Source organism: Harpia harpyja, chromosome 5 (assembly GCF_026419915.1).
Source record: "Harpia harpyja isolate bHarHar1 chromosome 5, bHarHar1 primary haplotype, whole genome shotgun sequence".
Lineage (NCBI taxonomy): Eukaryota > Metazoa > Chordata > Aves > Accipitriformes > Accipitridae > Harpia > Harpia harpyja.
In genome coordinates this window covers 13,317,531-13,389,619 of record NC_068944.1, presented here as the reverse complement: position 1 = coordinate 13,389,619, position 72,089 = coordinate 13,317,531, and the positions used below count along the sequence as shown (strand labels likewise).

Sequence of the window (72,089 nt, the reverse complement as noted above, 5' to 3'; positions counted from 1 at the left end):
GCTGAACCAGCCCTGGTCCCTCAGCCCCTCCCCAGAGGGCAAGGGCTCCCACCCTGACCATCCTGGGGGCCTCTGCTGAATGTCTTCCTTGCAGTGGGGAGAGGGGTGGTCCAAAGCTGCATGCAGTAGTCTAGATATAGCCCAACGAGTGATGAGTAAAGGGGGATAACCACTCTCCTTGTTCTGCAGTTAATGCAGCTTGACTGTAGGTTTTGTGACCACAGGCAGAGTTGTTGTCCCTCCTGTTCGTTTCCCAAGCTGCATGCCTTCGTGTATGTGCATTTTAGGTATCCTTACTTCCCATGTTGTTCCTTCTTTAAGCTCTCCTCACCAGGCTGGCCAGCCTGCTGGCAAAGATGCTCTCACCCCATTTGATCAGGCGGATCCTCCTCTCCACAGCAATCCTTGATCTTCAAAGAGGGTCCTGTAGCTGTAAAAACTAGTTTTCTGTCTACAACACCAGCTCTAGCTGGGTCTCCATGCAGATGTGTCAATCTCTTTTCCATCTTTCCTGGTGCTACATAGGTTGCTCCCCTCCTTCTGCAGGCAGGCCACCGCATCTCCCTCCCCAGCCGCAGCCCAACCTGTAGGGCTCTGCTGCAGGCCCACGCTGTACCAGGGGAGCAGAGACCCTGCCTGGCAGAGCAGCACTGCCCCGTGACAGCCACTGAGCAGACCTGCACCACCTTCAGCAGAGTTTGGCCAATCTCTACTGGCTTAAAGGTTTACGCAATTTCCTTAACGCAGATTCCTCCTATGAAAATGACCAGTGTCTGTCCCCTCATAGAAACAGCCCCTGGAAGAGAGGGGGCCCATCCTGATCCAACACAGCAATCCCCAAGTGTCATTTTGGCTATAGGAAGCCTAATAAATAAATCAGGAAGGTCCCGTCTCTTTATACAGTTGCGTCTTCAAGAAACTGTCACTATCCAGTTTGTATTCTGCACCTAGCCATAACACAGGCCCCTACCATTTTATAGTTTTTCAGTCAAAAAATAACTAATGAAAAGGGAAGCACAAACAACTTGCAGGAGGCTCAGAACAGCACCATGAGCAGAGACACACAAACAGGGCACAAGCATACAACAGTTGCACTTGTCCTAGCCACTGAGAGTAATTAGTACATAACATTACTCAAGAGTATCAAGCAAAAAATAGACTTCTTATAAAGTGAAATTTTTCACTCCCAGTGGTGATAGTCAGTGCTGTTGCAAGAGCTGTAACAGCCCCCAAGAGATGGCAAATATATAAATGCACTTTTAATCACCGCAAAATGCTGACACTTGGTTCTGTCCCAAATCCTATTGAAAGGCCTTTTTTCATATATTGAATCTAACAGTCACTCTTTCATATACATATTTTAGACACAAGCTGTCATTAAATGTCAATGCTAATACAATGACTGTTAGCTATCAAAAGGTTTTTTAGAAAAAGCTTCCTGCAAAATATTTCAAATTGAACTTGAATAAGCACTTCTCTGCAGAAAAGTGCTCTACTGAGACTTTGAAAGCAACTCTGAATTCAATTTCTCTCATAATAAACCTGATGGTCTCTGCCCCCTGACTTTGCTCAGCTCACTTGTAGACATTTTGGTTATTCTTGCTCCTGCACCTTTCACAAGCCCTACCAAAGACCATTCAAAATATCAGCATTGGGCAGAACTCGTAACAAAAGAACTGTTAGCATTTTGGAGTTGTCAGTGCAAACAAAACCAAGCTGCAGCCTTACTCCAAAGGAGTTTATTTTCCAGGTAAATCCTTTGGTTGATAAACCTTCTTAGAGAGTCTCTCCATGATGCAAAGTAGAAGCTGTCTCTGAGGTGCCCTCTGTATTCCTGGGGAAGTTGGAAAGCCGGGCTGGGGACTAGTAAGTGTGATCACCGGGAGTTGCGTGCTTGAATTTCTCCTTGAGTTTTCCTGCTCGAGAACGCCAAGGTAAAACTGAGTTTATATGGCTTTGATATGAAATCAGAACCTAGAAGTCCTCAAAGCCAGAACTGAATTAATCAAAATTATTTGTGAATCAGAGGACTTTGTTTTATGTGGCTTAAGATGAGAGACCATCTGGAGTTGGACCAGATGACCTCCAGAGGTGCTTTCTAACCTCTACCATTCTGTGATTCTGTACTTATATGATGTTACCATTTAAAATCCTAACCCACTAGGCACATGAAGGGGGGCATGGGGGGGAGACACAAAAAAAACCCCCACAAGACTACCCGCTTTGCACTGTATACAGAGGAAGAGCAGGCTCAGTGTTTGCAAGCTGATTTTGCCATTTGGTTTACACCATTGCCTGCCTTACAACAACAGGAGTAATACTAAGCTCTTCTATCTCATGGTCTGCATGAGCTCTGCATTCCTACCCAACCCTCTCCCCCCTTTAAAATTAGAAAAAAAATGTTGGCTTTTGCCTCTCCAACAAGATGGTGTAACTAATCTCTCCTGTGCTGCACAGTAATATTAGTTACTGACGGCCACAGGAAACCCTTACAAAGTCTCAGGGTGAAGTCAGGTATTTGTTATGACAATGACATTTTGAAAAGTGTAAAAAAGTAGTCAGAACGTAGGAAGTCTCCCTTAAATCAAAAGTATTATTTAATGCCGTTCTTAAATCCTCGGTTGTGGCTGCTCTCCAAGAGCAAAAAACAAGCTAGCAGTTTGCAAGAGTGGGAACCAATCTGAATAGTCATGGGTGAATGTCACATACAGCCCAAACAAATCTATTTACCACTCAATAAATGAGAGACCAATAATTGATTCTTCCTGGAAAGTGAAAATTTGGTATTTCCAGAAAGCACATTAGATTTTTCCCTAGTCATAAATTCATATTTACACCTGATTCCACTAACAAACACTTATATAATCAAAGGAAAACATCAATCCATTTTATTAGGCATGAAAAGGATTTAATTTTATGCTGGATGCAAAGGAAAATGTAAACATTTTGAAACAGTGGGGTTTTTAATATTTAGTCTGAATAAAGAATAGTAGCAAGCTGTGAAAACATAATGAAATCAAAGTAACAGTAGGCTATGCTACTAATCTGGAAATAAATTTCACTCCCATCAAACACCACCATTCATTTAAAACACTTCCATTACACAGCATTCTCCTTGTACCCTTTTCCTTCATGATCCCACTGTTTTCCTATTTTAAGTCAAACTGGGTTTTGTGTGACCTTAAGAAACAAAAGAATACAAGACCAAGAACAAAGAAAATCAAGAACAACATGAAAACCTACAAACTGTTTAGTGAGGTACCTGAAGGCTTTTAATGGAAGGATTGACAGAGATGAGTGTCATTTTCTATCTGCTAACAATCTTTTAAAATTACTGTTATGATTATTCAAACAGGATTTAAGAAGGCTGATACTTTGTGAAAAAAAAAAGACTGCAAGAGTTAATGTATTTTTAAAAAGATGCCAATGAAAAACAACAAAATATTCTGATTTTTAAATTCATACACTCAAGTTTGGATTTGTAGCTGCAGAGTCTCGTATACCAATACAAATCAACTTTACCTATTTCACCCAGGTACTTGTGGAAAGGCAGTCGGAACAATTAAAAAAATCACACACATATCTGAAGATACAGACTACAAGATAACAAAGTTAGGAAAACTTAATCTTACAGAAACCTGAATTCCTAAAGCATTTTCCCAATTTACTAGAACAGAAAGTTTTTCCAACACATTCAATGGCGGGGGGGGGGGGGGGGGGGCAAAAATGTGGGTTTGTGTCAAGAACTTTTAGAACTATGTAAGATAAGGACTTTAATTTGATCTTGGCATTCTACAGTCAAAGAAAATAAGCTCAATCTGAAGGCATTAAAAACCTCAGAGTTATGAGCTAGGTTTTCAGCTCATTTGTGCTAACTGTGAATCTCAGTCATATACTTGTGCAACCACTGTGTACAGGTGTTGCTTTACTGCCATCGTGCTATGTAAGAGTAATAAACATCTCTACTTGGAACTCTTAATTATAGATGACAAACTATAAATCACTAGTTTGTTGCAGCATCAGAAGCCTCAAGATGTGATCCATCATGTCTATATCCCAAGAAAGAAATTAATCCCTCTGTTTTGTTTAGCAGAAGGCATAGATTTATTACATTTATTTATGAGCATGATAATATTGCAAGAAACAATTAGGGCCACGCTTGTCTTGAATATTGCTTTCGTCCATTCTCCTACCATTGCCTATACTGTTTTGCACTGATACCATTTGATACCCATCCTATGCAAGCATAAAACAACATAAGGTGCGAGGCAGTGGAGAAGCAAGTACTGTATCTTAATACAGAGTGAATCCCATGGGAAATTTGCTCACACGAAGAACAGTCGTGAACTTCCATCAACTAAAAAAAATTCACAATATAATCCAGGCACATAAGATTATTAAATGCTCACTGAAAACCAACAACTACTTATATACATGTGTGTGTGTATCCGTATATATGCACAAATGTATTTTATCCAAATGACTAGCTACTGTAATCTAGGCAGAATTGGTTCTTTAGATACTCGCTCTTAGATGTTACAAACAAGCCTGAAACATTTGGAAACTTAGCCTCAAATGAACAGTGAAAATCACTCTTCAGTGCTAGTAAGAAGACAATCAGAATTTGACATAGAACAAAAAAATATTGACAGTTGAAATCAGTTTAAATCCTGGGGTACTGAATAAGGGTTTCTCACAATTACTGTATTTCACTATTCTCTAGGCTCACCCATGTTGTTTTACAATATAACGGTAATAAATGTCAGGCATGCAGGCAGGAACTTTTTAATGGAAGGAAAAACTGGCTGGGCTGTGGGGACACTCTGCGAGGAAGAACAGCAGGTGAACATATTAGTCATTTGTGTATCATAAGGTACTATATCCACAGCAGGACTAAATTACTCTTCAGAAACAAACTTCCTTAACCATCATTACTGCAATCACTAACATGAAGCTATATGCTGTTACTGATTACACAAATGTAGACCTCTATAGTCCAGCTGAGCAGAAAAAGCCCCAGTTCTAGACTAAGTCTACACATATTAAAAAGGCAATGAAAAATGCTTTGTTGTTTCCTATGAGAAAGGTGTTTAAATACAAAGAGTATTTGGGGGACGTTTTGTCTCTCCTTTTTCAGAAGGTTTTAATTGCCAATTATGTGCACTGTCATTCCCAATACCACAGAGCTGTGGGTTCATGATAGGCCAAAAGCCCTGCAAATAGAAGTATGGATGTATTCTGGCACATTAGTATTTTGACCAAAAAAATCCTGCTACTTGACACAAAAAACCCCCCCACAGGTATTACATACACAAACAAAGCTGTCATAGCACAAGACTACTGAGAAAAGCAACCAACAATAACAAAACAGCTGCTTAAACAACAACAAACCAAAAACCTTTCCCATCTGTAACACGATGCATATTCTCACAAGAAACTCGATATTGCTATTGGTCATAGAGGGTCTTCACTGAAAATGATCAGTAGGATTATGCAATTTAGGAAATTCTCCATAAGGTTCTAAGGAAGGGGTTGTGGTTTCTCACATGTTTTGTAAGAAATAAACTCCTGATTTAAGTGAGTTTATAATCACATGCTAATTAAATTATAAAGTGTAAATTAAGCCTTACTGCAATAGATCAGATATTTCCAATACAAGGCTCAGGTCACTGCTGTCTTAAATCCAAGGCTGACGAAAAAACAAAACCCAATTACAACAGTAGTAGCACTTCCCTTCCCTCCCCGTTTCTCAGAGAACCAGAATCTACTAGGTAGCTCAGAGGATAAGCAGCCACAGTTCTGCTCTGGCTACATCCATCTGCAACACACTTGTGTTACCAGTTAAGGCTTGCCCCATCCTGTATGAGGGCAGCAGCAGACCCACTCTCTCCATTACACACACACTCTGCCAGTTTTAAGATTAGTGCTACAGAAGACACAAACACCTTTGTGTTGATCCCTGCAGTAAGGCAAAGAAGACTTGGATGGATACAAGGCCTAATGCAATCTGCAAGTCGTCAACAGCTTATCCGCCACCTTAAACTCTGTGTAAACAGCCAACGTACTAAAAGCTGTTTTAAGTTTCCTCAAATTCTCTGCACAATTGATCCATAATCATCCGAGTGCTCACTGAAGCTTAGTATCCTACTTTTTTCCATTGATTGCAAATTGCCTGTTCAGTTCCCTAACCTGTGTTTCAGCCAACATTGTGCTCAGTGGATAAGGCTGTTTGCAGTGCCTGGCTATTCTACAAACAGTAATGCAATCACACACGGAACGCTGGTTCTGTATTTGATTCCTTTGAGAGGTATCCTTGTTGTTTTCTTTCAACCCTTGAGGGATATATAAATGGAGAGTTTAAATTGAGCCCATGTCATAGGTTCCCAAACATCTGTGTGAGGTAGCAGGAGAGCTCAAAAACCCATTTGAAATAAGATTGCTGAACTCACTACAATTAAATCCCCATGTACAAGTGCTAACATCACAAAAATCATCATCAAACTTGGAAATAAACGCCAAATCAGCTGGCAAACTTGCTAAAGAAGCCATGAATGGGAAGGCCAAAGAGACAACTACCTTCTCCAAACAGTGGTAAGGCCAAAGACAGAGGTGGGTTGAGAAATACGACTGCCACCACCACCAAAGTCTGTGCTTCATTAATTAGTTTCTAGGACTAATCAGTTAATTCAGTTTCTAGGACTGCCAAATACTTTTTCTTTAGAAGGCAAGAAAAATAGTAGGTGCAAGTTAGTCATTCAAGAGCATATCCAGGCAGAAAAAAAATCAAAGTCCCTTTAATTCATGTTTAATAGCAATTAATTTGCAAGGAAAAAGCAGGGCTGTGTGATCCTGTTAGTGGTGATCAGGGAAAGAAACAATTGAGGTAAATATCAGATCTGTCCAAACTAAAACACCTGTTTGAAACATTTAAACCAACTGTGTTCTAAAGATAAAAAAATAGTTCAAAAAAATATTTCTGTAAACAGCAGCAATAGTTTCAAGAAATAATTTAATACCCCTTCCATTGACATTTCTTCCCTCAAATCAGTAAGCAAGCAAGCAGCTGTGTAGCCTTTGGGGTAGGGCTTTTATTTGTTTTAAACAAAGAAGATCTAGTAACCATTAATTCCTCTCAAATAAGAGGTTTCAGGACACAGGGGTGTGTGCTATTTTCTTTATAGATGGGCCTAAACAAAGACTGGCCAGAATTCACTACAATGAACATCGTTCTTTGAACTACTTGAACTCAAACTACTTTTAAAAGATAAAAAGTAAAATTTGCATGTTAATTTAAACAAATAAACCCTAGCATGCCACTGATAATGAGAAAATCAACAAAGCCTAGCCTAAAAAAATTAATTGATTCAGAGGTTTTTTGGTCAGTTAGAAAGTACACTGGTGCCTTGTTTCTTCCCTACCAGTTGCAGTGATCTGCAGGATAATGAATCCAAGTGAAAGACGGTTCATTTATTTCTTGACTAGCAAATGCACAGTTGTCTTGAGCTCACACAAAATAGTTTTCAAAGGAAACCTCATTAAACTGGAACATATGTTAGTTGTTCTTATATTGTTTCTAGCTGAACAGCAACATGAAATTCTGAGTTTAATTAAGCTTAAAAATACAACGCTGTCTTTAAAACAATGTACCTATATTTCTCATGCTTCCTTCCTCCATCTCTCACAGCTTATTTTTTAAGGCTCAGAACATCCTATGCTCAGAGAAGACAGGAAACTTGTAAAATATTGCTAATTTGTAAGTGAGGCTATCTACAACTGCTTTCAAAAGATGCTAAGTACTTTTAAAGTTCTTTCTCTTTCTACTTTAAATAAAGACTTCCATTTCGTTGTTTAACCCTAATGCACATAGGGCCCGCATCTGGCGCTACACAGATGCCAGATTGTGGCTGCCCCTCTCACCCCACGACACTTTCCTGGTTCCACTGAACAGAAAGATTTAGGCTACCATCCAGCAAAGAGCATGTGCATAACTTCAGAAAATGAGTAGTGCCATAAAATCAGATCACTAGTTTACTAACATCATTTAAAAGTTTATAAGCATCCTCACAGGGCAAAGAAAAAAACCCACAAAACCCCACTGCAGTAGCAAACATACTAATGGCACTTATTACCTAGAAAAAATGGTGGATTTCAGTACCAAAGAAATTCATGTACCTGTTCACCTTCCTAAATTAAAGCACTTTTGTCATTCTTTTTCCTCCAGAAACAGAATTAAGTTCAGGAACTCAACGCAGGGTTCATTCTCCTTGAAAATGCATACATAAGGTACACCTAGTATTTCAGCCTTGCTGTACTTGCACGTGCAAGCAATTATCTACTACAATAAAGAATGACAGAACATGAGCAGGATACTCTACTGTGCTGCACACACTGCATAATTTATTGTTTCACTGTTCATTCACTGGAATGATGCTTTGGAGCATGTTTATTGTTATCTCTTTCTTTTCATCCATTCATCGGTGTATGTACTGATATCAGAGGACTTACAAGAGAGGCTTTAAATATCAGAGGAAATCAGGTTGGTGTCTTTTTCCTCTGAGAAGCCCTGAAATCAGAGGTGGTGGGAAGTACTGCCTGAGCAATTACTCCCAGGTTGCACTGCAGCAAGAGACTCAAAGAAATCTGCAACAGAAGGCACGATGACAGTAGATCCTCCACAACCATTTCTCTGACAACAAGATGATCTATTAAATGAACAGAAACCAAATTCAGCTTTAGAAGTCCTACAGTGAAAAGGTTAGCGGGTGGGAGAATATTCTGTCAAATAATCACTACAGGATTGCTCTAGCCTTCTGCTCTCCCCAAAGCTCACTCTTTTAGCCACTGTTGAGGGAGGAAAAAAAAAAGAAAAAAAAGACTTCTCAAAGGCAGCCTGCTGAAAAAGACTTGGACTGTAGTCAAAAAATTCCCCCCATGGCCACCGCCCTAATGTCTTTAAATTCACATCTAATTATGTTCATTTTCTTATTACCAGAAATTATAACTTTTTCTGAAATAAATGGTGTTCAGGAATACAAATTCTGCCTTTTGCTGCCACCTTCTAAGATGTTAGACTTGTGCCTTAAATATCGTGGCACAGGTTTATTAAAAGAGAGGAAGGTAAGTTATCTCAAAGAGTTTGCTACTATAATTTAACAGGTATTATAGTAAAAGCCAAATAAACAAGCTACACTAGCACAGGGTACATAAGTACTGCATAATACAGCACTGTCATGCATGAACAAGACACTAATCATAAGATCAGAAATTCTAGACGCTGGATAAAGGATTTTTGCCTTCAACTATTTAAAAAATACAAAACCCACACTAGACTCTTTAGTTGAAGTTTGCACAAGCTGACGGAAAACCACAAACTGAACAGGACAGGAATAAAAGCAAGAAGCAGCAATGCAGTTTATGCAGGTCTGACAGGAACCAGCAGAAAATAAGTATTTACGGGCTCTAAGATCAGGTCAGACTCAGACTAAAAGTCAGCCCAAAGCAAGGTTTTGCAGCTAAGTTCTGCACTTCCAAAGCCGAGTTTTATTGGTGAGAGCAGCTGACAGGGTCTCACCTACAACTTTATAAATGGCATTTCTACAGTCCTCTCCGACCTCTGAAGGAAGTCCTACCATACTATCAAACAAACTTCAGAGCCATCTGTCTGTCTACTTACATATCCCTTTCACTCCAATGGTTCTCTTGCATTTGAGCAGTGCTTGAGGACTCTAAACCCAGCAGAAGTGCTGCCATCACAGTGAGTACTTTACAAGGGCTGCAGGAGGTAACGATTCAGGATACGCAAGGCCATTAATTGATTATTTTACATTTAGCTCCAGTAGGCAATCGTAGCTACGTGCTGAGCCATGGCAGTTACTTTCCAAGCGAACGCTTTCTTAACTGAATGTTCCTGTACTTTCAAAACAGCCTTGCCTTTTTTTTAATAATCTTTCAAAAGAAAAAACATATCCTGCAGAAAATTGTTTCTTCTTTCAAAAACTACTTCCAACTGTGAGGATTTGACAGGAATTATAATTTCACTAGTACAGCTACAGCACACAAACCATCCCATATATATTCTTTCCATTCATGTTTTAAAATCTCTATTACCAGCCTCTCTGTAGGTGCCTTCCAACTTACTGCCTGCTCTCCTGTTTCCTAACACTAAAACAGATTCACAAGGACAAGTATTTTGTGCTATGAAAAAACTTCACCTTGCTTGTACATCTAAGTTCAGCCTTCTCTTCGCAGTTCAGTAAGGGCTCATTGCAGCAGGCCAGGATTTTTCTAAGTTCTTTTAACTTATAAAAAGTGTAAATCTACATTGCTATAATAAAAACCTTAGTAGATCAATATAGACACAGTTTTCATCAAAAAAAAAAACCCCACATCCTGTAGGCTATTATTTTGGCTTTCGTTTTTTAAATACAGCTTTGATAATTTTGAGAATACTTCCCCAAGAAATTCTACGATGGACCCCTCATGAGAGCTTGCGACAAATTTGCATTTTGAGACTTTAGAATTAACAAAGGATATAAATAGTACATTTCCATCACCTCTACATCTCCAGCATCCTGGCAAGCCCAAGTTCGTGGTCACTCAGAATGCCTTCACCTTTAATTCATTTTACTCTGAAAAAAAGCAAGTAAAGCCAACAGAAACTCAACTGGTCAAGTTCACAGAAGAGAAACATGCATGTCTGAGCAGCCAGCATATTGCTGGGCATGTAGAATATTTCTAGTTTTAGAAGTTTCATCAAATAAACTCTTGTAACACAGGCCTCCACCTGGTACAGAAAATAACAGAATACAGACATTTCACAGCATTATTGTACCAACGAGTTTTGTCAAACAGATCTGGAAAGTTTTGCCATTTCCTAATGTTTAAAAATGTGGATCTTCCCAATTACTGAGGAAAAATCAAAGTTTGTCATGCTCTCATTATAAAGTATGAGAGATTACAAGCAAAGTAATAAATACTTAAATGGCAACTACGGTGTATTGCTTTGATCAAAACTTTACATAAAACAGGAAGTCTGTAAGAAAGCCTAGGTCTGATATTCTTCCCATTTAAAAATCAAAGTTCTTTCCATTTTTCTCAGAGTAAAGCTTAGTATTTTCTTGAGTACATGGTGTTTGTTTCCTGTCCCAATTTAGTTAATTAACCTTATCTAGTAAGTTGGAAGGAAGCAACAGTAGCTTCTATAAATTTGGCTGTGACTGGGCCCTGTTGTTTGCAGGACTTTATCCACTAGGAAAGTTGCAAGTACCATGGCACTACAGAGCCCGGTTTCAGTACAGCTTTTTTAAAATCCCACGTAAGTGTTATCTGTGAGATTTCACATCAGCTCTTCTGTAAACTACAAAACCATCCTACAAGTGAGATCAAATACATTGTATTAGCAACGAAGAATCAAAGCAAGCATGTGGACAAGCAGCTCTCCACACAGGAGATGCTTTGAAATGTGCTATAACCACAGATTAGAAGTAATGAACACTAAATTAGGAAGGGTGGCAATCTTCTTCTCTATTCCAGTGTTTTAACTGGGGAAGGAGGTGAGGGAAGAAGGAGGGGATATTGGGAAAGAGGAATGGTTTTAACATTCAAAGTTTTAATTGAGTCTGTAGCTGAAAAATACCAGAAGTGGGCACAGTCAAGAAGTGGGCTCACACCTAAAAAGTTTACCTGAAATTTCAGGAGGTATTTTTGTGTTGCCTCAGTGAGTCACCGAGACAATACCATGAATTAATCAGATCAAAACCAGCAAATTTTCTATCTGTTCATGAGAATGGGAAGTTTTCTTTTCCTTCCCTAGGCAAGCAGGGAATACAAGCGCTAAGGCCCTCGTTTCACTCACAGCGTACCACCCACCCCTTTGCTACCCAACAACATAAACGAGACACAAGAGCTAATAATTGTAGCGTATAGTCCTCAAACTCTCAATGCTTGTCAAACTGCCCCTGTACCAGAGAAAAGAAGATTGAAATCATGCTCCAAATTTTAAAGAGTCTTCCAAGCAAGGTCAGGATCTACAGATAAATAAACCTGTGTCGTGGTTTAACCCCAGACAGCAACTGAGCACCACGCAACCGCTCACTCACCTGCCCCCCACCCAGTGGGATAGGGGAGAGAATCGGAAGGAAAAAGGTAAAACTCATGGGTTGAGATAAGAACAGTTTAATAGAACAGAAAGGAAGAAACTAATAATGATAATAACAATAATAAAATGGCAATACTAATAAAAGGATTGGAATATACAAAACAAGTGATTGTCCCAATCCAATGTTGGGGAAGGTTTCGATATGATCCCAAGAGTGAGATTAAGAGACAAACGAGGTCAGATGCCGTATACCCAAAACAGCTTTTAGTGTCAAAAATAATAGCGATAGGACAGAATGGAAGAAAAAGGCAGAAATCAAGCAAGCACTTGGGATAGGATTGCAAGAATAGTCACCACTATGGATCCAGCAGCGTCCTGTTGGTCCTCAGCCTTCAGTTCTTTGGTGGTGGGTGCACCCCACGGCTTGTCTCCATGGTTTTTATAGGGCACGGTCCGATGCGTGCACATACGGACTGTTTGCGCACTGTAGGTTTTGTCTATCACACGACCTTCGTGTGATCAACAAACCAGTACGTTATCTCAAGGACTACAATTTCCATGACAATGGTAGTCTCCATGTTTTCCTGCATGCTTCCTGCAGCTCCAGCCCTGCTCCTCCCTCGGATGCCTCAATGGCCTGGTAATTATCCTTATCGGCCAGAGGAGTGTCCTGCTTAAACAAGCCATCCTCGAGAGAAATGGCTCGAGATAAATAGTTCACAGTTCAGTCTCTCAGGCAAACAATCTTTGAGACAAATGGCTCAAGATAAATCAGTCTCTCACAGTGATGCACAATGCAATTGCTCACCACTCACCAACTGATGCCCAGTCAGCCCCCAAGCAGCAATCCCCCCAGGCCAGCTCCCCCCAGTTTATATACTGGGCATGACGTCACATGGTATGGAATACCCCTTTGGCCACTTCAAGTCAGCTGCCCTGGCTGTGTTCCCTCCCAACTCCTTGTGCCCCTCCAGCTTTCTCGCTGGCTGGGCATGAGAAGCTGAAAAATCCTTGACTTAGTATAAACACTGCTTAGCAACAACTGAAAACATCAGTGTGTTATCAACATTCTTCTCATACTGAACCCAAAACATAGCACTGTACCAGCTTCTAGGAAGAAAGTTAACTCTATCCCAACCAAAACCAGGACAACCTGACTTCCACAGTTCTTCAGAACAGCATTAGTGGACACCTGAATTGGCATGACCCACCGAAGAAGAATTGGCATAGCTTTTGTCAAGGGTAGTCACACCTCCCAGATTTCTGTTTGAGGAAACAATTCGGAAGTGGGTGGACAAAGAAGATCCAGTTGATACAGTCCACTCAGATTGCTGAAGGCCCTTCAGAAGAATTTGTAAAGAAAATAAACAGCCATGGGAAGAATTTTACATGGTTTAAATAAAGCCAATAATAAATAATCCTTAAATGTTAAAAGACAGAAAAGTAGCCATTTGTTTGCCTACTCTAATACCTCAGTGGAGGGAAAGACCTTGCAGTTCCATATATTCACAAGCAATCTAAGAAAAAAAGAAAAGGTACAGAAAAGCGGTACAACAGAGTTTGCTAACAGTATTATCTTAAATCAGGAAAGTAAAGGGAAGTGCCAATAGGAAGGAGTTCCAAAAGGAACTTGTATTATTATGTGAACAAGCAGTAAAACAGCAGATATGAACTAACACAATGATGCAATCATTTAGGTTGGAAGGAATCTCTGGAGATCATCAAAGCCAACTCGGTGCTCACAGCAAAGGTCAACTACATCACGATAGTCAGGGACTGGCCCAGCTTAGTTTGGAGTATTTTGAAAAATTGCAATTTCACTCTGGACAACCTGTGCCAATATTTGACAATCCTCATTGTGAAAAAAATTTGTCTCACATTGAAATGAGAATTCTTGTGTTTCAGTTTGTGCCTGTTGTTTCCCCTTACAAACACTGTGCACCAAGAATAGATTCTGGCTGTCTTCTCTCCACCCTCCTATTGCATAGCTGAAGACAGCAAATAAGATATCCCCCCGAGCCTTCTCTTTTTTACAGCTGAATGAGTCTAGTTCGCTTAGCACTCTTCCTTGTAACATCATGTGGTCCAGCCTCCAACCATTTTCATGGTCTTTGCTGGGCTTGCTTTAATATGTCAATGTCTGTCTTGTAACTGGGAACTCATAACTGGACACAGTACTGCAGATGCGGCCTCACCAGTACTAAATAGAGGGGATTAATCACTTCCCTTAACCTTCTGGCCACAGTCCTGCAAATGAACCAAAGTATGTGGTTCAACCTTCTTCACCTCAAAGGCGTGCTACTGACACAGTGCACTTACTCAACATGAAGTGAGGCACGTACAAAAAAAAGTTTTGCATACATAGTTATGAGCTGTGAATCAACTATCACTCAGAAATAGCAGAGTTTGTGTTTTCTATGAAAATATCAGCCTATTTCTTTTTGTCAAAAAAAAAAAAAAAGTCAAATCTTGGCTAGCTTCTGAGAGATGTCTATAAAATTGCAAGTAGAATGGACAAACTCTCTCCAACACAGCAATTATGGGCATTAAATGAAACTAGCAGATGGTAAGTGCAAAACCAAATACCACTTCACACATTGTCTGATTCAGCTGTGGAGCTTCTTGCCCCAAGCTATTATGAGAACTAAAAATTTGCAGTCAAAAACAGAGTAGACAAACTCATGAAGGAGAGAAAAAAGTATATCCAGGTTGGACTACTAAATACAAAGCCATACACATTTGTCTCAAGATACCCATAAGACAAATCACTGGAACTTAGAAGACTGCTTGGCAAAAAGTATCCTCATGTATTTTGCCTTAGACTTAAAAATCTTATGTAGGCATCTGCTATAAACAGTCTCAGACAGAGAAAAGGACACATGAAACTCTGGTCTCATCTACAACACTGTTCCACTTACAAGTAGATGTATCAGAGGCATCTTATGTAAGATCTTAAATACAGGTCTTAATCTGACAGTTCACAAGCACAGATAGGCCTTTAAACACACACACAAAAATGGAAGTAGCTCTAAAACACAAAGGGCTGGGAAGGAGCAGAATACATGATTTCTTAACCCAAGAAGAGCCGAGGACAACCACGAACAACTGGGATATGTTCCAGTTTTGTCAAATTTTGTCCAGTCATTTATAAACATTTGAATTCTGAATAAGAAAGAGCATGGAAAAATTTGAGGAAGAAAGGACATTGTGGAGGGAGGACACCAATGAGGAAAAAAAACTTACCCCAAATGTTCAGTGAAAAAACTGGCTGTGAAAGAAAGGTCTGAAACCAGAAAAAAAGCAGTCCTCTGATGAAGTAATGGGAAAGAGAGAGCCTTTCGGTGCTGGAACAACAGAAAAGGGAAACAGGAAAGAAAGATGGGAGAATCACCAAACAAGGGACAGAAAACTTTACACCAAACTAAAAGGAACAAAAATACGATAAAGCTTTCCTTTAGCTCTCACGTTTCTTAACTGAAATTGCAGCAGTCCTGATGCAAATCCCTATTTGCATCCAAGAAAGCAACCAAGAAAGATAGGACAAGCTGTTACACCTGCGAGATATGAGACCTGGGCGAAACAGTAATATCAGGAGAGAGACGTACAGAAGGCTGAGGAAAGAGAGGGAAATCAAGCAGGGAGAAGAGCAGCACAATACAAGGATCATCACAGCATTTTTCTTCATTTTGTAGGTTCATGATAAACACGTCCTTGTTTTTCACCGACTGGGGCTCCAGTGAACTGCGAGTCCAGTTTAAAGCTTTCAAATACTTCCAGAAGCGGCTGCAAAGAGAATACAACATAGACAAACAGCTGTCTGAAGCACTAATTCTATGAACAGTGCAGATCATAGTGGTAATTTAAATACAAAGGATAATTCAGCACACGTAACATCAATACCTTTGTGCAGTATATGAACTCAAGAGTACAGTGATCTAGCACTTCCATTTTCCTGATGCACTGAGACATAAAACTTCTTTGCACTCTCCATCAGTATAATCTACATTGCCCTAAGTAATGATATATCAGTGCCACCTTACATCTTTTATATGCAAATTATTATATTCTGTTAATTAGCATAATCCAAGAATTACTGACGGGAAAAGTCATGTTGCATAAATAATGAACCTGCTCATAAATCATAACTTCTAGAATCATAACACAGCAGTTTTTGAGACTAAAATTCTGCTTTGCACTGGAAGAATTTGAGTCCTAAACTATAACAATTTTATTTTATTTTGTTTGCCTTGTTAAAGAAGTAACTTCAAGCAGACCTTCACTTCTTGCTGATATTTGGCAAGAAGTTTTGTTTGTTAAACATCAAAGCTTCTGTAGGTCTCGGTGGTATAAGTGAGCAGGGTAATATTATCAGAAATTGAAAGAACTGCAAAAAAGACCCAGTTCCTACTAAAAATACTGAAGGAAACTCCATTTGCATATAGTAAGACAACGTAGGGACACATTTCAATATTGAGAACAAACTTCTAATTCCGCAGGAAGGTTCTGCTGAAACAATAACATCTGACAGAAAAGGTCAGAGAGTTAATGAAATAATAAGGCTTCAAGATGGAAATAATAAATAATACACAGTTTTATACCTTATTATGCAGTTTTGTACAATAAGGTACTTTATAGTGTCATAATCACTCCTCCTACATAAGAAAGTCGTAAGCCATGAATCTGGCATCAAAAGGACAGATTGTGATTTATTTTGAGAGTATTCAGATGTCAGCTGCATAAGCGTTCTGGGAAATGTAGTGTAAAACATCCCTCAGCTAAAGTATTAATGCTGAGGTGAAAGTAATGGAAGTCATTCTGAAAAGGTGAGTAATCACCATAAAGAGGAAGGGAATTTGCACAACAATCTTTAATCACTGCAGTTACTCCTAATATACTTGCATTCTAAAAGGATTCATACAAGAAACTGGACTGAAACATGTAACTCTTATCAATGAGCATTTCCACAAGTTCACTCTTTCTCCTCAGCTATTATGACATGAGAATGACAAACAGGAGAACACATCTGCCGCCTGCCTCTGTCAATTCACCACTCCTGCAGTTAGGTTCTAACCTCACAAGGTATTCATCACTAAGAGAATCTATCTCAATAAAAAGACTTTACTCCCTCCCTCTGCTAAAATGCTTATTTTAACTGGAGAGAAATACTAGCAATGCAAATAGAGGGTAAAATATACAAGCAGTAAGAAAAGATTAGTTGCGTTGATGTCGTGTACATTGTACTCGACATAGATGATGTCACAGATTTATCCCCCCCCCCCCCCCCCAAGTCAGCCTCCTTAGGATCAATTTCTCTTACTGGGGCAGTTTTTAACAGCTGAACTATTAAAAAGATTTAATTAAGTTGATCTACTTATATCAAAGTATTTTTCTACTCTGGGTACCCACATGTTATGGCTCTATATGCTACAGATTTTCAAATTGTCAAAAAGTACCTGCTCGACAATGGCTTTCTTTTTTTGGATGGGCAAGAGAGCAATTATTTCAGTAATTTTATTGTAAAGCACTTTGCAAAAACACAAAGGCAGTTGAAAAATGTTAAATGAAACTCTGCAATATAAACTTCCATCTTGACATTTCAGAAAATGGTAAATTTAAAAAAGTGGCAACCACCACCAACAACAACTACTCTTCACAAAGCTACCCTTTTGAAAGATTTACGATAAGCCAGTGTTTTATGTAAGGATGCCAGAACATCTTGAAGGCGTCAGCATCAGCAGCACTGTAACATTGGAACTGAGCCTACAACAGAGCCTGGTCACTTGATACAGTGATCGGATCTAAGCACTGCAGTTATCGCGGCCTTGAACCAGTTGCCCTCCGTAACTGTGCATTACTACCTTCTTAGGAGTGTACTTCAGATCAGTTTTTATAAAATAATTTCCAGTCATCTCTGGTTTCAGCATTCCTTTCAAAGGGATGCTTTCCTCCCCTGAGTCCCAGAACAGAAATGATCACAGGCAAGAGGCAAAATGAAGTATTACCTGTATTCAACATGTGAGATGACAGCACATCCACTATTCTCTTAGAGGTAAACATTACTAAACACAGCTACTTACAGAAATAAAGCCTTCCAAAAAGTAGAAATGGGATATTAAGAAGGCAGTTCCTCTTCCCCTCTCTAGTTTTTGCCAGGTGGGGAAAAGACTGCAAAGGACACTGAGGAAAGTTGCATAAGAGACTTACATTAGATTACCCCATTTATAGCAGTCATTTCGATTGACAGATGATTAGATTTCCCGTCTCTGATGCAATTTTTTTTTTTCTCTGCAAATACACCTTTTCCCTGTTGGCCAAAGGCAGCCTGCTGCAGTTTTATCTTTATTCCCATGTGCTACAATGCCTGACAATGGGGTTCTGAGACAATATTGTTTACAATGTCTCACATAGTGCAGATAATTATGAGTTTGCATGAGCCTGCATTGTCAATATCTACCCATTTATTCAACTACATACCAAAACCAGTAGGGTGCACTAAAGAGATCCAACTGAGTCTACAACAAGAATGTTGTTCTACCTCCCCTGGAAGGAACATCTACTGCTGTGAACAATTCGAAGCCTTTAAATGCCAGCAGCATGCAAGAAAACGGAAAATTACATATCGACGTATACCACAGATTCAAGTGCATTTTCCAGCTGCTAAAATGAATTACTCTCACATGCATGACAGAGAACATTTGAAACAAATCACATAATGCAAATGCCCGATTCAAACCATCTCCACTGAGTGCAGTATACAGCATGCAATGAGCCCCTAGCAATAGAACATCAAATGTATCAGTTTTGGGGAAGCATTGTGGCCAATTACCGTAATTTCCTAATAATAATACTAATAATAAAGCTTATAAGCTGTTCAGCAACCACGGCATTTTCTGTAGCACCATAATGAATTATCCTGTTTCCATCTTATTAGAAGTTTGCTGTTATTTCTTGCTACCAGCTGGAATCATCTTTCAGCTGTCACTGTGGTATTGCGTACTACTTAAGGTGAATCTACTTGGTGCAAACAACATCCACTTGCCATATTATTGGGCTTCAACACAAGCTGAACTATCCTTGTCCATGAGGTATAAGAAATATTGTACAGTTGTGTCACATTACAGTTGTGTCTCATTTAACCTCATCATATATATAATAGACTGGCTCTTGGCTACCTTCAGATGCTGCACATCAATTCCAGAAGCAGTGTAACCTGTAGATTTAATTATTTATTTTTTTTAAATCAGGAAGACTACTTTCTAATAACTCAGAATGCTTACAGTTTTGTTTTGTTTTCTTTTTTTAAATTAAATCATTTAACATTTTGTTACGTGTTGTGCAGAAGAATTCGGAAGAATACCCAAGCTAACACTATGCCTCCAGTTCTAGAAATGCATTAACGCAGTCCTATATGAACACATTAACCCTGTGTTGCCATAGCTATACTATTCTTCAAACCTGCACACAGGTCTACAAATCTACACTAAGGAACCACATAGCCAAAGGCTGCACTGCCAAAGGCATAATACAAATTATCAGATCTTCCAAACCCTATAATAAAAATATTACTTAGGATTACCCTAAAAACTTTGCTTTTTGAGGTTTTTAGGTAAAGCAGAACATTCTCTGAATCTGTCCAACTTCACGCTGTGCAGAAAACTGAGCAGTTCTAAGGGAGCACTAAACAACAACATTGTTATGATATCAAAGACAAATATGTAAGTCATTTGCAGAGCATGGGCAGGGAAGAGTTTTAAAATCTATACAAGCTGTTGGTTCATTGATCAAAGATCTGCTGGTGTAAGAAACATTTCAAAGCAATCTCTTGCTTCATCTTAGATGAACAATTATGTTTCAACCATACAAATTAACTAAGAGGAAGTGTAATATAACCCATTTTCTATGCAAACCTTAGCAGCAAAGTTCAACTCTGACTCCACTTGCACATTTTATGGTGGAACTATCCTGACTCTTCCACCCAAAGTGACTTGATACATACTATAGAAATTAATGCAACAGGATATAGCAACACTGGGATTGAACCAAGCATAATGAAAACAAGGAGCCTGGAACAGAATTCACCAAGGAGACGGGAACTGCTAGATGGCAGCTGGACTGCTACTGAAAAAATATTATTCAAGACAAAGTGTGCAGAAGCCCAAAGGTCAACAATGAGTACGAACTAGAACTGCACACTCAGTAACTAGCTCTTCAATGAGTGACTCTAGGGCAGTGATAAACAAGCACATATAATCAAATGAATCCTGACCTACAAACTAAAGATTGCTAATCAGTGTAACCACATGGGGAGAGCAGTTACGCGGAAAGGATTTATACGTGCCTACACCTAGATTTACTGCCGCTGTTTCAAGATACATTGCCTGGAAGGGCGAAAAGAGAAAGCACATGAACTTCACTTTGCTCAGATAACCCAGCAAAACTGGCCCAGCAGTTCAGCTACTTTTAGAATTCTTTTCAGCATCCATTTCCAATCACCAACCTTCACTTCTCAGGAAAAAAAAAGAGGGGTTTTGTGAGAGACCTTACAAAATTATGTTTCTCACGGTAACCTGATTAGGAACCATTACAAGGAGATGCATTTTACCACTGCATTACATGACTGCAGGTGCTTCAACACAAGAACAGTGGTTCCTACGTAATGCTGGAAAGACAGAGAAAGAAATTTTCCCATGAACACAGGAATACACCTTCTCATAAAGGCAACGAGGGAAATGTGAATACAGATAGCAAAATATGTACTGACAGAACTTTAGACTTTTCAAATGTATGCTCACATGTTTAACTATGCTTATCACATAAGTCCTGCTGGGATCAAACCCTTTTCCGCAGGTATGCTTCTGTCAATATTCTCACTGAAAAAAATTTGGGACTATGGGAGAAACAGGTGGTGATTTTATTCCCAAAAAGCCAAACTAGATGTATGCATAGATACTCAAAGTGAGATTTTGTAGTAGAAAGTACCTTTCAAGTCACTGGTTAAAATCCAGTCAAAGAAATTCAACATAGCCTTCTGTCATTATCAGATAAGATACGCTACCTTATAGTTAGTTCAAGGCAGCAGGATAAGATCAGCCACATAACTGAAAAGAAGGTAACACAGATATAAACTGCTTGCATGTCAAAACCTATTTCTCCCCACAGTTAACTGAAGATTGTAATGAAACTGCTCATTTATGCTACTGCAGGATGGAATTTCTGTACGATGATGATGCTAACTTGCTGCATCATCTTTAGTATCTCTAGAGGCAGCAAAGCTGAAAGGACACGACTGCTGAGCTACTGGCATGTCTGGCAGTGACATTCCCAGGGTGAAGTTGCTGATGAACCTTAGATGCCATCCACGCTGCATCATTCTTGATCTACTTAGAATATCTCTGCCTAAAGGAAGCACTTTCCACAGCCTTAAATTCACTTAAAATGCAAACTAGGAAAAGCATCGCTTGTAATACCAACAGGAGTTTTTTTTACGCCCAATGAATATGATGAAGCAATTTCAGTGCACATTACAAAACTCCTTTCTGTTTAAACTAATTCATTAAACTTCCTTACGTGCTAACATTCTTAAGGCTAAACGGTTAGCATGCAATTTCTTCTACTGAATAAGTAAGCTGCCAGAGAAGGTAAGCTAAACATTTTCAAAAAAGGACCCTCTCTTCCCCACTCCCTATTTTACACCCTGAAAATTCTACTAGCCAAGACAAATCTCACATGCCTGTGTAACTTCTCTCGCTGCCTGTCACAAAGTTATGGGAGTGTAATGTGAAAGTAAGCATTAGTGAAAGTGGCAGGGAAAAGTGCTGGTTTATGATTTATGTCCTTTACAGAATAGATAGCTAGAAAGTTCGCTAAGTCCCTGTTGCCAGATTGCAGCTACCATACATACTAAATTCATGCTTCAGTTCACATTTTCAAGTGGCTGAAACCTGTTCCATAACCTGTCCAATTGTGCCAGTAGTAAGCAGATGCTACCAGTGTGCCATATTCTGTATAAACTTTGCTGGTTTACAAGTTTATATTATTTTGGAATCTTCTCTCAGTTGCTTTAATCCACTGGGCAGCTACTGTTTTCATCAAGGACATCAGGAATTGTCCCACACCTTTATAGGATATGCAGTTCCATACTTGTGGGAAGAGATCACACAAGATTTATTGTAGTCACTATGTGGCCAGACCATTGGCCTGACACTGATGAAGCTAAAAAAGGTCCTGGCAGCTCCCAGCAGCAAATCTGCCAAATATTCAGCAGATAAATGAACAAGGGACATCCCCCAATCCCCTCTATGAATACCATTCGGATTAAGATAAGACAGAGGCAGTATCTGATGTAAAGAAGTGTGGGAAGAAACATGTAAAGAAGCAAACGCAATAGGAAAAAAAATAAGAAAAAGAGGTAGAGGCTGAAGCCTGAAATACAGAACTTTTTTCCACCTTCAGCTGCAACCCTTGTATGTGCCATTACATACGGTGGCCTTTTTTTTGCAGCCTCCTGCTGCAGTTTCCAAGGAAGAGCTGCAAAGATTACCATGTGTTGGCTACATTTGTGGTACCAGCCTTACGCTGCATTTCCTGAACCCTCAGCAGTGGTCCATAGCACAGGAGACTGGTATCATCAGTAACACAATTAAATCACAGAAGGGCTAGTCCAAAACTCAATTACTGTTCAGTAAATTGCTCATGGGTAAACTTTGCATTCTGAGAGACATCCTGGAAATAAAAGAAATCCACCTCTCTGTAAGGATTACAACAAACCAATGGGTTCCTCCATGGGCCATCCACATTGACTTTCTGCTTCTACCCAAACTCCATTTCTCTTTTGGGACTCGTCTCATGACAAGCTCTTTGTTCTACCCTGGTGCAAGAAAGTTTGTGGACTCAAAGGCCTTAGATTTATCTCACCTGCCTCTATCCACCTTAGCAAGTTACCTAGGGTAGGAATCCTGTTACTACAGGCTTTGGCTACCTTCACAGAAAGAAAGAGGTACATGGGGGAAGCCGATGGGGGGAAGCATTCATTTTCCTCTAAGACAGCAGAACTCGGTGCTGCTCTCCAGTTCAAGTCTTGGCCTGCTACATGGGAAACACTGGCAGCGACCAGTGCCTAGAAGCTATCAGTTGTTGCCTACCCTATACCCTCTTAGTAGTAAAGAAGTTCTTTGCTTCCTCATACAAACACCTTTACAAGAAACACATATAGCAGGAGTGGAAAGGAGAGAGCAGGTAAGCATATGAAAGACAGAAACATTCAATGAAAATGGATTACAAGGACACCCAGGCTATTTTGGTGCCTTAAGAAGCAATGTAATGGTAGAAAAAATGAATGCTTAACTGCAGGTGACCTTGCACAGATGCCAGCTGCTGCCCATGTGAAAAATGGGCCATTCTCTATGAACAAGACTTTGTGCACAAGTTAGTGTGTGTTATTTTATATATCACATTGAAACGAGAAAAGGAAATGAAATGAATGAGATTGCTCTACACAGAGGCTGCCTGGAATGCCAAATGCACAACAGCGTTAGCAAAAGGTGATGGGTGCTTCCATAAGACTAGAAAAAAAAGATCAGTAAAAGGAGTAAAATGAGTAAGTGCCCTGTCTGAAATCTGCTGCAACGATGTGACATAGCCCTCGGGGGGGGGGAGGGGGAGAGACATGCAGTGTCTTAAAATCGTCTCTGGGTCTTGAGAAACAACTTTCCAAAAAAGGCAGTCCTTGGAAAAAGATTCAAGTTGCAGATTTAAAGGAGGCAGCAAATTATTCACAGCTAGAAAATGTATTATGATTACCTGGAGTTATAAATAAGTTTTCACACACAGATACACATGTACTCTTAACCTAGGTAACTGTCTACGCTATGAGAACATACATCTAATGAGAGCTCGGCAAAAATTATTAATGAAAGACAAAAGGGGTAAATCAACTTCCATTATTCTTATCTCAAAGAGAAGAAATCACTTTTTCAGAGAAGAATCTTAGAGGAACAAGTAGCTGCTACAACAGTCAAACAGCGTGCGTTATTTTCAGTTGGATCAAGCAGTCATAAATTTGGGGTAGTCTGCTAACGTCTGAGAATTATTTTCTATACAAATTCTGGCAAAAAAAGCAAGAATCAAGGCTGGTTTTATGCTAATACCCAAGTATTAGTTGGAAAAGGGTCATTTGCTTAAATCGGATTTTTAATAGTCAAGGCAAAACTATCAACACAAATCAGAAAACTTAAATCTTATTCCTCTTACTGAATGTAATTCTGCCCAGTTTCATTGCTAGATAATTTATTTCAACTCTCATAGAGATATGAGATCATAAAGGACATCTACACTGGAAATCCTTACTGCTGAATTAGTAGCAATAAACATAAAGAGCAGAGCTAAAGCACCAACCAAAACTCCAGTTTTAATAAATCCTGGAATAAATGTCCCATGTAACACAACTATGGATGTGCAGCCTGACTTGCAGATGGGCCTCTCCTTGGACTTTAAAATTTGCAGACATCCTCCTCTTTGCACTGAAATATTACTGTACACGTTTTGCACAGAATTACCGCAGGTGCAAAATGAGGGACCAACGCACAGCAGAAGAGTCTCAGAGAGTGCTCTGTAACAGTAAATTAAAATCCCACACGTAAGTGTATTTAGTAACTTAAATGGAAGGCCCCTACTACATTAGAGATTACACTGTACTTGCAAACAGTCATTGTTGGGAGATGCCAGAAAAAAAAGCCTCTGTCTCTCAAAAGCGATAAACTTTGTGGCACTGGGTTTTTTCCAGTTTTGTTTGCTGGCTAATGAGAATGAGGCAATGTATGAATGTACTCATCAGTAATGAATAAATCTTTGAACTCAGGTTTTTGAGAAAGAACACACTGTTGCAGGCTGGCTTTTAATGGAATAGAGCTGCATAAAACAATGAAAACTTTCATATCTAGTTCAACAACAGACAGGTTAACTAGGACCTCAATTCTAAAGAGTATCCTAAACTAACCCACACGGAGAGGTCTCCAGCTGCATAAAACTGGAGTCCAACACTTGAGCTTTGATCCTTCAGGAATACTGAGTAAATTGGGCAAGAATCCTTGTGTTCCACGAATTCCTAAGCAGATATAAAAATTAGTGAAAATCGAAGGCCAGAATAGCTGCCTTCTGCTCAGGCTTTGTATATATCAAAGTCTGTTTACATAAATTTATCTGTGGGAAACTAACTACTACTATGTCACTCCCCCTCAGTCCCACACCTTGCTAGATTTGTTATACTATCCTAACCTCAAGCTTCACTTCCAGCAGTCTCAGACGGGTCACATGCCTAATTTCCAATTAGCTGAACCAATCATTTCACATCTGATGAAGCTTTATTCTGCAAAGTGTTGCAAATCTTTAATTGGGCTTGGGACTTTGAAAATATGTATATAATTGATTTCTTCAGGATACCGTGGAGGGAGAAGTGAAGCAGAAAATGGATTGTTAACACTAGAATATCAACTGCTTAAGACACAACAGGAGGCAAGATTCAGACCTAAATCTGCTGGTCCCAGAGCAAAACATAAATCATGTTCAGTAACTTAATAGCTTGTCCATGCAAGTACATTTGTGCCATCAGGTCTTTTTAAGAATGTATATAAGCTGTAAAACCGAAATGCTGAGATTAAAAAAAGGAGCAGCTCTCAGTTACTTCTACTACTTCCTAAAGACAGTGTATTTCCAATTCAGTCTTCACCGTATGTCCTACAATATGTGAAAGCAGATGCAAAACTTGAAATAAAAGAATTACTTAGTAATTGTATTATTCCATTACTTATTCATTAAATGTCTTTTCAGCATAGCATAACATTAGCATTACAAAGTTCTGTCTTTCCTCACACAAAAATATTCCACTCTTACAAATCTACTCAGCAATAGAATTAAAACTGAAAATTTAAGATCCTTATATACATGGGTAAAAATTAGAACAAAACATGGTGGACATGTGGTATAATTACTATAAAGTTTTTTTTTTTTCTCAAAAACATTCTTTTACTTACCATACCATACAGGCAGCAAACTTGAATAGAATGATTTAGATTCAGAGTACCTTACCTCTCTTTTAAGGTTTTTGTTAAACGTTTTCACTAGGTACATACCGACACCTCGCTTTGCACATTTTTAACAGAAAAAAAATAAGGGAAAGTTGTAAATCAAGGTGTTATAAAACAAATGAGATAACAATGAACAAAGAACCACTGATAATCACGAATAAGAATACTGACTTTATTCATTATTTCCAGATTTTTCTGAACATCGAGAGTTTTTTTCCAGCATAGTTGTAAAAACGTATTTTTTATCTTTGGTACAGAAGAAATGATGATATGTAAACTCTGATAAGCTAAGCATTTGCTTTAGCTTGAGGGGTTTGGTGGTGGTGTTTTTTTGTTTAATAGTTAAATACTTTCCAATCCCTGCAGACTAAACTGATCTATGGTATTTCAGTGAATAAACTGGACACTACCTAGCTATTACACATTCATCCCTACCTTGCATTTTTTTGGATAAGATTTCATCAAGACAGCTGAATGTAACTTTGTGCATGACTGATTCAGGAGAGAAAAAATTATTAACATGCATTCCAAGTGGTCTGTATGCAGAACAAAAGTAATTCTACCTACGAATATACGATCAGTATCTGAGTTGTAAGTTCATTTCCCTTCAAAAGGTTCATCTCTCTTCAAAAGGAGATAAACAACTTAAACATAGAAAGAATAACTCCCATTTTAATTTTCTTTGGTGTGTTTAAAAGCCTTACAGTTTTCAACTTTATTACAAACACTTCTACAACTGAAATAGCATTAATACAAAGTAGTATTTACTCCTTTTCACAGACATTTCAAAAGAGACACAGCATGAGAAAGACTCCTAAATGGTTTAAAATTTGAAGTAAGAACAGAATAAGTAATGCTTTGACATTCAGTACAATAAATCTTTCCTCACCACACACAACTCAACTAGTTATCTTTGTTGCCACCATTTCCCATTCTGATTTATGGTCGAAACAAGAGACAGGAAACAATGACAGGATTTAACTTTTCATATTAATGTCCTTCCAACCCACTACATACAAGCAAAGATTAAAACCCATCGCTTGTTCTCATTTTAATTTCTCGAAATACTGTTTTATCTGTGCAGTTTCTAATGCAGTTATATTTGAGCTCAGATTCAGTTAACACAACTTAGTGAGTCACCGAGTTATCAGCTGAGCTGTAGCAATATGCCAGACAGGCAGGAGAGCAAATGCTTTTACCTAAATCTCCTTCTAATTGTTTGAATGTGTTGGAACACCTGGTAAATACAAGGTAGGCTACTACATGACTGTTGTTGGATGGTAACTCATTAAGATATACAACTTCATCACTTGTCTAGATTCTTAATCTGAAACAGTATTAATCCATTTCACCTCATGGTATCCTTATACTATACATATACTTCTGATGAGTACTGAATCGCTAGTATCAGATAGCCATGTAGCTGAATACACAAAAACACGACAGTCCTTGTCTCAGAAAGCAAGCATATGACGAGAAGTTTCAACGAAATCTAAATACCACACCTAAATATCTAATGGATGAATGTAAATCAGAACATGCCTGCTAAATAGGGAGAGAGAGGCCAGGCAGGGAATAAAAAAAAAAAAAAAAAGGAAAAAAAAAATCTGTGATGAGGCTATCCACCATACAACTGCTCTCTGTATTCAATCACATGTATCAAAAGTACATTGGAACAGAAATGCATTATGAAAGCAGAGCTTGTTCTCTAACAGCAATTGCAAAAAGATAGGAAGAAAAAAAAATGAAAGGCCAGTTTGAAGAAAAATACTGTGATTACTAGCCTACACTACAAAGACTTCAGAAATATATAGCTGCTATTAGTTCCCCACTAAAGTAAGCCAACCACAGTAAAGATCAATGATTCCAGAGTGCCAGTGTTAAAATTAAAGACAATTCTTCAGATTATATAAACCAACACAGTTCCAGCTTGTATCAATGGAAGAGAACATTAAGTGCCCAAGAACATTAATGAATTGTTCATTGAAGACATTTTCCATTTACAAGTACCTCTTTCAAAAAAAAAAAAACCAAACAGAAAAAAGAAAATCAAGACTACAGAATATGGAAGCATTTAGGTACACAGCAGACATCTGGCAAAACAATGACAAATGGCAGGATTAACATTTAGATGTAGTTCTATTAAAAAGACAACTCCTCCACTGTTGGAATAATCTCATAAAAGCCCTTTCACTAAATCATTCTTTCATACTAACTGATTCTTTTTCAATGCAATTTAAACTCATTATGTTAAATGAGCACTATTATATTTGCAATAAAATAAACAAAAGTACTGTTTTTATGCTTGCCTACCAGGTAAATCACCCCTTTAAAAATATCACAGTTCTATCTGTTGCAGTGTACTTAAACATACACATTTAAAAGTTGGTGGTGGTTACCATCTTTTTACTTGGATGAATTGGTCCATAAAGTGCACACAAATACAAGCAAAATCTTTAACATTTACATTTTTTTCCACTTACAAGTGCTTATACTTTCTCTCACAGAAATTGTCCTACTACTTGTATAAATTATGCAATTACAATAAAGACATTGTCCTGTCTTCAGTATGGAACACTAACAAAATCATTAAAAGCAGCTGCAAGAAATCCTGAGGCGTTAAGAGAAAAATGTGATGTAAGACTTAGTGTCACAACCAGTTGTGTACTTTGATGATCAGATTTCAGCTGGTGCCTCCATTTTCCCTGTTTGTTCTAACAATTGTCTTTTATCACAGAGTGGGACATGCAACTCATCCTACCACCCTTTGCACCAGGTATATAAAAAGGGACTTAGCAAAAGATTAGCCAAAGATTTTATCAAAACGTGTAGGTTTTTGGAACAGATGATATTTTCTTTTATGAAAAGGGCCAGTGCTGTCACCTAACATCATCCTTTTCCTTTGTGGAGGTTCAGTGTATGTCCTCACTTATACAAAGAAAGGAAGATGGGAGTTGAAGAAATAGAAGTTTGAGTGGAGCCACATATACCTTTGCAGGTTTGATCATACAGGTGATAACTACTAAATTTGCTTCTGCTGTGCAAGTTAAAAGCAACTGTCAGCTGAAATTAAAGCAGTGTACACATGGCATAATACTACAGCAGGTTTAGGTCCATCTCAGGCCTACCTGAGGAGGTAAAAATGGATTCTTAGTCTTCATATCTTCAGAAAGGACAACATTATGGTCCTGTCACTTCAGTGAAGATGTGCGAGAACAGCTCTGCAACAGTTATGTCCATTTCTGAAGATCTCAGAACCACCATTTGCTTGGGTCTGCTGCATATATACATATTCTTGTTTATGAACAGCAGAAATAAGTTAGCAATAGCCTGAGGAAACTCTGCTATGCCTTGTATCACTTTTTAGGTTGACAGCGCTGCTAAAGACTTACCTCTTTCTCATTAATTCAGTTAGTAAACTTTCAGGCTACTAGATTGGAGTACGGGGGGGTAGGGACAGCATACTCTCATTTCATTTCCAATAGCGACACCAGGATTTTCTATAAAACATTCAATTGTATAAAACAGCCAAATACTTCAGAAATTGAAATTGCTTTTTAAACAAAAGGAAGTACTTTATTTTTTTTTTTAATTGGAAATGCAACAAAAATTCAGCTAGAATGAGCAGTAACAGAACTCTTACCATTTTATGGCTGCTGAGTGCCCATTGACCTCAGCAGCTTCACAGCAGGTCAGAGAACATACTTGCCCATCTCAAAGGATCAATGCAGCCAGAATAATTCTACATCTCCATTTACACGCTTAGCAGTGAGGCCAGCGACTGAGAGGACTTTGGGACTGAGCTACCATTTCCTTGCTAAAGGTGGTGCCTCAAAGTCTAACTTCAGGCAAAAGAAAATCTTGACTGGCCACTTGTCTGTCCAGCATGAATTTCAGCATCTGTTGTTCTGGCATTCATCACACCCAGTCCACTTGTTAAAACATTTATATTACTTCAAGGGATCCCAGTCACCATCAGCAGTGAATAAGAAAGGAGACAGAATGCAGCTGATCATGCTCGTTACACTAGCTAACCACCAAACACAGAAATGTTTCTGTTTCTTCATTAAGCAGGGTTATACAAGTCAAACTAGAACTGAATCAGCCTTAACTTCATTATCTTTGAAAGTTACATTAAGAAACAACCCTATTGCTGTAGTATAGAGCACTACTGTCTCTGTAGTATAGAGCACAAGTGCTTGCACATAAACATTGCTTGCATGAACCAATTAACGTACTTAAATGAATAAAGAAAAGAGAGAAATTATTTTTAAGGAAATCACTACCATAATAAAGTCACAGAAGTCAACAATACAGTTGTGCTTTTATCTTAACAGAGCACCGTGAAACTACACAAATTTGCTGTGGTTTGTAACATGCTATGTAATGACACTGGAGTCCCAATATCATGTCATTTTATTTTTTTTTTATACAGGGAGTAGGAGATTTGGTCCTAAAGTTACTTCAAGGAACCTGAAAGATCAGGCACATACATTCAATTTTTATATGAATACTTACTGTTAGATAAAGAGTATCAGATATACACTGTTTCCAAAACAACTGAATGTTACGTACATTCAGTAAGAGCAGACCACAGCTCAGCTGTGCTGATAATTGGGACACTTATTCATATGTCAATACATGAGGCAAGTATCTAGGCTCAAATCAGACAGAAGGTTAGAACACGGGAAAACAGAACAAACAGGAATTTAAAGAAATTTCATAATAGATACTATATGTGATTTTCTTAACAAATGCCCTAACTGCCATATTGTTCAGATCTGTAACTTCCTGTCTACATTTTAAATCCTCTACCAGAATATATTTAAGTGAAGTATTTTCTGAAAAAAAAAGTATTTCTGCATTTAACAAAACCTCTCAAAACCTGTTATTTACCAATGACACAATAACGAATCTGAAGGGAACAGCACACATGCTGTTTTACTACTAGGCATAAAACTCAATGTTCTGAAAAACAGTGGAGCTTACGTAAGGCAAGGCATCTTCACAGTATGGCTCTCACAAGAAGCAATTCGTTAACCATAGTAACAAGTATCTATAAAGAAAAATATTCCTAAAAATAATTTCAATATACCCAGTACCAGAAACAGACTAACCATGTGATGTTCAATAGAGAAGAAAAAGATTCATTTACATCAACATGTCTCTTCAATCCCTCCAATGCCAATTAAAAAAAAATTATGCAATTGCACTTGTTACTGAAAAACTTGCAGGAACAGTCTTGCTCATTGGTATCAATTTTAAGCATCAAAAGCTTAGTGTGGTGGGTTTTTTGTTGTTTTGGTTTGGTTTTTTTAAGCAAGGAAATTGCTGACCCAATTAAGTCAGTAATTTGTTCCATACCAATTATTTACCTTTTTGGTGCTTATATAAAGCACCAAATTAACTATAAAATACTCCTTGGTTTCTTCCAACCATACCAACTCAACACAGACTTTACCCTCTGAATCTGCATAGTCTGTGGTATAGGTACGACCCAGGTAGTCATAAAGGCTGGATGCCTCAGAAGACAGTTCGATGTAGACTGGGGCACTGAAACACCAGAAGGGCTTTCCAGTTTCATCCAAGAGAGTAACATCCATCACGTAGCAGTCCTACAAACACAAGCAGAAGAGATTATTTCCCTATGCCATGGCACCATAAGTAGATCTGTCCTGATTTTAGGAGAAATATCAAGGGTTCAGAGAGCAATTTTTGGTATGAAGGCTAAAAGCTCAAAATATAATTGATAGTGCTCTACTGACTACTGCAAAACAACAAATACTTATTTAGAGGTTTCCTACAGAAATCAAAATTGCAACCTACAGACATCAAAAACTCTGCTACAGGAAGTAGCACGGCCAATCTAAATCAGACATTATTTCTTGAACATATTTTAAGCCTTTAACATCTGTGTTTCTCAATTATTAGTTAGCTTACCATTCAAATAATGATAGTCCTTTCAATATGAGAAAGAAACCTACATTTAAACTCAGGTGCTAAACTTGTGTGAATGCAGAAATGTTTGCAAAGATACTCAAAGACACCACCCCCAAGGCAGTGTACACACACAACAATTACCCTTATATGCCAGCTATAAACAATAGGTATAGAGCACTTTTTGAATGGCTGCAAGCTTCAGTTCCCAAAAAGGTAATACTAATATATCTTTCTACCTTCCAAATAATTCTTCCTTTTAAAAATTCTTGAAGGTATTTCTTTACAACACTACACAATTACATCATTTGATAATGCTGAAGTCAGGATGCCAGTTCTTGGGCACTTGCAAACTGATGGTTTGACACATGCCTTAAAAGCATATGGGTTGTGTGTCATTGTTAATATCAGCTGTTACCTATTCTTATGAGTTCTGAATCACTAAATGAATCAGTTTATCTTAATTATGCTGTATATATGCATTACTTCCAGCAGTATCATATGCTCCAAAAGCATAAACAAACCAACATCACATATTCCACGCCAAAAAATAAATTAGGAATGCTTTATTTCACTGTACTACGTAGTTGTGCTTCCATTGCTTTAACATTTCTTTCACTATTACTGTACTTCAATCAAACCATACAGAGCAGATGGCACAAACATAAGAGGTAATGTGATACATACAGTTTTCCTAAGTTTTTTACTGTAGACTATGCTAAAAACAAAAATTTAAACCAAAGCTGATGATCATTTAATAACTTATGCAAGCTATAAATTTACCTGAAACAAGAAATAATTACTATTTTGTGGTCTAACATCTTGCATATCAAAGGCTAATTATGAAAAGTAAAGCAGGGTGGCCTTGACTGTTGGGGGGGGTGTTCCCATGTATTTCCAACTATCTGTACTTCAACAATTAGTTTTTTATAAAAAATACCCAGAAGTGCTAAAAAAGCTTCTCTTTCTTTTTTTTTTTCCTCTCCTTAGAGTATTGGACAAAATTCAAATAAATTCAAAGTAGTGGCATGTTCTGCTGCTGTGGCTGATTTTATTTGGCCTTCACATGTTTTAAGAGTTTTAGAGATTTATGTTAAAAGCCAAACTGAATTCTACCCACAGCTATGTGTTGACATGTGCAATCTCTCACCACAAAATGAGGGGTTTAAAAAAAAATATTGATATTATTTATTTTTTCCCAGAAACGAATATTCAGTATAACTTATGCTGTAAGCACATAGGACAGAGCTAAACTGAAGACTACAGCCATAGCTCTCTGTTTCCTCTGACAGTTAATTTCCCAGATTTTTATGTGCTACTCATGATTATTTTCATGGAAGAAAAAATTCTGCCAAGCAGCTATAAATCATATAGAATCATAGAATGGTTTGGGTTGGAAGGGACCTTTAAAGATCATCTAGTTCCAACCCCCCTGCCATGGACAGGGACACCTTCCAATAGACCAGGTTGCTCAAAGCCCCATCCAACCTGGCCTTGGAACACTTCCAGGGATGGGACATCCACAACCTCTCTGGGCAACCTGTTCCAGTGCCTCACCACCCTCACAGTGAAGAACTTCTTTCTTACCTCTGATCCAAACCTACCTTCTTTCAGTTTAAAGCCATTACCCGTTGTCCTATCACCACATGCCCTTGTAAAAAGTCCCTCTCTGGCTTTCCTGTAGGCCCCCTTTAGGTACTGGAAGGCTGCTATAAGGTCGCCCCAGAGCCTTAATTTTCTGATACCTACCAACACGGCATCAAGAGTTCCTACCTCCTATCATATGCTTTTCAAGCAAATGAAGCATATTCTGTAATTATGTGCTAAGATCCCACTAACTTTAAGCATGCGAATAGTTCTAATGAAATTAATGGGATACACAATAAAAATAAAACTAATTCAAGTCTAAAATTTTTCAGAAGCCTTAAAAAAGCACCTATTCTGGATTATGGTTCTCAATGAACATTCATGGCAATTAGAGAAAGATGGCAAACAATTCCCTTAAAAGCGTTTTCTTGTTAGCTTGAATTCCTTCGAATTACCAACATACAGTATTTTTATTAACATGCATAGGGGAAGGATTTTTTGTTCTTTTGAAAACAAACACCCAACTCAAAAGAGTTTAGTACAAACTGAGAAAAAAAATGCAAGTGAGCAAACTTGTCACTATGCAAACAAGGAACTTGAAGAAAAAAAAATTGCTATGAGCAATTAGAGGGAGGACTGAATGGCAACTGTAATCCATGCTCAACTGTAGCTGATGTTCCCAACAGATACTAGTACATTACTAAGTTTTAAGATAAATTTTATATTCCTCATTGCATAGGAAAGCTGGCTGATGCTATAAACTATAAAACAAGTATGTGAATGTCTATGAGCAAAATATTATGTTATCAAACAGTATTCCATTCCACACTTATGCAGTATTAGCAGAAGTGACAGATTTATTAATTTTTACTTTTTTCAAAGTAAGTGCCAAAATTGAAATCAAGTGTTGAACTGGATCATTTTTCAGTAGTGCTTAAGTTACATTTATCAGAATTTTTGGTACTTCTGAAATATTCATGCAGCTGAAGTACATTTAAAAATATATGCCTTCACCACTATTGCAAAATCTACAGAACTACTCTCAAACTTGCTTTAAAGTAATTCTTTTAAGAATTTTATACAAGAGAATGAGTGATAATTCCTCTAAAATACTGTTAATCCAGCTGACTCATGTACATGACTCAAGAGCTAGGTGCTGACTGCATGAATGTAGACTGTAGTTTCTGCCCGTGTCCACTAGCATTTTAACATTCTCCAACAGTTTCTAACTTTCATTGCACATACATGCTACAACAGAACTGCAGAGTATTTTCCCAGGGGTTCAAGACTTATCGCCTGCAAGAAAACAAAACAAAACAAAACAAAACAACCCCCCCCCAAAAAGCACATCTCCAGTACATCTTTTGTCCAGCATTTCCAAGCAGCGCTGGTCAGTCACAGCATCTTTGCTGAGTGGAAAGCACTGGAGTCATCACACATGCATAATGGGTCTATCATGTAATCTAGACTCTAAGACAGAAAGGACATAACTTTTTTTTTCCTGAAAATTCACATCGTTTTTGCAATATTTGAATTGAGGTTTTTTTCTAGTTACAGACACCTTCCACAAATAAAAACATTTTTTTAAAATTAGCATATTTAGGATGCATAAACATAATTCTGTTTTGAGATAAGCATTTCCAGAAACAAGAAGTATTTCTGACTGACCTTTACATTGCCTTTAAACACATCTGTTTCCCAGGATAAGCCAAGTGTCCCAACAAGAGGCAAGTGCTTCTTATTATCCTTCAAGCTTACAACTGTCAGCCTCAAATATCCATTTGCAATGTCACCTGAAAATATTAACAATATATAACATTATACTACTACAAATCAAACTAAGTACACTGTAAATGTTCTCTCTGTTTCTCTCTATGTCTTTAGTTTCCTCCCACTCACCAATAAGGAACCCTGACATACACCAACATGGAGATATCAAGCACATTATAGAGAATTTAAGTTGCAGTTCAGGGCTTTCATTCTGTGATCCACAGCAGAAGCAGCAGCTAAAAAATATTTGGTATATTTGAGTATAAAAATCTGAATGCCACCTAAAGGACTTACACAAGGATGCAGGGAGTAAATTCCATGTTCAATATTTCAGTTTCATGCCACCAGTGCCTCTATCACTGCCCACTCCTCAAAAGTCAAGTTCAACCCATAACGTATGAAATAAATTATGAGATACCCCCTACCCTTTTGTTTTTTTAAAATCTCTCTGCTCTGTCTGGTAATTCAAATAACCCTGTTCAACAGGGTATAAGGATACCTATCAATTCTCCCTGGAAAAGGATATTGCATCACTTAAACTGACAAGCAGCATGCCTTGATTTGAATCAAGTTTTTAAATTATGGATTTGTTCATTTTTTAAACAGCTTTCCAAAGGCTCACTTCCATTTTTTGACAGAATTATTAAGATTTCTTTGTGATTTTTTTTTTATTTTATTACTACATATAACTGTATTTCTTTGGTATGTCTTTGTCATGGTTTAGGCCCAGCTGGCAACTAAGCACCACACGGCCACTCGCTCACTCCTCCCCCTGCCCTGGTGGGATGGGGAGGAGAATCAGAAGAAAAAGGTAAAAACTCCTGGGTTGAGATAAGGACAGTTTAATAACACAATGCAAGGAGAAAAGAAACAACAATAATACTAATAAAAATATATAAAGCAAGTGATGCACCATGCAATTGCTCACCACCCAGAACCCAATGCTCAGCCTGTTCCTGAGCGGCAATCTGTCCTCCTCCTGCCCCGGCCAGTTCCCCCAGTTTATTTACTGAGCATGACATCATATGGTATGGAATATCCCCTTGCCTAGTTTGGGTCAGCTGTCCTGGCTGTGTCCCCTCCCAGCTTCTTGTGAAAACTAACTCTAACCTAGCCAAACCCAGGACAGTATTCCTCTCCCCCTAGAAGAGACCAACTTTTTTTAAATGTTCTTTTTTCCCTTGCTATTGGAGGAGGAAAGTTAACCAAGGAGTCCAACTGTCTAATTATAATTTGGGATACATCATAACAAACAAGATCTCTGACTACAAAAAAAAAAAAAAAAAAGCATTACATCATGACACAAGCAGATTTGTAAGACACCCCTTAAACAAATTCCCTTGAACATGAGATACTCTCTTAAAAGAGCAAACAAAAGCACTAGAGACCTCAAAGGAAAAAAAAAAAAGGAACAGAACTATGTATCTAGCACTTGCAGGAGACAGACAGGAAGGGAGAGAAGGAATTGCCAGGAAAATACTGCTTGTCAGGATCCAGTAGCAGGCCCTGGATGGTAAGATAATAACTGAAGAGGTTTGTAGAGGTTTAAGATGCAAGTGGAAAAAGTGAAAAAAAGAGAGAAGTGTTTTGCCTGTGGTTCTCCTTCAATCAAGCCCAAGTAGCACCATGAGGCTGAAGACAGAAGCAGCAACATCAGAAAGGCTGGCTTCAAGTTAAAAAGCTAAAGCCTGTGTGAAGAAGCAGCAGAAGCCTTTGCCTGGTGGCTGCTGAGGGCAGACAGCTGGATGCCAAGTGACAGAGAAAGAGAGCCCACAGTTTACCAGACAAGCCAGAAACTTCTCTGAATTGGTACTGTGGGGCCAAGCAACTCCCAAGAGATGCCTGGCCACAAACCAATGCTGGAAAGACATCACTCACAAGCGGGGAGTCCAAAGAATACTTACTGTGTGGAGGAAGCATCCCAAAAAACGACAGAGGACAGAATCAGCACGTTTTTCAGCACAGACACTGTCTGGAATAGGAGTGTGAATACAGTGAAACCAACATGACTATGCCCAGGAAATATTTAGTATGGTTGAAGGGAAGAAAATGCATCACTACAGACAGTGATACCCACTGTCCTTGCAATGAAGTCCCAGGGAACTCACTGAAGAAAATGTAAGCAGAATTCACTTTCAAGATCCAGCTCAAAGTGCAAAAAAGGCTATTAAGTTGCCTTTATGGTTCAGTACCCAAATGGTTCAGTTCCAAACCTCAGTTGCCTTTATGGTTCAGTAACCAAATGGTTCAGTTCCAAACCTCAGTAAATCAAATCCAATGACAGGATTTCATTCAAGATAAAACTATTTTAGATAAATAGTCAAGCTTTACTGAGTGAACATTGAAAGCCTGCATTTAAAGTTGAGCTTTTTTTATACAAGAGACTTTAAACAATATCAGTCAACAATCATTTTTCCCAAAGGACTATTCAGTTACCTGCAATTCAAATTTGAATGCAAGCAGCTATTGCTCTCGCTCATTCAAAACAAATGAAAAATTTAATGGAATAAAAACAGATTGAAAATAAGCATACTGCTAATAAATTAATGAAGCTCAGAACATCACTACTATTGCATGGCATTTAACACGAACTGCTGCATTGCTAGAGGGGTCACCTGGCTTAGGTGTAAATTATAAATCCCCTATTGCAGTTACTTCTTAACTTTAAGCCAGAATGGAAATAGGTGACACAGATTAGGAACCCGAAGGCTAATTATTCATGAGTTAGTTAATCCAGTCTTTATAATTTTTTTTTTTTAAATATAAAAGCTCCAGTGCAGTCCTCATATCCAGCAGAAAGAAAAAGCATGCCTAGAAATTAGCAAGAAGCTGAAGTGTTAAGTACTGAAATCTCCCCTTCCTCATCCCAGTCAGATGAGAACAGGAAATTAAAGGGCAGACCAAGCTATATTAAACACACCAAGGAAAACATAGAGGAAGCAAACTCACCTAGAATTTGTTTCATTGTCCCCTTATAATATCTACTGTCCAGGATTCATGCAAGACACGTATAGCAGCAAAGCAGCCCTTTAATCAGTATAGGTTATAGGGAACAAGTGTTTCCAAATAAAGGGAATACCAATATAGAGAACAGATTATCATGTAGACAAACCTCAGGGGAAAGAAACAAATAGCCCAATAGTTCAAAGGCATTTATTTTAGCTAAAAGCCAAGCAAGTTTGTTTTGCTAACCAAGCCTTTGTAGCAAGTTGTAATTTGATTGTTATTTTCACAGGGAAGGCTGTACTTAACACTAATTCTGGTGGCAACAACCAGGCTTACCATGCTGAAATGGTCATTTTCAAGGTCAAGCTAAAACATTTCAAACACATGATGTGATATTTTACAAACAAATCTGAAAAGCTCTCTAAACACACAAAAATCACCCCATTACATTTTGCAAGCACAATGCACCAACTTACATCAACAAGGAATAATACTGAAAAGCCAAAGCTTAGACTACCATATGGCTACAAAGCTATGCTTAAAAGTTGAAAGCCTAAGTAAATACATTTCAAGAATGTTTATTAAAAAGCTAGATCTAGTATTCATGGCTTCTATGCAAAAAGCCTGTCACAGCTTCCTGAAAACAAGAAGTTTTCTAATATTTTCAGTTCACCCTACAGTATCTGTCAACAAGACCATATTACCAATTCTGTTTAAATGGAAGGAAGCATAAAATAAAATGCTAAAACCCAGCCAAAACAGAGTGGCAAAACAGCTAGTTACTGCAGTGCAAGTATTAATAACAGAAAAAAAAAGAGCTGAAGCCATATATACTCCATCCACTCGGTTCAATGAAGTGTGATAAAACTTTTTTAATTTAATGTTAAGAATTTTGCAGAAAGAATTGAAAACAGAGCAGCAAAATGAAGCACAATATTAATGAATACTAACAGAAAACAGACAAAAATAAAACATGCCACCATTGACATGTCTGTGGTGGTGTGCTCCCCGAGCCGCAACCTGACCTGTATTTCCCGTAACCCTGCTCAAGGGATAGCCACCAGTGGTAGTCATAATGGATGTGTCTGGTTGTGATGGCTGGATTCCGCTCAAAGCGGATTCAGGGGAAGACGGGTAGCAACTCAATAGCCAAGGGCTAAATCTGAGCAATGCACCCACCTCACCACAGTGCTGGTCAATGTCCGACTCAAGCCAAATTTGGAAGAAGCTAACATCTGTAGTTGGTATGCAAATAGGACTGTAAATCGATCACCTTACTCCATAAATAGTGGACACCCCAGAGCCTGCTGAGCTCTGCACAGCAGCGGGCTGCGTGCCAGGATCTCCCCTTGAGTAGGGACGCCTCTCAAGGTTACTCCCCTAGGTTGTGAGATTCCTTGCCACAACAGATTCTCAGTAAGTGATTAACAGCATGCTAAACTTTGAAATCTCAGCTAAGTGATGTAAAAGATCAATTGCACATATATAATCCTTTAGACGTAAACCGTTGACCAAGTCTGGGACTAAGTCTGGATCCAGCCACACCTATACTCCCCTCTGAGAAGGAGTTTAGAATGCAAGGGGGTCCTTTCTGAACCTCATGACTCAATGGGAGGGTCTCCCTGACAGTTTTGTCTGACTCTGTCCTCTATGCGGTAAATATCAAGTGAATCTTGCCATCAAATCTTGTTAAACCACTGTTGCATTTACTATCAAACTTTGTTAAATTGCTGCTTTATATCAATAAACATATTGCTACTTCTCTCTTAACGAGTGAAGTGCGTCACTCCATCCGCAGCAGTGTCACATACATAATTTAAAATAAATCTGGATTGGGTAGAGAATTTTAAGAAGTAGCAAGACTTCTCAGTATGTCAGAGACCTCCATGCTTCAGAGCCCTCCCAGAGAATGGGACAAAGAGTATCATTAGAACAGAGCCTAAAAACAAAGCACAAACCATCAAATACAACCAGCTTGGATACACCTACACTGTTGGCCACATTCAGAAACACCATGTTTACTAGAAAGAGCAAAGTGAACAACAAATTACCATGAAGGTATGTGACAGCAGACAGCCATAAACTGCCTCACTACATCATTTTTTAACACAAATTATGGAGGAAATCAAGCATTTTCCAAAAGGAATTATTGTGCAAGTACATGGAAGGGACTAGATGACAAACAAGCTTATTGCCTGCAGAACCATGGCTTCAGCTGGCTGATATCCTGTGAGAGCAGAATCTAGCGGCTGTCACACAGCTGAAGGACACAAAACCGATACAGTTCAGAAAACACTCGTTATCATAAAACAGATTCTCTAACTAGCAAAGTGAGATGGCATCACAACTATAGCTCCTGGACATTTGCTACAATTTGCATAAACATCAGCTTAATCTTTAACATAAGTAGCATCTAAGTGGCAAAAAAGTGATACCAACAAAGAAAGTATGCCAAATACTGCTTTCTCTTGTATAGCTGTATTGCTATGAGCATAAAATTTTCATTTTAGAAAACAAAACATGACATTCACCTAAAAAAAACCCAAAACAAGACCAAAAACCCAACCCTCTGGCCAATTTACAGAAGAAATTTTTTTTTTGCAGGTATAAAGAGGACTCCTGTATTGAACAACACCTCAGGAAAAATTTCTATTGCTACATGGATAGAATTTCACGGAAGTTTTACCCTAATAAGTATTCCCTTATTTCAAGCTTGGAGCTTTTCGGGAATCTGAAAACATGTTTCAAATTCAAAGGACTACAACACTGCACACTGTGCACAAGGCTACAGTCTAAATGACAGTTCTTGGAGTAATGAAATACAAATTTAAAAAAAAAAAAGTCATCGGTAAATTTGTTCTAACACTGTAAAAGCACTCAAGCCTGATAACAGTGCCCTCTACTGTCTTCATCAAAAACAGTATTTTCTGAAATCAACAGAAGGCTTATTAGTAGTTACCAGAAAAATACTGGGGAGCAATAATTAATTTAGAGTGTTTAATTTTAATTGTTTAATTTTAAGTTTAGTATTTTAATCTGTTTCTGCTGACAGAAAGACAGCTGTGTAGCTATAGGCAGGGCTGTGTTGAAGTTAAAGTCAAATGAGAGATCACCAATGTATTTTGCAAAACCCTAGTAGAATTATTCAGTTGGGCTGTACATGAACAACAAGGATAACCAATCATGTCTCATTAAAAGAAATGCTAAGAACTGAAAAAAGCAGCATAGTTAAAAACAATCACTGAAATTGTTTATTACAGAATGAAAGGATGTCAAAACAGACAACCTTAAGTTGACCTAAATAAAAGCTACATATCTTAAAGTTCACAGTACCTTCTACAAATATATTTAAATATTTAATCTGTCAATGCACCTGAATTAGACTTGAGAAGAATTCTATAGAAATAGGTCTCCAAAATGTATGAGGACAAACTCACTCTCCCTTACAGTATACAAGTAGAAGGAACATCAACCTGCACCAAAAGCTCTGCCACTGCATTATTAGCTCAGCACTGAACCAAACGAAAATATCCTGACAATCTGCAGAACTTATATCTCAGGCCTGACACTATGTCAATGTAATAGCAGGCAGACTTCATACCGTGCAAGCTTACAACACCACACAACGCACCATGCCGATACAAAGAAATCACATAACAGACAAAAAGATAGCTTACTCTTAAAAATCCATTTCAGTTTCTCCCCTTAAAACAGAGATACGGGATATAAGAGGGAAAACATAACAGCAGGGATCATTTTAAAAACAGACATTACTGTTCTGCCAACTATACCTTTTCTGCAAAAGAGGCTCTTGAATGTTCCACACAGGTAGGTGCAGCTTCCACCATGCATATCAAGATGTAGACTGTAGTCATGCAGTCCATATTCTGGGTCAACATCATCCAATACAGGTTTATTAGGTGGAAGGGCATATTGACTTTAAAAAAATAATAATAATAGAATTAAGCAAGGGAGAACGACTTAATAGAAAGAGATATAGTAAATAGCTCTACACTGAGACTATCACCTTCGGAGAGGTTATAAGAGGGGAAAAAATTATTAGAAGATACAATCTTTCTTCTCTATCAATGCTTTTGAAAATCAAACATCTCTAGTTCACCATGCTTCTTTTAAGCTGTCTAATGCAGTGTCTAATACTTCTGATCAGCTGTCCAGCTTAGCCAAAGGCAGAAAATATGGCAGTCAACTTTAAAAGGTACATCTGTTAAACTCCAAAATATGGACTTGTTTACGCAAAAAAAAAAAGCATCAGCTTACGAATCTAAAAGCCAACTAGCTACAGACTTCTCTGCAATACCAGTTATTGAATAATTTTGCCTGTGCCTAACCTAAAAGAGAAACTACTGCACACAAATGACCAGAAGAGCCCAAATCCCAGAGGCAACTGAGAAGCTTCTACATCAGATCCTATTTGGTAGTAAGGAAGATCGTGTTAAGTCTTACCTTCTGTGTGAAAAGAGCCATACTAAGTTATAATGGGTACATAAGACTACCAGTAGATACAACAGTATCTGAGGAGAAAGCTGAGGGGGTGGGCTGGGGGGAAAGTAAGTCCCCAAAGTCATCCTCTAAAGCTAAAACCCTCCATCTTTGTAAACAGTTTGCAGTATATGAACAGGTATTATATTATACCCTGCAATATACACATATACTCAAATACTTCATAGGAAATCCAGCTAGTTTTTCAATAGGACTGAAAGATAAATGCAGGCACCTTACCAGTTTACTAGAATTTTTTTCTCCCCTCTTACACAGCTAAAGATTATTTTCCTACTTCCTAAAATGTCTCCCTCTTTTCTAGGTCTTTCAGATAGGAAGAGGGAATAAAAAGACTGCTTGTGAAAAGGGAGAAAGTATGGGCAGTGTATTTCTAACTTTCCCAATACAGCAAGCACTAGTACACTTGTATGACTAAATTATCTCCTTAATAGCCTGACAATGGCAACATTTTAGTATGAAAATACTTCTACAGCTTTGTATAGTTACCCGTAACTGTTGTTTATATTAAGCAAGAATAGTTAATTACTGCCTAAATACAAACCTCTTACCAGCAGCCAATTTTAACTGTAAAACTCAAAGCTTTATTCAAAAGGTTATCTTTATTACCCACAAAGGAGAAACCAAAACTTACACAGTAGCAGAACCCAAAGTGCTTCTCTCAAGAAGCTGATGATAATGAAGACTCGCCATAACAAAAGCAATTTCATTTTTCTCCTGAAAAGTTAATTAAAGTAGATTTATTTTCATCTGGAAATACATTTTTTCACAAGGTCTTCCTGAACATTAAAATTCATAGATAAGTGCTGCTGCTTATTACTCTGCCAGTTACTGTAATAATGTTAATAATAGCTTGCTTTAACACTTGGACCCCTGTAACTGCTACTGGTTTTTCACTAGAGTACAGAATACATGTAGAAGATCACAGCATTTATGTGTTGTGGGGAAAGGGAGGGAAACTAGCTATGCCAGGGCAAAAGTTATCAGCAGCAATCCATGAATTGTACTTCTCTAGCTTCTACTTACCACTTTAAACTGGATACCTAAGTCAAACAGGCCTTACTCCCAGCTACTAAACACCTAAGCATCAAGCTTTTTCATATGTAAAGAACTGTGTGCAAAGAGGGCTAACATCAGTGAGGAATACAGAGCTATTCAACAGAAATATTGAATTTCAAAGTAAAACCCCAGATGTCTTCACCAGGTTACGTACTCCTGGGAAAATGATAAGACATACCTTCTATAGGCCTATGTAGCTCAAAGAACACTTCAGAGCTCAGTGAGAGAACTAAACAGAGCCAAAGGTATCTATTTACTTCAAGAATACAGAATGCTAGGATTTCAGCTTTTTGGTTTTTAAAAGAAAAATGCATTCTTAACTCTTACATTTGCAAACACGTAAGTCAATAGCAAAATTATTCACTGCCAGCAGTCTTTTACTGTCCTGAAAAGTAGGCAAGTATTGTTTTCATCTCTCTGGGTTACCAAACAGAAAATGACATCCCTTACTCCAACTTTTCTTTTTTTTTTTAGCTACTCCTGTACTTTTGTAGTACAAAATTACAGCTATAAAAGATAAAATGACAGAGATTTATCAATCACATAAAGTCTCTCAGTCCTTCTCTATCAAAATACCAGAAGGCCCATATAACCTGTACTTGGCTGTCAAAACTACTAGCATCAACAATTTCTGTTACACGGCTAAGCTATGTGCGAAAAAACAAGATGTGTGGCATTTACGATTATTACACCCATCTACAGTTAACTGCCTAATGTTACTCTGCTCACACAGAGCATAAGAACAGCTGTTCAGAAAAGTAAGTAGGAAAACTACACTAGAGTGAGGCACTCGATGCTTAACAACTTTGTGGAAATTCATTATGATTGAACCACTACCAGGTGCTGAAAAAATTCTCTTTCCAAGCATGGGAAGGGGTAAACTGCTAGCAAGACTATAGGAACAACACCACAGGGACAGCAATCTACTAAACTTCTGAAGATACGAAAGAAATGGCTGTTCGCTTATCGGAGATTTTCATAGATTGAGACAACCCGTAATAGGCTCACGCAGGTCAGCCAGTCTCAAGTTTTCTAGGAAATGGACACCTTTAAGTAAGAGTGAAACAAATATTCCTTCTCTGGTTTTAAATAATTCCTCTGGTGATTGTGCACATTTAAGGTAGCAAGAGTTTCCAGCTGGAAATGATCACAGCTTAGAGCAAATGTTCACAGGCTCCCTGAGGCAAGTTCTTTGCCAGTGCCAAATAATATAAGTCTACATCATTAGCATGGCTGGGGGAGGAAGAAAGGGCTGCTACCTCTGAATTCAGTCCAAGAGCAGAACACCCGAGATAGGCTTCCATAGCACCTAACCATATCCAACTTCAGGCAGACACCTAGGTCCCAGTGTATTCAGTGCAAAGACGCAGGTTCCTTTAGAGCAGAAGTCTATTTCAGATGCGCTGCCCTCTCTAAAGACATTCATCTCTACACAGCCTACAGAGACTAACCCCTTAACTTGGACACTCAATACCAAGAATTGAATATCCCCAAAAGGGCATGGTTTACAGCATTCCTACTGCTGGAGCAGGATACAACTACCTGGTGACATAGATTAAAGGAAACAACTAGCAAAGTTGCCTCGTGAGAATTCATCACTTTGAGTGATAGGGACAGGGCAAGGCCCGAGTCAGGGGAAGAAGCACATCCCTCCTCAAACCGTTCTATTTAAAATGTCTTTATGATATCAAACTTTGGCATGTAAAGACTGCAAAATAAATACGACTGAACATAGAAATAAGATCAGTACAGCATCTAATATACTATGATACATAACTGTTCTTTTAATTAGAGGTGGATTTTTTTGGAAAAGTAGATACTCCTGTGACAGCTCTTTAGAATACAATAAATCATCAACTAGCTGTCCCTACCTGTATTTTCTTGTTGTTAGTTTAGATAAGATCTTTCAAAATCCAAAGAAAAAAAGGAAGATTAAAAAAAAGAAACAAAACCAAAAACCCAAAAAACTCCCCAAATCCCAAAATACAAGGCAAAAGGATCTGTTTCTTCAAGTCATAATCAAGTACTGAAACAAAATGTTATCCTACCTTCCAAAGTCCTACTAAGAGTCCTGGATTCAGACTGAAGAGCTGGACAAGCTTATCAGCACCAAGTGCTACACTACTTTCAGTCAGGTTAGCAAGATGGTATTCAGCAATTAAGGAACGTCGACGAGGTCTTTGAAAAGAACACACAGAATGTAGCAACAAGACTATGTGTCCTTATTTATGTAGGAGTTCAGCCTAATTTCATTTTTAACTCTGAAGTCTGATCAACAGCACATGATGAAAACAGTTTTGAAAGCATTCAGCATGCACAGCCATAAACTTTACTTCTGAACAACTACAGCATACTAGCAGGATCTCAACAGCTAACAAGAAAAGAAACAGAAGCCACCATAGGATGGCCTAATATACTACTTAAAAAAAGAAGAAAAACTTAGATGCTTGCCCAATATTTCAAAATAGCCACAGAATTACTTTATAATTTGTTCTTAATACTATGTTGGTACTAGATGGAATCACTGAACGTCTGCCAGTATGAAGCAAGCTACTAAGAAGGTAAATTCTTCCTCCACAGAAGCAAAATTCCAAGGAAAGGATCAAGCTGCACATACAATAAATTAAAAGCTTCTGTTAGAGGAAGCTTTCCTTTTTTAGGAAATTATTTCTAGATTTTGCCTGTAATCAAAGTGATTTAGCTCCATAACACCCTTTAACTAAAGTTCATACTTCACAGGCGTTCGTATCAGCTAATGATGCATAAAAAAGAGCAGAAAGCGGAGTTTGCATTACCTATTCAGAATGGAGAAATAACTCCTTCTAAAACCCTTCACAGACTTAGGCTCTTCTATTCAAAACTGTTCCTAGATTTCCCAATAGTATCGCAGTAGTATCACCTACCACTACACACTACTAGGAAGACAGCAACCAACAGGAACTTTGTCACATTACCTTGAACAGTAAGATTTGGGGCAGGGATGGGACATCAACCCTTTCCATCTTTAAGTCAATCAGGCTGGTATAAATACAGGGACTTTCCCAAAGTCCCTGCACTAGCTCCTTATAGTCTTAACATTCTGATTAACATTCTGATACTTGTGAAATCATTACCTTCATGTATATTCACAAGCTCTAACAACTTATGACTCTGTGAAATAAATACACTAAATGCCTGCAAGTTTTCTTCTACTATTTTCTACATATGAATCATCATCTTGGTAAAATAACTACATTTCCCACATAATTTGACTGCAAGACTTTAGCTGACTTTACACAAAAGGCTTCTCTTGATTGATTTTTTTTTTTTTTTTTTAGGCAAATACTTTGCTTCTGCTTGAGGAACCGTGGGTTTTGTATGTGAACAACAATTCTCTCTTTTCAGAGCTCTACTGCTAGGGGCTTTGCATAAGAAGCAGGTAGCTGATACTGCATATACTAAAACAACACATAAGACACAGATGTGGAAAACTCCTTGACAGCTACCAAATACATACCTACCTCAAATACATACTTTTAATTTAAACAACTTTTCTCAGAATATAATGCCAGAAAAATATTGTACACACTTAAGTTACAAAACAACTGCTATCCCAAATTGTGCTGTGGACTACTTTTTTTTTATATGCATGTACTTGTACAAGCAGCCAAATACCAAGGTCCCTAAATTCACATACACACCTACCAGACAGAAAAAAATAAATGCTATTAACATAGATTACCTGATTGTAGCCACATAAACATTGATGAACTGTTCCAATCCAAATGTCTCACATTAAATTCTCCTAGATTTACATGTTTGTTTCATGCTCATTTGTATCTATACCTTAGATTCAGCTTTCCAAGGCAGGACCTATCAGTCTCTATCTTACATGCCAGTAGCTACATTAACCTATGAATTAGTGTCATAGCTCACTGGATTATATCTATTTCTTGCTGAAAAGCTCTACCAATGAAGAGAAGGACATAGGCTTTGGAAGAAATACTACATAGAGGCTTTCTAAGAAAGAATTAACTTGTTAAGTCACACCAAGGTCAGACAGCTCCTACAGACACATTATCAACCAGTTACACCAAAAACCCCTCAAAAATCCTATGTTAAAACTCACCCATTCTTGCTGGGAGCTCTGCTTTGGTCAGGAAGCAATGGTATAACTCCAAATAGTTTTAGGGTTGACAGGCTATCTAAGCACGGCCAATTTGTACTATACCAAAGTATAGTAACAGATGTGTCCTTAAATAATAGCTTTGCCTTCTCCGTTACGTGTTCCTTTCCATTTTTGTCCTTTAGAACAATCATCCAACTCAAGCCAGAGGCTCTGTTATTTAGGAATTGAGAGGGGAGAGGGGTGTTTAAAAAAAAGATTTTCAAGGTGACAAAATTTAAACTATGCTTCCAACAGAATTTTTAAATTTCTACTAACTGATACTTATGTTTCTCAGCCTAGGTCATTTATAGGCTATCATCGTATCTTCCCATTACGATAAATATTTTATAGCTCTATTTCCATATCCCCCCAGCATTTCCAAAGCCATTAATATTCTGTACATTGTTTTTGAGTAAACATCTTCTGTAACAAGGCATTGCTTACTTCATAGCTTCTTTGTTTTTACATGGAAGACCTGTATAAGGATCTACAGGTTTAACAAGTCGCATTACTCTCGTTTTGACAGCAGCTATTTGTTTGAAGATATATTCTTTCTTCCAGTACCCAGGCTTTCTATCATGTAGAGCAGCACAGCCCAAGGAAACAGTTTCTGTTTGTTCAGACTTCATTTTCCAAATTGTCCTTTTTGGTTGAAAACAAATGGAATAGATTTTCAACCAGATTCCACTGAAAATAAAAATAGAATAAAGAGGAAAACCACATAAATTTCAAGAATAGTTACTTAATTATTCTTATATGCATGTCTCAGCTACCGCTGAGCATAATGTTAGCAGAAAAATAAAAAGTCCTAGATTATCAGCAAACTGGGTTTGATGTAAATCTAACTTTATAGAATACCAGAAACTGTAGCCTCCTAGATACTCGTCAAGAAAATGCAAAGGCACAGTTGCACACTTTTCCCCATTTTGACCTTCCAACAGCTCATCTGAGTTCAGTTTCCCTGGCGCAAACATGAAGGCTCAGGAACCAAAAGATGCTAGATGTCAGCATTTCTCATGGGCTTACTAGATTATCTCAAAGAATATAGAATCTTTGAGTACATCTCTTGTTCTGGATTATACATACCAAATGAGATCCACTTACGACTTTCTGCTCTACCACAGGAAAAAAAAAAGTTATTCAGTTAATTCTTACAGTATGCCAGTAAGGTTGACAAACATCTCAACTACATATACAGAAAATGTTTGACTAGTGCTCTGTAAAGTAGGATCATCAGATATTGGGAACTTCCCACTGTTTTACGCCTCTCAATAGCACACTAGAGTATTTGGTTTTTTAAAAGCCTTTTTTCCCCTTATGCTACTACTTCCTTCACAGACACTCACAAAAGCAGATTTTAAAAAAACCAACAAAACAAAACAGTACATATCAGAGAAAGCTATCATGAGGAAACAAATAAAAGGTAAGTCTTGTCTGTCTTCCTGAAAATACAGGATCCAGGATGAAGCTCAGAAACAGCACAGGCATACTCAGCGACTTAGGTGAAAACCAATTAAGGTTAATCAGTTACTTTTGAAGATTCCACCCCAAAACAATGATGCATCCTCCTCACACAAAATCAGCTAGTGGAAAAAGTGGTTTAATACCTCTTACCTAAACAAAGACAAACTGGACCCCTCAAGTTTCTCACACAGATACAGCTGAAAGCAGGGTGGAGGAGGACAATTAGAATCCCCTATGTTTGGTGGTGGTACCACCGTCACGTCAATCCCTTCTGCACTCTCTGTTGAAAAGCTCAAGGAGGAGATGTCTTTTTGAAGAGATCAAAGAAACATGCAACAGGAATAATGGGTTCACCTCTTTCCCATGAGGAAAAAATATGAGGTCACATTTACCACCCGCAGTATCTCTAGGACAGTTCAGGGAATATTGAGTACAAGAAGTTACAAGAACTCAAACAACAATCTGTGGTGAATAAACATTTCCAGTAAGTTTTCTAATTTTAAAGTGCTAGCCACGCAGTCTACACAACTGCACTAAAGAAAATCAATAGCAACAGAAATAAATTCTCAGGAGAAATTATCTACTGTTTATCAGCAAGATTACCTTTACCAGTCCTCACTTATCCCCAGGCAAACTTACACTAATGTGCTTTGTAACGTGTTTTTCCCCTCCTTAAAGTATTAAAGCATTCAAGGACTGAAACCATCCCACACTGCCTCCTATCCATGAAAACCACTCTCACTTCATCAGCTGCTGAGAATAAGTCCTCACACGCTGAGAGCCAGGCTCTTTGTTACTGATGCAAAGGTACTCAGGAATTTTGCAAAAACCTTCCAGCCTGCTGCTCTGCAGATATATGTACAATCTCCCACTGCCATTTTTTGAGTCAAAGCTGTTTAAAACACACAGACCCATAAGCAGAGGAGAAAAAAAGGGGGGGACTTGGAATCACAAGCGTTTAGGGAGGTATCACTGCCCCTTCATCCTCAACTTCTGAAGAATTCAGGACAGACAAATGAAAAAGGCATCCAACAGGGAAGGACAAATTTGCCTCTTTCATAGCAGAATACATGACACTTCTGCCTCAAAGTGTTAAGTATAATATTCATCTCAAGGCCTCTTATTACAACAAGCCAATCCAACCTCTTACTGCTAACTCAAATACCAGAAACAGACACGCACCATTGTCAGTCATCTCTTGACCACAATGACACAAAGATCTGGGCAAAGCAAAAACATCTTCCCCTGTGCTCTGGCTTCTCCCTTCCCCTTATACAAGCACTTTCTGCTGGACATCAAAACCCTCAGGCTTTCAGACAGACCATCTATGTGAGCTTGCCACACTGCATGACAGAAAAGCTGGAATAATACCACATGCGGCATGTCGGTGCAGAACAGGGGGTCAGAAACATTTCCTTGCCTTCAACAGTTACATTGCAGACATCAGCGCCAAGGAACCATTAAAGCGCAGACATTATTTGAAAAGCCCAAAGACAAAGCACTGCATTAGGCAGCACAGATATATCACAATGAAAGCCTGATCGTCCTGCTGCATCAAGGACAGCATGCTGTACATCCAGGACAGCAGAAATGTCCTCAAAAAGATACTCTGCCTAAAAACCAAGATCAAATTTGTCACAGATATACACAGGGACTTCAATTAAAACTTCTGTTAATTCACCACAAGATTCAGGGACTCAAGAAGGTCCCCGGAAATCCAGCAGGAAGAAGTGACCTGGTCCCACTGAACCAGTCAGTCTCCTAGATAAGGGAAAGTATCTCTTCCTTGAATCCCATTTGTGCACATATAGTAATCTCCGTCAAGATTAGAAAATGGAAACAGACATTGTTGAGATGGAAACAGATGAATCAGCTTCCCTTGAACAGCCACAGTGATTTTATCCTACCTTACTATCCTGAAGTGGAAAATGCATATTAAGATATATAATCTGTGTCAACTACACAATTTTTATCTACATGCACCTGCTGACAGCCTCAAAAAATAAATCTGGATTATGGCCTTCCCTTTAAATTCATCAGTTCTAAAGGTGTCAATGCCACTGTTAACTGATCCACTGTACAAGTTCTGGCAAATAAGTGAGAAATGGATGAATACCAGATGCAGCAATTTCCTATATAGGAAGACATTTTCTCATTTAAACAACACTAACGCAGCAGAATCCTAGGGAAAAAAAAGGATACCCAGATGTCCTAGTTATCGCATACCAACCAGGGTCTCTCCTCTTGATCCTTTCACAAAATTATCATGATACTGGTAGGAGCAATTTGTGAACTCTGTATAAGCAATCACTTACAAAAAAAAAATGTGTCAGTATTTATCTTCGCCCCTTTTGTTTTCATTTAGAACTCACCAGAATTTGACAGAAGGAGCAACAGATAAAACCCACTAGTGACTCACTTGACTAAATCAAGCCCTCTGCAAAAACCTGATGAAAGAACTAAATAAGTAGGACTTCAAAACTGTGAAAGCTATGACAATTCTACAAAGCTACTGGCTACACACCACTAAGAATTGCCTGAACCAAAAAGCCTGTGCAGGTGCATGTGAATGCAAACAAATATATGCAAATTTTACAACAAAATAAATGCTAATAGCAACATTTCAAAACACTGTATTTAGTTTTCGGCTCATAACTCCCATTAAACTTAACAGGGCTCGCGCAGCTAGAATTCCATACAACACATTGTACTGTGAGCTATGCAGTACATTTTCAGCAGAGTAATTGCCAGTAGGTACATGCATCAGTGCTCTGGCATCAGTGAAACTAAATTAGAAAGACTCATAACTCAGGTAAACATGATTAAGGCTAGCACATACGCTTCCCTCTTCCTTACTTGTCATTGGCCAGATGACAGAAGTGCTTATTCACACAACCAACAGACAACAGGGACACAGCATCCAAATAGGAAAATATCTTTATCAGCATTTCTGATGGCAGGCTGGAAGAAAGAGAAACACCATTAGGCTTGCCTGCAAACTACAGAAGTGACAATGGCAAAGAATTTAAATTCCAAACCAGAGCAGAACGAAAGAGATAGAAACTATCAGCTTGTAAATACACAAATCAGAACTCACCTGAAGAGTTAATTTGCAGAGTTTGGGTCCCGATTTGTCTCTCTGATATAAGACATTTGCTTAAAACAATTCACCACAAGCTATTCAGGTGGCACAGCACAATTACATAAAAAGTTACGGGTTTGCATTTTCATTAAACTTTGGTAACTTTAACCCAGTCTGACATGAAACTACCTCATTCAACTTCAGTTTCTCACTGCTTGTACCATGATTTTAACACTTAGTCCATAACCACCGGCATTTGCCAGTACTGTGTATACTTACTCTCCTCCTGACTGTGGAGTCAGGTCTCAGGATGCACCAGGATAAACAGTAAGATCATGCTCCACCTCACCAAAATCTTCAAACCATCTGTGCTTAGGAGTCTCATTCAGTTTTCATTTATGTCAACAGAAAGATGTGAACTTCAAAATAAGAGCTGAGTGGCATCTTGAGAACATTAATGTTTCTGTGCATCTGTAAGGCTGCCTGAAATGCAGGTGCTAGCCTAAGTACAAGCAGCACATCATAATTTGGAGATGAGCCACCACGATTTTTGTATTAACAGACAGAAACCTAATACCCTTCGAGTAGTACCTGGTAACTGCACAGAGTTTAAACAAAGATGCATTTTATACTCCACTTTTTGGAACATGAGAGTATGGTAACATCAAAATCACCACTGAAAATACAAGCTGCTGTGAAAGTCCACACCTCAGCCATGTTTCTTGTCCATTTACCATGGTATCATTGACAACACCTGCCGATTTATAATACTGTATTCCAGAAGCACACAGCTGTCACGCTTAGAATGACAGTAACACCAATAGTTCGAGGTTGGTATTAAAACTCAGAATTTTAATTGCACTAACATAGAGGCGACTGTGCCAAAACTTGCATGGTTATTATATGAAATAACTCAAACACTGTATGCCCAAAGCAGTTAGTGCATTTATTCCAGAGAGAATTTAGAAATGATCCCTCAAAAAGCTGCAAGTTAGCTAAAATAATATGCTTGATCCAGAATTCTCAACAATAGTTTTTACAACTGTATTATTTTTTCTTTGAAGGAAGCTGAGAGAAGGGAATTTTTTTTTTCTTTTTTCTCTTGTCTTTTACACCAAACTAACAGCATAAGGGATTGAACTGGCCATCCAATGGAAAACAGAGAAACGACTACACAGGAAGCTACAAAAAGTATAAACCAAAGAAAATTAATTAATCTTTCATGTAACATTTTTAGATTTTTTTTTTGTAGAAATGTAACTAATTTTCAAAAAGAAAACAACTCAGATTATATTGAAAGGGCCCTTTCACTGTCAAACAGGAAGGGAAACATTCACCTTGTGGCAAACATTCAGCAGCCACTTTATTCCTCCCGCCTCATCCTGCTCCACCATCCTAAGCCTCTCTATACAAAGCAACAAGCATCAAGAGAAACATCCGAAGTTTAATTCCCAGCTGGCTTTTACTGAAGTAATACAATAACAATTTTTATTCTCAAGGAACAACACAGCCCATGACTTGCAAAGGAGTTGCTGAACGCTTTGTGTGACTTGGAAAACCTACATCCTTCATATGAACTTAGAAAGGGAGGTGAGGGAGAACCGTGCCAGAAAACTTTAGAAGGTCAACAGAAGATCACAAAGTATGCCAGGAAATACCTTTTCTTTTTGACTCAGAACATGTGACATGGAAATCTCCAAGGTATAAACATAACTGTAAGCAGTCAAAACATGGCTTATAGTCTGCAAGGGGTCTTCCACTCTTACTCCTAAAGACATACTCACCTCTCGATGCACAGATTAGGTTTCGGTTTTATGGAAGGTGTCAAATACAGACTTTTAATTCCAGCATTTACAGTTTCAGAACATGCCCCAGTCCTGGCAGCAAAGCTCCTTGACCTATTTCTAAAAAAGAAAAGCTCTGAGGAGTCACATCATCACAAAATGAAGAAGTATGCATACTGTGCACACCTAGACACCACATCTCAACTGCGACAGGATTCAGGGAATACATCACATGGTAATTCATTATTACCAGTTCACAAATTTGAACAATTATCACCAGGTTAAAATACCTGACATCAGGAAGATGTCAGATTTAAACTCATAGGTGTCTCTCCTATGATTAATCTCCCACAGTAGTCAGAAGGGAATAGTGTCACACCAGCAAATCAGTTTGAATCCAGTAGACATCTATTAAGGTTAGACAGCTGCACCACTGTGGCCACCACAATCAAGCTCCAGATAGGCCCCTGCAGTAAGTAAAACTCACTGATTAATCTTCTGTTTTGCAGCATTACTCCAGGGACATTTTTGAGCTATCCAACTTTGCCAAGCTCCTAAGAGATACCAAATAAAACAGTACCTTGAAACTTTCTCAAAAACTGACAAGGCTCAAAAAGCATTCCCTTGACTACACAACAGAATCACATTTGAAACAAAGTTATAGTCTCATTTCAGATTTTCGCCTCCTAAAATACTTGCAAATGTGTGAGATAAGTGTTAGTGTCAACAGGCAAGATGGGCATCAATGTTTTTATTGCTCATTAACACACAACAATTTGGACAGAAATTACTCTCTTTTACTAAAGAAAGCAACTTTGCATATTTCTAACACAAATAAATTCTTACAATCCAACTGGCCACACATTTTTTCCAAGATTTCTGCTAGTAAGAACTTTGTAAGTTGTAATTACAAATACTATCATTAAAGCACATAGAAATATTCAGATGGAGTTTTGGTCTTAATGAAATCCTTACATTTCATACCCACTGATGCCACCATGCAGGCAGAGCTCCCCATACACTCTATTAGTGATCATTTGTATAGCCAGCTGACTTTCCAACACCTGGTCAACCCAACTCTGGGTTTCTAAGTAACCAATCCGTGTTGGGAGGAAAAAAAAAAAATATATATCTAATTTTGAAGTACATGGGTACCACGTACATTTAATGCACACTGTTCTTAAGACTGGTTTATGCGCAAAGAAAAACAAAAAATGGGAGAAAAGAACAACGCTGCCCTACATTGTCAACTGTGCTATCCTTAAGTTTTATTGGAAATTGTCATAAGCATAACACAAAAAGACATGCACATTTCAGCTTGCATGTCAATCACTGGTAGACTAACAAAATTAACAACTACAAAAAAAGTAACTGTATATCAAATACACCCTGAAGGTCAAGAAAATGTTTTACTCATGTATTATTATCAAGAAGTACACTTAGATGATGAGATTGTAACAAACTGCATTTTTCAAAAGCTATTAAAGGGATTTAGAGACACAAGTTGTGTTCAACAGCAGCAGAACTACCACTGCTGTATCCTTCTGGGCAGCACATCCCAGGCTATTCTGCCTGTATCTATGCTGAAAGCACAAAGATACCTAGTTTAGGCATACCCTACAGTGACATACCTACACAGACTCCAGGTACAGGAGTAATTCAGATCAGGAGCTGGGTCCTGGATTTTACAATACACTTTACCTGGTACAAGCATAACCTGCACTGCCTATATTCAGTCCTTCTTACTCTCTTTTTAACCACTCCGTGCATCCCCCTTTTCTTCACCCCAGGAAAGAATTCCTGAAGTGAGAGAAATGGTGCCTACACATGCCTTGAAAACTTCGACATAGTGTCTACCACTTTTGTAAGCTTCGATTAAAAAAAAGTATTGAATTTTTGCATCTTCTAAACAAAAATTATTCTCAAGGTATGAAGAAAGAACAGCAAATCCATTGCATAAACTATTTTTCAAGTATTGCATGTGCTAAGATTTGAAATTAGTATTAACAAAATGCTTTTACACAGCACTGACAAAGCTTGCTTGCCCAAGTTAAAAATCGATGACAGCTGTTACTCCCCCTCTTTAGAGACTTCTAGTAACAACTGAGATGCTCTTGCTTAGAGGCACAACAACGTCAACTGCCATCTCATTAGCTTTCAACTTGTGCGACTCAGTTTTATACCAGTATTTTCACTTTCATACCCTGTACTACTTACAACATGGCTATTGGTTTTTTGCTGGTCAGGGAACAAATCTATTTCAAAGAATGTATAGAAAGTTGTAAGTAGTGACAAAACCTGCCTCCTCCTCCAAATGTCAAAGCATACCTGGGGATAAACAGAAATGACAGTAATGTTTTGACATTTGTTTTTTCTTCCTCAGCTAACAATTCCAAAGTCTTTTAAAAAGGTGGATGTTATCCACTCCGTTTCCAGGTTAAAAAAAACAGGGGGAATGAAACAGCTATGAAACCCAAGGTTGTACAAATGGGTTGGCAGAAAAACCTGCTTTCTCAACTTTGCTTCTAAGACCGGTGCTTTAAACTCTTGGAAGCCGAACCTGCGCTATAAGAATTAAGCTAATCACACCTTCCACAATGAAATCCTCCCATTTATTACAAAGGCCTAACTACGCTGAACATATATGCATGAGCCACCAAGCTAGCTACTACTTCGCAGATGGCCTAGCGCTTATCACACTACGTCCTCTAAACTCAAGCCCATACCCAAGTTTAAGCCCCACTACCCAGACAGAAAACAACGCATTAAGCTTAGGCCTTCCCTACACCTGGGAACGCCAGTGTTTCCTACTGCAAGGCCCGTCACCTTTATGGAGACACCCCCCTCCACAGGGCCAGGGGGAGCACCACGGCCGTGAGGGAGCAGGCCAGAGCTGTGGCAGGTTTAAGAGCTGGAAACCAGAGCCGTGAGGCGGGTGGAAGGCGTCTGCCAAGGGAGCAACGGGCGTTAAGTAAAAACAACAAACCACCCGCCACGGGCAAGGTGGAAAAGGACGAGGAGAGGCAGCTCTGGGGCGGCAGAGCCCTGCTCCCCGCTCGACGCCCGCCGGCGCCCTCTCCTCAGGCCGGGCAGGGAGACCGTTACCTGGGCCCGGCGGAGGCGGCGGCGACAGCAGGAGTAAAAGGCCGCGGCGGCCCGACCTCGGCGGCACCAGGGGAAGCCGGCGCCGCGCCGCGCCCGTACTGCCGCAGGGCCCTGCCGCGGCCCGTCGCCATGGCCGGCTCCGCCACGGCCGGACAGCGGCTTCGCGCCGGGCCGGGCCGGGCCGGGGGGGGGGGGGAGCTGCCGCCTCCCACCTGACGCCGCCCAGCGCGGGCGAGAGAAAGGCGACCGGCGGGAATTCCTACTCGCCCCTAAGAAGCGTGTCGTTAACCCGGCGAGAAGGGACACCGCCTGCCCCGAGGCAGGGGTCGGAGCGGGCGTCGGACGCACCAGCGGGGCGGACCCGGGCTGGGACGGCTGCGGGGCTGGGCTGGCTGCCGCGGGGGGGCGAGCGCCGCACCTTGCCGCGACAGCCGTCCTGTCAGCTTCAGCCCCCATCCCGCCCCGCCGGGAGCTCCGCGCCGGTGCGCCGTCCCCGGGAAGCCGGAGCACGGTCTTCTCAGGTGTTCTGGTCTCCGTTCGTGGAAACGTCAACTGCGTCGCTTTTACGCACCTCTGCGTGCGAGATCAAAAAGCAAAATATATATATATATACTTAAAGAAAAAAAAAAAAACGCCACACAACAAAACAGCTTAAAAAGGGTGACCGGGACGGCAGGCGGGCACCCGCCCCGTGAGGGCGGGCTGTGGCGGCGGCGCTCGGCATGGCGGTCGCTGTAGTGACCTGGCCGGGAGCCGTTCCTAGCGGCGGGCGCAAGAGGGAGCCCGCCCGAACTACCGCTCCCAGGGCCCGCTGCCGCTTTCTTCCCCTCCACCCCCAAGGTTTCCGCCGGGGCCACGGCGGGTCGGCGGCTAAAGGGTGATGGGGGCTCCTGACCCGAGGCACCGGCCGCGGAGCCGCGCTCAGGGAGGGAGGCTGCCCTGACTCTGTCCCCGAGGGATTCCCCCGGGGCTGAGCGGCAGAAACGTTCCGTTTAGCTCGGCTGCCTCCGCCGTGCTTCCCTCAGGGCGCCTGGGAGCCCTGCCCCGGTATGCTGCCCGCCTGCCTGGTGCGGGCCGCCCTGGGGAGGTGGCTGCTCGCTCCCCCGGGCTGGGCGCTGCTGGGGCCGGGGACTGGGCCGGGGCTCTGCCTGAGATGGCGGCACCAGCCGCCCCGCAGGGAGCCCGGCCTGCTGCTGCCGGCCGCCCGGCGGAGTATCGGGACGCAAGCCGGGGGGCTGAGAGCTGAAAAACCTGGCGATAGTAGCAAACATGTGTCCGTGCAAAGGGGCCGGAGAGAAGAAACTCTGCTGTCGGCTGCCCAGAAAGGTAAGACGGGCTGCAAGTCACTGGGGAGCGGGAATACTCTGCGCTGCTCGAAGACGCTGGCACGGGGAAAGTTACTGCTGCAGCTGAGGTTTTTATAGCCCCCAAACTCAGGAATTGGAAAAAAAAAAAAAAATGCTCAGAAAACAAGCAGCCCGTTTCTTTTCACGTCGTACTGTTTGCAGCAGTTGATACCTTTCAGCGTACGTATTGCACAAGCAGAACAGAAACTGTGGCTTTTTCCGAACAGCTTATTGATTCAGTGTTTAAGTCCCATCAGGGACAAGAGCTAGTAGCCTCTCATTTTCCTTTTCCAAAGGAAAACCTATCACGCACAACCTGTCTCTGCTGCTAAAACAAGTTTACCTCCAGCAAAATTGTCAAAAGCTCCACGTGTGATGCTAGCTTCTTTATAGGATGGCTGTCACTCTGGCTGATCTCATTCACTTCAGTGAGAAGTGGTTACTACATAATTAGCCTCAGAAATTCTAAGTGCTCTGAAAATGTTTATGAAAAACACCCTCAACTGATTAGAAGACTGCAGGAAAAATTGTTAGTAAAGTTGCCTCGGTTACTTCTACTTCACTGAAAGGAACACCTTATCACTTAAACAGATCAGTAGTCTCTTGCCAAGTTCTCAAAAAATACTTTGTAGCAGCGAATCCCATATGACTTTTTGGGGAGTGTATACTGACGCTTCTACTACTACATTAGATCAAAACTAACAGATAAAAACTAATCAGATAAACTGCAGTTAAAGATCTCAATAAATAAAATACATATTTTGGTTTAATATCCCTCCTTTTTATTGCTCACTTGATTGAGAATTCATAAAATCAGTTATTTTTAGTTAGTGTGTGCAGTTTATAAGCTTACACTTTTTTATTTTTACTCCTCCCTTTCTCTGCATAAGGATTGCAAGGATTATGGGTTTACATGGTAGCTTGAATACTGCAGTGCTAAATACCTCATTAGTTCTTAAAAAAACTAGCTCTCATGTACACAAAAAGTAGCAATAAGTGCTATTCTTGAAAACATCTAGTAGGAAAACCAGAAAATAATAAGGCTTAATACAGAGATATAAACATGCCCTGTACAACCTAAGAGATGTTCCGTGGTCTCTTTCTTTTAGCGATGAGGCATTATGGAAGCTGTTATTGGAATTTTTTCTTCTGCCAAAATGTTTTTTGAGCTGCAGACTAATAGAAAACCATTTATATAAGAAAGCTATGCAAGTCTTACTGTCCAAGATTGTAACTCCTGCGTTGTTTTCTGTCTATTTCAGTGAAAGAAGCTGGAAGAGACTTTACCTATTTTATTGTGGTGCTTGTTGGAATTGGTGTTACAGGTTATTTTTAAAAATTATATTCTTCATCAGAAGACACTTTTCATGAATTCCATCTGGTTTGATTAGTTTTCATTCCATTTGCTGTTGTTTCTGTTACAGGTGGTTTGTTCTATGTGATTTTTAAAGAGCTATTCTCTTCTTCTAGTCCAAGTAAGATCTATGGAGATGCCTTGGAGAAATGCAGATCTCACCCTGAGGTTGGTTTTTCAACCTTAGTCATAAGTTTATGTTTCTCAGTGGTTACTGTCTGTCTCTGAGTCAAAAGTTTGCCCAAGGAATCTCACAAGCAAAGCTACAGGAAGACCCACATGGTGCTTAGCAGGCAAACACCAGCAGATCTGCCTGTGCTTTTAGCTGGCCAGAGGTGGGTCGGCTCCAAATTGGAGTCTGTATTAGGACAAGCTAACGCAAGCACTGAGCCTGAGTGAATTAGCCTGCTAAAAGCCAAGTTAAGTGAGTGTGCCACAGCACAACTGATGCAAATGCAGTGTCTGCCCCTTCAGAGCGTGTGCTTGTGTCCCCATACAGCAAGTCTTATAGACATACCTGAGTGCCTACTAAATGTAGTACTTAAGGAGTTCTGCAGGTCAGGGAGGCAACTGGTCCCACTTAAGTTTTGTAGATCGAGCCTGTTGCCTTTCCTCAGCACAGTTATTCTGGTGTGACACTTCAGTAGGGTTCTGTCATTCTGCAAAACACCGCCTAAGTATCCAGAAATGTAAACTTCATTTGAAACACGGTTAGCATTCCCGTGGCTAACAGGAAAAGAGACATAGAACAGTTATGTGATCACAGAGTCACATTAAGATAGCTAAATGTAAACAAAAATAAATCTAAAACTAGATTCTAAAAACCACTACTTCAGACAAAACAAGAAGTGCATGGAAACACTTTCAAACAAGGTTGCCACAGATGCCACTGAGGATAACCTAGATACGAAGTGACAAGTTGTCACTAGAATAAAAATGAAGACTGCTTTGGAACAAGTTTGCAGAATTAAAACTTCTCTCAGTACTTACACAGTAAAAATCACTCTCCCTTTCTAACCAACTTTAAAGTAAGTTTAAAACTAGGTTAATTTGGTCTGGCTTTATAGATCTGAAAAAAAAAAAAAGAAATACTGAATTTCTTGAAGAGTAGTGTTTTTTAGATGATGTGAAGGGCAGCGCATTTGCATTTTAAACTTTGAAACATTGTCTTGGAGGAGACATGAGCAAATAGGCTTTTTTTCCTTTTACACAAAATGTCAGTAAAGTATAAAATACACAGAAGAGAGATTAAAATGTCATAATCTCAGAGGACAGTACAAATGAAAGATATTAGTAGGATTTATTTTAGACATTTAATATGTGACTGTAAAGAAAAGCACTGAAATACAGAGGAATTTTCCTTACGCTGTTTTCCTACATAAACTCTGTTCTTAACACATCAGACTCAAAAGGGGCATTTTGTTGAGAGAAAATGCATTCACAGCAGGGGCGTGAGCTGATACTGGAATATCTGTTTGAATGTGATACCTTCTGACAACTCGAACCTCTTTTCTCTTGTAGATAATTGGTGTTTTTGGTGAATCTATTAAAGGTTATGGGGAGGCAACAAGAAGAGGAAGACGACAGCTTGTCAGGTGCCCTTTGGTGTTTGCCACATAGAGACACTAGTTTTTGCACAGCAAAGACGTATTGGGTCACATTATAGCAAGTTAGATCTAGATTAATGAACTGTACATGACTTACCTGTCACTTTTGAGTGAAAATGAAAGCAGTTTTTTGCAGTACCTCTTGTGTGGCCCATACGACTAAATACAGTGCACTTACAATATAAAAAGCCAATTCTGAGTGCCTCAATACGAGCAATGGTCAGCATGGTAGAGCTGGTGTCTCCAAAAAACAGGGCGAGTCTGAAGGGAGTAGTACGGAGGCCTTGGCATGTCTCTGGGGAGCGGGGATCTGACTGAAGTTTACAGTCAGAAACCCTCAAATAGAGTGAAACTGTTCTTTGAAAAATTGTTCTTCGAGAGTTTTTCTCCTTTTGAAGCAGTAGTTTTTATCAGGCCATAAAGAGCAGGAGGTACTAACTTTCAGACTTTCAGGAATCCAGCTTGTTCTGTTTAAAGCTAGGCTGGGTCTGACTGTACAGGTTGTAGTCATTGCAGTGACTATATTGTCCCAAGCTGATACGCAGTATTGTCTGCCTATTTCTTATATTGCTTTTTGGTACTTGAGGCCACATCTCTACTGTGTATTTAACAGAACATCTGTCACCTAAACGTTTCATGAGTGTGTCTATTTATTATTCTCCTTTTGAGGGAAACAACAGAACTAATTCTTACAAAATGTAAATCCTTCCTGCAGTATAATCCAATAGGAGCTTTGTCTTTATTGGGTTCTTTGACTTGAATTTATTCAAGGAGGTTTCATACAGGATGGGACACATAAGCCCAGATACACAACTTGAACCATGAAATAGAGAATTTTTTTTCTGGAGGAAGGTGATTTTTACTGGTGGAAGTTTATATTTTCACCAGACTCTGTGAAGAAGTGTTTAAAGTGGAGCTGCTAAATGAAAAGGATATGCACAAATGTTTTAAGCATCTGTCTGTAAAACAAACTATATAAATAAGTAAATGTACTGTCAGCTTTCCTAGTATTTACTTTCCATCATTTTGGAAGTGTAGTATTTTAAATAAATTTTTGAGCTAAGGACTTGGCAAGATTGTAGAATTTGTGTCTGCAGTATAAGGATGACCCTAAATGTCTCAAAAATGTACAGATTTTTTTTGTGTATGAGCACCTCGAATGTGAATTTACTGCAGTAAGCCTCTTCATTCATCTTTGTTCTCTGTAACACATCATGTCACCTTGAAGTGTATTGGAAGTTTAATTCACAGTGTGTATCTAGGCGTGACTGATGGAAATAAGAGCTTGGTAGTATGCACCAGTTATTAATTTCAGTAGGAAACATAAACTAGCACCAGAACTCTAGTTTGACCATTAGTTTCTGGAAGGGGTTACCCTGAAAGTGATGTGACCTTTCTATTTATCTAATACTTGAGCATAACCTAACTCCAGCCTAAATATCAGCATTTAGGTTGGAGATCTGATATCGGAGCCAAAGTTACACAACTTCAGTAGAACAAAATTATTGCCAAAATAAGTAAAGCATATAGTAAGCTCTTTGTTTTATGTGATTTAACCAATCTGATAATTAAGTTCACAAGACATGCTTTGTGTGTTTTGGCTTGGTAACTTAAAGTGCCTAAAAAAATCCACTTAGTGATGTGGGTGTTCCTTTCTAGATGTCAGGCTCTGAATCTGGGTTTTTTTTAGAATAAATACAAGGAAATTCCAGAATCTTCAGCCATTGGATTGCTGTTGAGTTTTGAGGGGAGGACTGCATTGAGGACATTTAAGCACTTCGTCTGTTAATCCTCAACTGCTTCGCTAGTCATTATATGCTCACAGTAAAGCTTGGTAAGAGCAGTAGAGAAGGAACCCATGGTAGCGTAAGGACTGCATTGGAATGCACTTTCTCACAAAATAGTTAAGCAGCTCCTCTAAATAAAAAGTTTAAATTTGAAGTTTAACTAGCATATAATATGTATTTTTGCTGGGTGGGTTGGGTTTTTGTCTCGATTTGTTGTTTTTAGTCATATTGAATACAAAAAGGATGGACTGAAACATATGCGTTTGAAGTTCTATATTGAGGGCTCTGAACCAGGGAAGCGGGGAACAGTCCACGTGGAAGTCAAAGAGGTATGTACAATTGCTTGATATAACTGACAAGCTTAATCTTGAATTTAAACTACCAAGGAGAAACAAACAGCCTGAAATTGTTTTCCTTGCAGAATCCTGAGAGAGGAAGATTTGAGGTCCGCTACATATTTGTGGACGTTGACACCTATCCTAGAAGAACCATTGTCATAGAAGACAACAGATAGCCAATGATGAAAGTTGCTGCCCTGTCTCATTGAGTATTGGATGATACTGGTGTAGCCAGTCTACACGTGAATTGTTTGGTGTTCTCGATTGTATCTTGCAACTTTGGGGTTGTGTTACAGGAAGTAGCCTCTCAGGGCCTCCATTAAGGTCTTTCATAATAACAGATACGGGATTTGAAGTGAAGCCAATGAAATATAGTAGAGCCATCACTAATGGCAAATATTTTTCACAGAGGAAGATAATGGCTTATAATAAACAGTTTAATGCTGGATAATACTTCTGCACAACCAAAAGCTGAGTCTTCCAAGATTTTAGGTTTGGATGGGGAGTTCTTTGTCTTCCTTTGCTTGGATTTCCCACTAGCACTGCAATAAAGAAAGTGGTATTTTCAGTGTAGACAAACTCACTGTTTTCATTCTGGATGCCTTTGTAGGTAAGAAGGTAAAATAAGAATGTACGTTAGCGATGCAAAGGAGATCTAGCGCAAAGGCATGTAAGGATAGGAATTGTGGAGATGCACACCTGTGACAAATGGCTGAAGATAAAGACTTCTGTTATTGGTGTCTTCTAAAGAAGTTAATGGCATACAGAACAGTGATACTCTCTACTCCTTCCAATGTTTTCCATACTGCTCTGCAGTGTTGTAGCTGCTCAGCACTGCCCACAATATTTCCATTAACTAATCTAAATCTTCTGGGAATCAGATTCCTATAGGTTTACCCAAACTCAAAAGCTCAACTCATGACCATATTTCTTACCTGGGTTTCTTCCTTAGTGCAACATGGCAGATAGCAAGCGTAACCCTGTGTATTAATAATCAGACTCAGTCGTGCTGATCTGTCAAGCAGCACCAACCAAAAAATTTCAAGCTTTAGTTTCTTACATTTAACCCCTTTCTTAAACACCAACTAATGCATTTTTCTGTAGTTACTATCATACATTACGAGCTTTTTAGTTCACTAGTGAATTATCCCTACGTTAAATATACACTGATGTTCAATTATCAGCCCTTATGTGTTCATTTAATGGTACATTTGGACTGTTCTAAAGTTCATACGATATTCCCTCATACAATGCCACAAATATCATATATAGACCTGTAGTAATACTTTACTGGACTTTAGCCATCCTGTTTATCTGTGTCCCAGTAATCTCATTTGCATAATCATAACTAAACATAATACTTTGTTAGACCTGGATAACCTTGCTTTATGTTAATCACTACAACCTTGACTTCAGTCAGATCGTCATATTGTGTGACAGTATTCAGTGGAGTCACGCATTCATCCCAGTTCTGTGAGCAGAGCAGAGTAACCGTCCATTATAGCAGAGCAGCCAGCAGTGTCCATCTGCATTAAACCGCAAAGCATTTTGGAGTTTCTACGCTGTATACAACATAACTGACTTCTACTGTGCAGGCCAAAGGGATTTTTACAAAACTTTGAACATCAGTTGAGATTGACCAAAGTGATTTCATATCCGTTAGTTTCAGCAGAGTTATAAATTTGTCTGTTGGCTTTCATCCCTTGATGGATGCTTGTCAAGACTAAAGCCCACAATTTTACACATAGTCAAAAGCAATGGAAGTCTGTGTTGGTGGCTCCCTACTGTAAGTATGAGAAATGGTTGTGGTACTTGATATCATCACCATGAAGTAACTTTGATAAGCTTTTATTTTTGCCTACAGTTATTGACATCATTAATGTCCATCTGGAAAGGTGTTGTCTTTAAGTAATGAAAGCAATTGACTCCCATTGTTCTTCATGTTATTTTCCTGAAAGCAGTAGAGTCAATAACACCTTTTGACTTTTACACTTATGACTCTTCCCAATTCTTAGCATTACACTTGCCAAAACTTCTGTTTCAGAAGAAATTTTCAAACCAACCTAATTGATTTATAACCCAGTAAAAAAAAAAGTATCTGAGGCCCTCATTGTTTCATTGCAACCTGCTGCAGTACTGACTGATAGCATTACATGCCACGTTTACCTGCTACCACCTACGTCCATTTGCTATAGGCATGTGTCATACCGTGGTGGTTACTGAAAACCATCTCTGCAAGAGTTTTGTCATGAATGCAAGACAGAGCCTGTTGTCAGAGCACATCAGAAGTACTCCAAGCTATGTAAGTTTATAATCATACTAAGATTACTAGCCTTAAGCCCATGCTGTACCTTGATAAAAATGTAATTGTTCTTCACCTTTTACAAAGGAAGACCACATAAAAATACACAGTTTAAACTAGAAAATGTAATACTATTTTCGCCCTTCCTTTATGAGTTTTTACCATGTCAGGCTGCCTGAAAGCCATTGTAAACCTTCATGTCAACAACAGAACAGACGGGCTAGTTTTTTTCCTGTAACTCTGCATCCCAGCTTTGCTTTCTTATTAATCCAGCTGTGGCTTGTTTTCAGTGGGCTTCACTGCTCGAGAAAGGAGTATTTCCTAAAGCAAGATGTAAGAAACATTTTTTTACAGTAAACAGTATAGGTACAGGAAAGAGGCCAGCCGTTAGGTTTACTTTTGTCTTGTTTTAGAGCCTTTTTTGCACTGAAGAAACAAACTGTCAGGACTAGAAAATTTCTGGGAAGGAAAAGATGATGACCTCACATAATGATGTTTTTCCAACAGTGCAGGTACATGAAATTGTATGTCGGGGTTGTGGTAAAACAGGAAGAATTGGCCATTGGGGTTTATATGTATGTTTGGCTTCAGCTTGAGAAGACGAACTAAGAATTCGATTATTTGCAACCAGATTTATTTACAGTTTTTTTCAGTAGCAAGGACTTCCTAACGTACACAGAAATATAATGTATTTCAAGGGTTGTGTGAAAGAACTGTCTATTTGGAAATCAGATCCCTGGTTGGTTGGTCCCTTTGAGACATCAGAAGTTTTTAAAGTTGTCTGTAAAGCTGTCAGTACCATACATTGTTTTTGCACTAAGTGCCCTTGTCATACTTTGGCATTTGTGTCAGGCCTTACTATCGTGCTCCCTAGCTGGGAAAAAATGCTACAACTGCAGGTTTCAGAAGAAGTCTTAGCAAAGTCAACATAATGATTCTGTCTGGCCCTTTGGCAGCCAGTCCAGACCGGTATGAGAAAAATGGAGACAGACCAAAACTGGCAATAAGGAAGAGGCACAAGTATCATTTAAAAGACACGGATGGATGTGGAGTTGTCCACGGTGCAACTGACCTTCACGATTTCTCCATGATGCTATCACTGTCTAAAAGCAAAGTACAAACTGCTGGTTTATTAATTGCATTTCAAGAAACTGGAGAATCCAGAGAAACAAGTCAGGATTACTTTCAAGCTTATTTTTTGTTAGGGTAGCCCCACTATGACAGGGTTATAAATAAAATGTTTCTCATCCTGTACTTACATGGAGTTGTCATTTTCACCACTCATCTTTCTCCTGTGGAGTTGCAAGAAAGAGGTGGGTGAGCACACTTGCTCAAAGCAGCAGGATCCACAGCTGCAGTGGCACCCTCCATATACTTCTTAACAAAGAAAGCATCTCACAGGCTGGAAAGAAGCTGCAGTGGAGGAGTACATCATATATAAATCATCTTTGTATATCATACTGCTTTGTAAATGCCAGAATACTAGAGAGGCAGGATAATATTTTGCTTTGAAAGAGTGGAAAAGTAAAATTGCCATTGTAAAATTATAATTATCTCCAGGAACTGCTAATTGCCCTTTCCTAACTAAAGCTTAACCGACTTTTATTTTGTTGGAGTCCAAGGAACATAGCAGGTCAGTCAGTCTCGCTCCTGGTGGGAAGGGGTACAGAGCCCTTTCAGGGTGCCTTCAGTCATCCTCTTTGCTGAAGTTGCATTACATACCCTATCATGTCAAAAAGTTATTTACTATCTAAAAGTTATTCACTATCTAAAAGTTATTCACTGGCTAGGAGAGCTGTAATACATGCAGCCCTATATCTGACAATCTCCTTTCCTCTTGGCCACCTCCCTCAACATCGTCACCCCCCCAGAGAAAAGGGAGAAAGACCTCAGTATCTTTAATGAGCTTCTGACATTCACATATTTATCATCGGGGGGACATGGGCTGTGGCCCTGGATGGATTGTGTAACATAGGCGGTCTTTTTACCATGCAGTGCTAGTTAGTCTCCTGTTGGCAAAAGGCCACGTAAATGGAGGGGATTTTTAGCTCCAGAAACGTTCTTCTGTAATTTCAGGAGAACATTTGGTATTTCCTTTAAAGCTGCCTTTTCTGTGGAATAACTAAAGTGCTCAGGAAGTAGTGTACTCTATCAGTATACTTTGTTTTCAAGCCCTGGTACCAAAATGCTAGCTAAATGCAACAGTAAGAGAGATGGACGTACACATACAAAATGTTCACGAAGCCAAATGGTAGCAAGATCTTCACTGGTGTCTCTTAAAGAAAACTATCTAGCCTTAAATATCGTTACCTTCAAAACATTCTGAAAAGCACAATATTCCATTTAAACTTCTCTCCTTCCCATCCTGTCTATGTCTAGAAGTAGTATTTATGAGGATGTGTCCTCAGTCCATAAAGTTTGCCTCATGATTTTTTTTACTGCCTGCATTGCCTCGCCAGCTAAACAGATACACGAGGATATTTTTCTTTATATTTCTTGAATAGGGGGACACAACTCTAAAAGATATCACTTTTCCTGCTTTGTGAAAAAGCTGACAATATACTTGATAAAATGAAGGCAAAATAAAAAGTAACAGAAGAAACCCACCTTTACCTGGGCTTAAGTATATTAGTGTTCTTAATGTGGACAAATGACAAATACAAGGCTGAAATGCTTTCAAACCTCGGTGGAGAAAAGCTTTTGGGAATCCTTCTTCTAGTAAAATCTCTTCAGTGAAGAAAAAAAAAGGAACTTCATAGCTTGATTTATCATCCTCCTCCTAGCTAGATACCTATCACCAGCAAGATTATTTAAGCCCCGTGAGATTGCAAGGATATTAAAGTTTTATATGTATGTAGTTTGGCTGCAGAAAAATAAGTTAAATGGCTCTTGCTAACATAGAGGTCTTGTGGGAACTAGTTATGTCTTTCCATATTCCTTGTAAAGCTGAAGTTCTGTCGGTCCCTATGGACCAAGCTGGGATCCATGTTTAAAAAATTATTTTCTCCCATCCTGTTTAAAGCAAGCAAATATATGAGGACAACTTCACCAAAATTAGGTGAAGAAGATTAGTCCAGCAAGACATCTGTTACAGAGAACATTGATCTCTTCCACGCTACCACTTTACTTGGTGGTAGTTTTGCACTGGAGGAGAACAGCTGCATTCACTGAGTTTAAATGTAATGTTTTAGTACACCCCTGTTGTAATTTTGAAGACTGTTAGCCTAGATTGTTCCTTAAGAAGCTGTCCCTGCTTCACTGGATCATTGTGCTATCAGTAAGCCGTGCTGAGCTCCTTCTGCGTGGCAAGCAGCTCGGAGTCTTCCATCCTCTCACGGGATGATGCTTGGCTGGGGAGAAAGGAAAGTAACTGGAAGGTTCAGCTTCACTTTTTGGTAAACACAAGCAATAAACATTCCGTTGTTTCCTTTTTAAAGCTCTTTCCTCTTTTTCTCTGGGAAAGCACAAAATTATAGCATATGCCAGTTACTTACTGATGTAAAACTGTCATGTTATTGTTACTAAAGCTGTGGAAAAAAATCACTGCCAGGAAATCGGAGCCAAAACAATGACATTTTCATGGAAATTAAACACATTTTCCAGAGTTAAGTTTTGATTGTTGCAGAATTAAGAAATACATATATACTCAAATCCCTCTTCTTTAGGAAATGAAAATACGTCACTCACCAGTGAAATGCTGTTTTTCTAGAAACACTGTGTGGCAGACTACTCAGAATGTATTTGAGGTAGGTGTGCAATTTGGTCTTAACTTTCCCATCTCTGCCTTCATTTTTGTGGATGCCAAAACTTGTATATATAGTATAGGCAGCCAACATCCTTTGAGCTGGTTTGTGGGAATAATAATGTTACTTTGTCATCTACATGACCTCTATGAGTCTAGGACCTGTGTATACTTGCTGTATCATGACAAAAAGAAATATACCTTCAGGAAATTAATTTTGTGAAAACTTTAAAATATCAAAAAATTACTACTGTTTTACTAAGCTTTAGTAAACAGAAGGTCTTGCAAAGAAAATGGAATTTTAGACTGGGAAGGAAAAATGTTGTTGTGCATGACTGACTGAGTTTTAAAATGACCTTGATACATAAAGAATTCCAGCATGGAAATCAAGTTTCAACATCCAATTTAGGCAATGGAGTCATGATCTTGGGAATGGTTGCAAATAAATGCATGTCTGATGATACCAGAAAATTCAACAAACTCATTTAACAAGCAGAAAAGACAGGAACGTGAATAAGATAATTATTGTATCACATGCCAACTGCAGAAATAAAAAGACAAAGAAGATGTGCTGGGGGTTTTCGGAATTAATTTCAAGTCACTTTGTTCTCAGCTGCATCTCACTATCACAAGGGATGCCATCCATCCTAATACTTATGGAATTATTCCAATGTGTAAATTATCAGCAACCTAACCTGTTAAAGATTACGTCAAAAAAAAATTGGGGGCACATTTTGACTCAAAGCCCCCTTTTAGGTTTCATTGCAGCCTGTAAGCTGATGGAAATACAGAAGGAAAGCACAAAGATTAAAAAAAAATAATTAAAAGATAAAAAGTTTCAAGGAGCAAGCTTAAAGATGACAGTAAGGGCTCATAAGTGGCCTCTGTGTATGCGGCTGTGAAGCCTGCTTGAAGATCTAGAATATAGTCGGCACTGGAAAAACAGAGAAAATTGAAAGCAAAAAGATCTCCCTGCCCTCTTTTTTGTGGGGGGGGAACGGGAGGCTTAGTCCCTAGAGAGATGTTCACTTGCTCCAAACAGAATAATAGAACTCCAAATTGTGCAAATTCTCCTTAGGCAGCTGGGAATGTATATCGTTATGATACACTATACTAAGAATTATGAAACAATGATTCCAATTTGTACTGTAAATAATTGAACAGCAGAAGTATGTGATAGTTTTTCGTAGTAAGTTCTCAGGGTTTTTTTGTTCTGTATGTGTTGTGTAAAATAATCTATAGGAATTCTAGAAAAATGTGAATTAATACCATCCTGTATTCAAATTTCGTATATTTAAATTTTCTTAATAACGATATATACTTGAAAATGTGGCAAAAATATTTTGCAAGTAAAAGGAAAAAAAAAGGGAAAAAAAAAAAAGCTTGTCTGGAAGTCTTGTAGTTGTCCTAGGAGGAATACATACAATTCCCTTCACCTCATATAGGTCATCAAGGAACATTTGTAACTTGAAAAATAAAAGAAATAAGCACAAGTACCTGTTTCAGTTTGGAAAGCCTCTGTTTGCCTCGCAGTGTTCAGTATCAAGCTACTGCATTTCATTTTAAATATCCACCTAAAAAATAATACCAGTTATGGAAAAAACATGGTAAGTAAGCTTATAATTATCTACATAAAGGAGATAACACAATACGCCTAAGTGAAAATATCAAGGATTTTAAACTAATAGAAAATGCCAGGTTTAGTTCCCATATATGGCAAGTACAAATATTTACCCATCTATATAAAAATTTGCTGTATATACTTTGGTACAGGCTTTTGCCCGAGGTGGCGGTGCGGGGGGAGAGCAGGCGCACCCCTGTCCCTCTGTCTGGGGGTGGGATGCCCTCACCTTCCGTGGCCCAGAGCCGAACCGCGGCAGGTCAGCCTCGGCCAGCACCCAGACTCCCACCCGGCTGCTCCCCCCGCGGCGGGATGGGGGTGAAAATGGGGAACGGCAGGAACGAGAAATCTGGGGGTTTGGGATGAAGACGGGGAGATCACTTGCCAATTACAGTTGCGGGCAAAACAGACTTCA

The 72,089-nt window shown here is 39.0% G+C and overlaps 2 protein-coding genes and 1 long non-coding RNA gene across 8 annotated transcripts in view; 1 reads left to right on the top strand and 2 right to left on the bottom strand.

Annotated features, from left to right (window-relative positions):
* Positions 1-30,228: 30,228 nt before the first annotated feature.
* Positions 30,229-58,173, bottom strand: FBXO15 (F-box protein 15). 5 transcript variants are annotated; one of them, XR_008235334.1, is made up of 11 exons: positions 57,578-57,942; positions 54,473-54,592; positions 52,463-52,567; positions 48,587-48,829; positions 48,104-48,313; positions 46,044-46,173; positions 43,571-43,653; positions 42,210-42,355; positions 37,377-37,444; positions 35,371-35,495; positions 31,656-31,793 (listed from the first exon to the last, which is right to left on the bottom strand). XR_008235334.1 is itself a non-coding variant. In XM_052788251.1 (10 exons), exons 1-10 carry the CDS (start codon positions 58,031-58,033, stop codon positions 31,524-31,526), a joined length of 1,470 nt encoding a protein of 489 aa, XP_052644211.1. In that variant the 5' UTR covers positions 58,034-58,173; the 3' UTR covers positions 30,229-31,523. The 5 variants fall into 5 exon arrangements, 4 of the variants coding, with proteins under 4 accessions (XP_052644211.1, XP_052644210.1, XP_052644212.1 ...); XM_052788251.1 differs by lacking the exons at positions 37,377-37,444; positions 57,578-57,942 and adding an exon at positions 57,996-58,173 and having other exon boundaries at positions 30,229-31,793; XM_052788250.1 differs by lacking the exon at positions 37,377-37,444 and having other exon boundaries at positions 30,229-31,793; positions 57,578-57,939.
* Positions 58,174-58,404: 231 nt separating this feature from the next.
* TIMM21 (translocase of inner mitochondrial membrane 21) lies at positions 58,405-64,575 on the top strand. Of its 2 annotated transcripts, XM_052787308.1 has the most exons (6): positions 58,406-58,903; positions 60,186-60,248; positions 60,348-60,445; positions 61,799-61,872; positions 63,895-64,000; positions 64,093-64,575. In XM_052787308.1, the coding sequence occupies exons 1-6, from the start codon at positions 58,627-58,629 to the stop codon at positions 64,183-64,185; spliced, it is 711 nt and encodes a 236-aa protein (XP_052643268.1). In that variant the 5' UTR covers positions 58,406-58,626; the 3' UTR covers positions 64,186-64,575. The 2 variants fall into 2 exon arrangements, with proteins under 2 accessions (XP_052643269.1, XP_052643268.1); XM_052787309.1 differs by lacking the exon at positions 60,186-60,248 and having other exon boundaries at positions 58,405-58,903.
* A 4,960-nt stretch (positions 64,576-69,535) lies between these two features.
* LOC128141917 (uncharacterized) overlaps positions 69,536-72,089 on the bottom strand; it is a 3,204-nt gene continuing 650 nt past the window's right edge. Inside the window, exons 2-3 of the long non-coding RNA XR_008235221.1 lie at positions 71,551-71,627; positions 69,536-69,661 (exon numbers count right to left, since the gene is read on the bottom strand). This is a non-coding gene — a long non-coding RNA (uncharacterized LOC128141917). The remainder of the gene's footprint in view (positions 69,662-71,550; positions 71,628-72,089) is intronic.

Coding starts and splice junctions, on each gene's coding strand:
- FBXO15 (XM_052788250.1), bottom strand. CDS start 57,708: ATGGCGACGGGCCGCGGCAGGGCCCTGCGGCAGTACGGGCGCGGCGCG. Junction 48,314..48,586: donor AAAAACAAAGAAGCTATGAA/GTAAGCAATGCC, acceptor CCTAAATAACAG/AGCCTCTGGCTTGAGTTGGA. Junction 31,794..35,370: donor TGTTTAAAGGCAATGTAAAG/GTCAGTCAGAAA, acceptor TTGTGTTTGTAG/GACTGCTACGTGATGGATGT.
- TIMM21 (XM_052787308.1), top strand. CDS start 58,627: ATGCTGCCCGCCTGCCTGGTGCGGGCCGCCCTGGGGAGGTGGCTGCTC. Junction 58,904..60,185: donor GCTGTCGGCTGCCCAGAAAG/GTAAGACGGGCT, acceptor TGTCTATTTCAG/TGAAAGAAGCTGGAAGAGAC. Junction 61,873..63,894: donor GGAAGACGACAGCTTGTCAG/GTGCCCTTTGGT, acceptor TGTTGTTTTTAG/TCATATTGAATACAAAAAGG.